Source organism: Helianthus annuus, chromosome 14 (assembly GCF_002127325.2).
Source record: "Helianthus annuus cultivar XRQ/B chromosome 14, HanXRQr2.0-SUNRISE, whole genome shotgun sequence".
Classification (NCBI taxonomy): domain Eukaryota; kingdom Viridiplantae; phylum Streptophyta; class Magnoliopsida; order Asterales; family Asteraceae; genus Helianthus; species Helianthus annuus.
The window spans coordinates 104,006,600-104,078,688 of NC_035446.2; the positions used below are offsets into that span (position 1 = coordinate 104,006,600).

General features: G+C 36.6%; 4 protein-coding genes and 1 long non-coding RNA gene across 5 annotated transcripts in view; 2 read left to right on the forward strand and 3 right to left on the reverse strand.

Annotated features, from left to right (window-relative positions):
- The window catches only part of LOC110908885, a 12,684-nt gene extending 7,402 nt beyond the window's left edge, over nucleotides 1-5,282 (forward strand). Inside the window, exons 4-7 of the mRNA XM_022153884.2 lie at nucleotides 411-1,406; nucleotides 2,050-2,899; nucleotides 4,602-4,729; nucleotides 5,041-5,282. Of these exons, the coding sequence (XP_022009576.1) occupies nucleotides 411-1,406; nucleotides 2,050-2,899; nucleotides 4,602-4,729; nucleotides 5,041-5,064 (1,998 nt within the window). The 3' untranslated portion in view covers nucleotides 5,065-5,282. The remainder of the gene's footprint in view (nucleotides 1-410; nucleotides 1,407-2,049; nucleotides 2,900-4,601; nucleotides 4,730-5,040) is intronic.
- Nucleotides 5,283-14,233: 8,951 nt separating this feature from the next.
- LOC110908884 (mitochondrial import inner membrane translocase subunit TIM22-4) lies at nucleotides 14,234-17,402 on the forward strand. The gene is made up of 4 exons (XM_022153882.2): nucleotides 14,234-14,545; nucleotides 14,973-15,163; nucleotides 15,454-15,526; nucleotides 17,110-17,402. Exons 1-4 carry the CDS (start codon nucleotides 14,374-14,376, stop codon nucleotides 17,196-17,198), a joined length of 525 nt encoding a protein of 174 aa, XP_022009574.1. The 5' UTR covers nucleotides 14,234-14,373; the 3' UTR covers nucleotides 17,199-17,402.
- A 696-nt stretch (nucleotides 17,403-18,098) lies between these two features.
- On the reverse strand, nucleotides 18,099-22,379 carry LOC110908883 (membrane-bound transcription factor site-2 protease homolog). The gene is made up of 10 exons (XM_022153880.2): nucleotides 22,181-22,379; nucleotides 22,047-22,112; nucleotides 21,011-21,077; nucleotides 20,832-20,930; nucleotides 20,608-20,711; nucleotides 20,288-20,435; nucleotides 20,137-20,217; nucleotides 19,179-19,616; nucleotides 18,429-18,749; nucleotides 18,099-18,342 (listed from the first exon to the last, which is right to left on the reverse strand). The coding sequence occupies exons 1-10, from the start codon at nucleotides 22,306-22,308 to the stop codon at nucleotides 18,181-18,183; spliced, it is 1,614 nt and encodes a 537-aa protein (XP_022009572.1). The 5' UTR covers nucleotides 22,309-22,379; the 3' UTR covers nucleotides 18,099-18,180.
- Nucleotides 22,380-26,726: 4,347 nt separating this feature from the next.
- On the reverse strand, nucleotides 26,727-28,865 carry LOC110908882 (ubiquitin-NEDD8-like protein RUB2). Its single transcript, XM_022153879.2, has 3 exons — nucleotides 28,650-28,865; nucleotides 27,170-27,429; nucleotides 26,727-27,076 (listed from the first exon to the last, which is right to left on the reverse strand). The coding sequence occupies exons 1-3, from the start codon at nucleotides 28,740-28,742 to the stop codon at nucleotides 26,968-26,970; spliced, it is 462 nt and encodes a 153-aa protein (XP_022009571.1). The 5' UTR covers nucleotides 28,743-28,865; the 3' UTR covers nucleotides 26,727-26,967.
- A 1,950-nt stretch (nucleotides 28,866-30,815) lies between these two features.
- LOC110905690 lies at nucleotides 30,816-32,322 on the reverse strand. Its single transcript, XR_002573342.2, has 3 exons — nucleotides 32,161-32,322; nucleotides 31,631-31,684; nucleotides 30,816-31,104 (listed from the first exon to the last, which is right to left on the reverse strand). It is a non-coding gene; the product is annotated as an uncharacterized LOC110905690 (long non-coding RNA).
- Nucleotides 32,323-72,089: the final 39,767 nt, after the last annotated feature.

Genomic DNA, 72,089 nt, shown 5'->3' on the forward strand with positions numbered 1-72,089 from the left:
TTTTAACCGTAATACAGGCAGCATGTCTAACTAAATTTTTTTTTTCTCGAATATGAAATTTTTAATGTTGAACCAAGTAAGTTGATTCTTTAACAAAAAAAATGCATGGAAAAGGATAAATAGAAAAGTCCCATTCCCAACTATACGCAAATGGTTTAGTTTTGAAAAATGGTGCTCCTTTTATACTTTTGGAATAAACTTTAGTTTCAATTACATTATTTAAAAGTCCACGAAGTCATTATGTCATGTTTCTTATTAATTTTAATAAACTTACTTCATTTTGATTCTAAAGGGATTAATATATTACAAAGGACACATTTTTCTTTATAATTTCATTACCATTCTTGATTCTATGTTAGCATGTACAAGCACCATATGCTCCCATCTCACTTAAGTATACTTTTATATAGATGGATTTGTGGGAGATCCCACTAAGTAAAATAAGGCAAGCCACAAAAAATTTCGATAAGGCATATTTTGTTGGGGGAGGTGCGTATGGTGTTGTGTACAAAGCAGAACTTGACGTTATAGATGTCCAAGGTTTGGCATCAACGGAATGGAAGTATAGAGATGAACTGCCCAAGATAAGAAAAACTGTAGCTATAAAAAGCTATTTCCATAGAGCAGATGAGCAAGGGAGACAAGCTTTCTTAACAGAAATTGAATTGCTTACTTGTTGTAAGCATCCAAATATAGTCACTTTTGTAGGCTTTTCCAGAGAAGCTTATGAAATGATACTTGTTTATGAGTATGCTCATAATGGAAGCCTCAGTGATTTCTTCAGAAGTGGTAATATAATTACTCTTACTTGGGCGCAAAGAATACAAATTTGCCTTGATATTGCGCATGGAATTAGTTACCTTCACACTGACATGGAAGGAAAACCAAGGATTATACATCGAGATATAAAGAGTGACAATATTGTATTAGATGAAAATTTGATCGCAAAAGTTTCTGACTTTAGCCTCTCTGAATTCACTGCCATGGAGCAACAAGCTAGCAGTATCCATACACAAAACATTGCAGGCACAAAAGTTTATATAGATCCTGAATATATGAAGACATCCAAGTATACAAGGGAATCAGATATCTACTCCTTTGGAGTGGTTTTATTTGAGGTCCTATCCGGGAGTTTGGCCTATGATCCAATTTACATTCGCGAAAATGACATGGGGCTTGCTCCCATTGCAAGGCGGCGCTTCAATGAGGGAACGTTGAAGGAGCTCATAGATCCAAACTTAACAGAAGAAGAAAATGATCATTGTTTTACTGTAAATGGGGGACCTAATCAAGCTTCTTTTGACACATTTTCACAAATAGCATATGAATGTTTATCAGAAACTCAAGCCAAGCGTCCAAGAATAGAAGGTGTCATCAAGGAACTTCAAACTGCATTAAAATTGCAAGTAAGTCAATATTTTAAAAAAAATTACAAAATCAAATATGTTTAATGTTTAATAATTAACATGAAATAAAGTGTATATAAATGGAAGATATTGAAGGTTTTTCGATTTTTTTTTTTAGTCCACTTTAGTTGATTTATAAAAGTAGTGATCAAGTGTGTATTTGTAGAAAGTGAATATGTTGTATCACACGCCTGAGCTTAAATGCACAACCTCTTAAAACTACGCCGTGTTGACTAATTTACATAAAAATTTATTTCATTTTTTTTTCAATAGATATAAACTACTTTTCCTTATTTTACTCTCCACATAATCATTTTTTCTTCCAAGATGTCATTTTGTTTCAATAGGCAATCACTTTTTCCAAAAATAGATTAAAAGATTTTGTTTAAAATTTTCCGTAAGACACCCATATACGTGCAATTTATTTTAGTTTGAGTAAAATTATGTTTGGTTGTCAAGCATGAGAAGATGCTATTGAAATGGTTTCATTAAACAATCTTTTAAATTAAAGTCAATCTTTTAAATTAAACTCTCACAGATAATCAATCAGAAATGAGTAGGAGCAGAGGATAAAGAACACTTCCCTTTTAATTTCATTACCGACATGTACTATTATCTCATTTGTTAACAAATAATGTTGCAGGGGGAAACGGTGGTACTCTCCAGGTTTCGACTCAGTGATATAGTGTTGGCTACAGAGAACTTTGCTGAAACATACTGCATTGGTTTAGACACAAATGGGACTGTTTACAAAGCTGAACTCGATCAGTTTAGCACCAATAGTTCGTTGGCAACAGAAGAGAAGAAGAATGGTGAACCATCTAAGAAACACACTACAGTAGTTATAAAGCGCATCACTAATAGAAAAGGCGGGCAAGGAAAACAAGAATTTCTTGAAGAGATTGATATGTGTACTAGTTATAAGCATCCCAACATTGTCACTCTTTGTGGTTTTTGTGATGAAGATGATGAAATGATCCTTGTCTACGATCATGACTCTAATAGAAGCCTGGATGACTATTTGAAAAGCGTTGATAAGATGGACAATTTTACATGGGCTCACCGTCTACACATGTGCCTTGAGATTGCGCGTGGACTTAGTCACCTTCACACCAAGCTGGCCAACCCACAAAGGGTAATACACAATGACATAAAGAGTGTCAACATTTTGTTAGACGAGAAGTGGGGGGCGAAAATTGCTTACTCTGGGATCTCCAAGTTACACAAAGCAAAACAAGAGGTAGACATGAAAGTGTATGAGGATCCAGAATACGAAATTACCCATAATCTAGAAACGAAATCTGATATATACTCTTTTGGAGTTGTTCTTTTTGAAATCTTTTGTGGGAGGGTGGCATATGATCCGCTTTACATCGTAGAAAATCAGAACGGGCTTGCACCCATTGCATGCCAATGTTCCGATGATGGAACCATAGAAAGAATAATGGATCCGAAGCTGAAGGAAGAAACTGATGACAACATTTCCACTGCAAATATGTTGGTTACAGGCCCCACTCCACACACACTCACAACTCACTTAAACTCTCACTATATGTGAATGTGAAATTGATATGCTGAACGTGAAAGGAAAGCTTGCAGTGATAAAACAAAAAGGGTTACTGTTGAAGAAGGGGTACACAGTAAGTCCTACTTACTGCCATATTTATAACGAAAATAAACAAATAAATAACATGCATAATGAACCACTAACTCCAGTTTTCAAGGAACAAACTCAACTCCCAACGTTCATTTCTTCTCAACCCCTCCAACAAACTCGGTCAACATTTTGCCCATTTCTTCATTTGAACCGTTAGCTAATGGATAACCCATTTAACTACCGAACCCGGTTCAGCTCCGACCCGCTGACACGTACCCGACCCATCAAGATTTTCCAACATTCACCCCCATAATCTTGATGTCGGTTCTTGCTACACGAACCACACAGGCCCGTCTTCCCCTTTCTCTTTCTAGCATGAACCCTTTTCAATCTTCGGCTCACGACTCGGTCTAATGTGAACACTTTCGGTCTTTGTTCACAATCGGTCTTGCTTTCAATAAAAGCATTCTTCGGTCTATCATGGTGCGAACCTCCGGTCACTGTCGCACCCACGGTCTTAGTCTTATGTGAACCTCTTCGGTCTCGGTCTCTGGTTCACAATGTAAGTCTACGGTCTTTCTGCGGCAACCACCGGTCTAGGTTACCTCGGTCTTGGTCACGCCATTTTGTCTTACACGCGGCTTCGGTCTCAACAGTCTTTGTCTTTCTTGTCTCCGGCGAGTTCTTCGGTCTTTCTTTCAAGCCGTTCGGTCTGCTACGACTTTGGGCTCTTCTCGCCGGTATATCTTTCTTACACCGGTACTTGTATTTCTGGCGACTGTCTTCTTACATGATCAACGATCATTTGCTTTCTCTCATACCGGCACAACACCGGTTCTTTCTTTGCTGATTCCAATCAGCACTTCTTCATTCTTGCTTACGGTTGTCGGCTTTCTTTCTACATCGACACCGGTTCTTTCTTTCTTTCTTGTGACGGCTCTTTCTTTCTTCTTTCTTGCACCGCCATTACTTTCTCATTCTTTCTTGCTTACTTTCTTTTTCTTTCGTTCTTGCTTTGCTGATTTCAATCAGCTCTCCTTTCTTCTTTCTTATTCGACCGGTTACCTTTCTTCTTTCTCTTCCCGGCCACCTTCCTTCTTCTTCTTCAGCCCTGCAGCCAAAAGGCTGCTACTCTTCCTGCCGCCACCGACTCTCAAAACGGCCCTCCAATCTCACCTTGCGCTCTGATACCAAATGTTGGTTACAGGCCCCACTCCACACACACTCACAACTCACTTAAACTCTCACTATATGTGAATGTGAAATTGATATGCTGAACGTGAAAGGAAAGCTTGCAGTGATAAAACAAAAAGGGTTACTGTTGAAGAAGGGGTACACAGTAAGTCCTACTTACTGCCATATTTATAACGAAAATAAACAAATAAATAACATGCATAATGAACCACTAACTCCAGTTTTCAAGGAACAAACTCAACTCCCAACGTTCATTTCTTCTCAACCCCTCCAACAAACTCGGTCAACATTTTGCCCATTTCTTCATTTGAACCGTTAGCTAATGGATAACCCATTTAACTACCGAACCCGGTTCAGCTCCGACCCGCTGACACGTACCCGACCCATCAAGATTTTCCAACAAAATACAGGTCCCAATCAAGATTCTCTAGACACATTTTTAAAAATTGCATTTCAATGTCTGGGAGAGGCTGCCGAGCGTCCTACAATGGAAGTGGTGATCGAGGAACTTGAGAGAGCACTAAGCTTTCTTGTAAGTCAACACTTTCCAAGCACACCATTCTTTCTTCGATCTCTTCTTATATATACTTGATCTCTAGTATTATGCTCAGCCATGGCCCATGAGATCTTACCGACCAGCATTTTCATCGTCAAACACAATCGTAGAAATTTGTTTTACAATTTTTTTTTACATAATTCAAGCATGTTTTTTTGTATCATGTTTGAAAATTTTATGCATTATGCATTCTACTTTAGTTCGTCCTTTTTTATGTTTTATACTTTTCATTCTTTTATGATTTCTAATTCTTTATTATACTGTGTTTGATGTTTATGGCTTTTTAGGACCCAAGCGTGGAATTTAGATGATTTTAATTGGCTTCCTCTTGAGAGGGAAGATGGATGGATGGATAATTCAAATCAGAATGTGTTCTTCAAAATTATATGTTATAATTCTATCGATTTGTATTTTGTAACGTATGAAAGAACAGGGGTTGCGGCCTCGAGTTCCTCCATGTAAATTCATATAATGATATAATTACGGTCGTATTGTATTTTATATAGACAAAATAATGTAATGCTCGATATACATCTAAGTTTGTCATCATCGTGGCCACTCTCTCTCTCTCTCTCTCTCTCTCTCTCTCTCTCTCTCTCTCTCTCTCTAACAAGTCGAACTGTGAAGTTCTAAGGGATCAATTGGGTATGTGACCCTAAGACGTGTTAATGACTGATCACGTCAAAACTTACTTATGAACCTAACTAGGAGAAAGGGACAACACACTTTTTTTTTATTTTATATACAACTTATTATATTAGCAAAAGTCGATTGAGTTGATGTTATGGGCCCAACAGATCAGCCCAGTACGGGTCCAGATCCAGCCCACCCAAGGAGAAGTGAAAGGACTCGTAAGAAGCCAGAAAAATACAAGGATTTCACCATGAATGCCACATCAGCTTAGGCCTAACAGAATTGGTTATTCATGTTATTTAAAGTAATTATTTTGTGATCATGAGGTAGGAAAAAGTTGTTAGATCTCATTGGTCACTCTATCTCTCATCTCCATTTCCGTATTCTCTTCTCACCTTGAATTCTATCTTTACATATCAATGAACACAATCCTTCAGCTACTTTTGATTCAATAATTCTTATTACTAGCTAGTTCATTACAATTGGTGCTTTCAATATACCTCTGATCAAATGGCAGAGGGAACTCGCTTTAAAACACTGGAAGAATCTGTTCGAATTGTGCAAGCTGACCAGCAAGCCATGCGCCAGGAATTAGATACAGTGGTTATAGCAATCGGTTCATTACAACAATAAATTAATGAATTGATTAAGCGTTCCGATACCGGCCCCAGCCACGGGAAGAAGCCTATGTCTTCTCACACAACAAACGATCTGGAGGGTGAAGGGTTTAGTATCCTCGGTAAACACAAACCAGCGCCTGTGTATTTAGCAAGATTTTCCGGCGAAAACCCTGAACGGCGGCTCGCTCAAGCCGGCCGTTATTTCGAGTTTTACGGGATTCCGGTGCTCGAGCGATTGACTATTGCTTCATTTTACCTCGACGATGTGGTGGCGGATTGGTATGATTGGCTACAACGTCATCATCTGACTACGGATTAGGAGGGATTCAAGACGGCTCTTCTAAAACGTTTCCGATCGGTTGAGTTGGAGGAACCCGAATGTTTGCTTGCTAAACTGTACCAAACTTCCTCTGTTGCTGAGTACCGATCCCAATTTGAGGCGATTTCAAATCGTACTATGCCTCTACCGGAGGAATTCCTGGTTAGTTGTTGGATATCGGGGCTTCGGATGGATATTAAACAGTTAGTTATTTGTCATGGGCCGGTTACCCTAGAAGATGCAATGGCCAAGGCCCAATTGCACGAGAGACGAATCCAGTTTGAAAAGGGTTCAGGTCGGGTTTCTCTGGGTTCTTCTAAACCCTTATTACCCACCCCAAAAACACCGCCGCTTGTTTCTCAAAACCCTTCTTCATCACCGGCTAAACCAACCACTCTATCTACCACCAAGGTCGCATTCCGGCATTTGTCATCGGTAGAGAAGGCTCAAAAACATGCACAAGGCTTATGTTATCTGTGTGACGAGAAATACACTTGGGATCACAAGTGCAAATCCACTCCGCAACTTCTATTCTTTGATGACGAACAACCGGATTCAGGCGATTCTCATAATTCTTCTTCGTCGGAAGGTACAGCTGCATTATTGGCTGAAAATTACAACTAGATGAGATCCAAACCCAATCGGCTATTTCATTAACGCGTTGTCGGGTGGTTGTTCCTCCTCAACTTTACGTTTTACTGGGTTGGTTCAGGGGAAGGAGGTTCAGGTTTTGTTTGATGGGGTAAGCACTCACTGTTTTGTGCAAACCCGTATTGCTACCTTCCTTAATCTCACCATTAAAGCAACCAAACCCTTCTCTGTGTTGGTGGGGAGTGGTGAAAAACTTCCATGTTCTGGTTTGGCTAAGGCTATGGAATTAATTATTCAGAATCAGTCAATTGTGGCCGATTTTTATGTATTACCGCTGCAAGGTTGGGATATTGTGTTCGGGGTTTCATGGTTGGCTACACTCAGTCCTGTTCTCACCGATTATTCGAACTGGATCCTTTTGTTGATTTTTTATCATCTTGATTCACCATACAAGCTCTCTTTGATGATTCTTCGATCGCCTTCTTAACATGTGCAGTTTGTGGTTCTTGTTGATGCGATTGTTGAGCAACTTGATGATAAATTGCTTTTCTATAGTAATCATTGTTGTTGAACGGATTTTGAGATCCACTTGCTTCGCGATTCGTGCACTCTCTCTTGAAGTGTCCTTTTTCCCTGCCACGAAAACAAGTAACTTTAGATTTATCAAATCCTAAAGTAGAAATATTTGCATCACGGAAGTCATCTCTTCCTGTGATTTGTTTAAACTTCTCAGCTCTTCTCAAAACACTCGCTAAACACCACTTTACATCCATCAACTCCATCTCCTCAGCATCAATCTGATCGTAATCCTCTTTTGTCAGCATTGGATTCCCGATCCTTCCTGCAACTAGACTCCCATATGACTCCAACACAATTCCCAACAAAGACATGTGACTCTTTGCAACTTCTTCTGAATAATCCTGATCATTCTCAAGATTTAGTACAATATTGTAGAACTTTCCCCTTCTTTGTTGTTGACAAATTTGGATCAAATGACGGGTATGAAGAAAAACTCGTTTTGCTGTTTGATCCTTTAGATGAGCCTCCAGATGAACTCTTAGCATTGAATGCAGTCTCAACCTTTGGTGACATGTTGGTCTTATCACTAATACCTCCTTTGTAATAAAGACCGATATCTTGTTCACGATCAAAATCTTTCATTCTTGATATCTTCCTTTGTTCCATCTCTTGAGCTTCAAGCTTTTCAATGAACTTACTCAGTGTTAGATTGCCAAAATCTTTCTTGTTTCTCAACATCATGAGGTATGTGCCCCAAGTTTCATGTGGCAACGCATCAGCTAACTTCTCAATCAATTCTTCATTATCCTTTGTGATGCTCACTCTCTTCATGTTGACTAACAAATTGCAGTATCTTTCAATGATCTGCTTGGTGCTCTCAGTTCTCAAACCACGAAATAGATCAAATTCTTTTTTTCAAAAGTGATTTTTTGTTCTTGATCATTTCTTTGCTTCCAACAAACTTTGATTTTAAAGCTTTCCAAATTGAATAAGCTGTTCCATTGTGTTGCAATAAAACCAAGATATCTTCCTTAACAGCTTGATGCAATAAACTTGTCATCATCTTTTCATCTTTGTATTTATTTTTCTCTTCAGCACTAAGATCTTTAATTGCAATAATCTCCTCATCATCATTCATCGGTCTAACATATTTTGTTTCAACACATTCCCAAGCGTCCAAGTAATTTGCTTGAACCCAATTCCCAAATCGTTCTTCCCATCCTTTATACTCCTTAATATTCATGAGCTTTGGCGGTTTTTGCATGGTGCCCGTTTCATTTTCCAACATTGTGTGCTGAGCAATGGTAATCCGAGTAGCAAACGCGTTGTAAAATTCCTCTTCCATGTTACGGATTTAAAATTTCACAAAAAAAATAATCTTTCAAACGAAATAAGCCTTGGTGCGAAATACCCTTCAAACGAAATAGCCTTGTATAAACAAAATACCAATCAGATGCGAAATAACTGGTTTCGTGCGAAATCACAAACTTTCAAACGAAATGGCTGATTTCGTATGAAACACTCAAACGAAATACTCAATTGGTGTGAAAACACTGATTTCGTACGAAATACCCTTTTAATTTCGTGCGAAATAAACAAAACCTTACTGATTTCATGCGAAAACACCCAGAATATGCTATTTCGTGCGAAATGAAACTCCTATTTCGTACGAAATACTGCTGATGTCATCATCTCGAACTGTTTTTGACAAAATTAATCAGGTTATTGTCCGATTTTAAGTCTGAAACTTTCAAGGGTTTGTTAAAACACTACTGCGCATATAATGTGTGAAATAAGTCATTTTATCCGTGAAAACTTGTTAATTTTGAAAAGAAGGTGTAGAAAACAGATTTTTCAGCTGAATTGGTAAGAACTCTTCCTCCTGAGCTCTGATACCACTTGTAGGATCGTTTTCTTACCCGAACGAGTCGTTCAGAAGAGTTTTTGCTCAATACGAGAGGCGAAAACAAACGTATCAAGTCAATTCAGCTAGATATTCACTTTAAACTGTCTTTTGATTGATTTGACAAAGTTTTACAGCGAGTAGACACTTCGGCAGCAGTTCGGTACTGAAACCGGAAAGTTAGAACTCCTTCAAACGAAATCACAAGGCACCTATTTATAGGCTGGCCTATTTCGCATGAACAGGTTCACACGAAATCACTTTCATGCGAAATACCAAGATTTGATTTCGTACGAAATAGCTGTTTGCTATTTCGTGCGAAATACCATCACACCCATATTTTTTGTTTTGCGTGCCCTGATCTATCTATTCTAATACAAGACTCGATACAAGACGAAGTCGACAGACGGATGCACCAACAGTAATGACTTGAAAGCTACCGTAACTTACGGTAGCTACCGTAAGTTACGGTAGGCTCTGACGCAAAATGTGTAACTGCCCTCTTTATTACCGTTTTCAAGTGTCTTTTCACATATCTCATCATTGGAGACGTTTCTCAGAGTTCCAGGGGCGATTTTTGGCTGGGGGAAAGTGTTTGTGAACAATTTCTAACATTTCGGTTTATATTTCTATTCGTATGAACTTTAATCTTGATGTTATGATAATCCACCAAACAATGTCCGGCTAAACTTTCGTTGATCATCTTAGGTGGAAGGTTTCTTTATGACTTTTGTGTGTTTATCTTTATTTCTAGAATAATGAACTTGGTATGTTTGCTATGTTTGTTATGGTACATGAATGTTTGATTGTAAATTGTTAATTGATGTTTTGATCTTACTCTAAACCGTACGTTCTTGGTGTAGTTGACAATCGAGATATCACGGGAGGGGTTAGGGTTGGATATTGGTTAATTGGTCATCGAGTAACAACCTCGCGTTTATCTAATCCGAGTACTTCGTTCCCTTTTATCACAACAAACGTTTATGCATGAGTCATGTCTATGTGACTCTTTCTAGTTGGATTTAGGCACAATTGTTAACGGAAACCGGAAACCTAAGATGGTCATTCTCTCCTAATCTGGTTTAACAACCAATTTTGATTTACAATTAGTTAGTAATTTAGTTCTTAAAATCAAACAATCAAACTCTTGAATTTTAATTTCTGCAATCTAGTTAAGTTTTAGTTAATTCACAAAGCTATAGAGTCAACATACTTTCCACAAACTCCCTGTGTTCGATACCCACTTGCTGCTATCTATTACTTGTAATTGGATTAAATTTGCGTGTGACTACGAAAACACGTCAACGTTATAATGTACTCACTCTTTTGAGAACAAACTTGTCAAAGGCTCAAGCTCGAATGAAAATGGCTGCGGATAAACATCGTCAGGACGTTCGGTTCAATATTGATGATTGGGTGTTTGTGTAACTTCAACCATACAGGCAAGGTTCGGCCCACTTACAACACCATCACAAATTGGGTCACCGCTACTTCGGACCGTATCGGGTACTCGCTAAGATCGGCTCCGTTGCCTACAAGTTGGATTTACCGGCCACTGATAAGATCCACTTGGTCTTCCATGTCTCCCTCCTTCGCAAATGTATCGGTAAGCCATCGCAGCAGATTACACCGTTACATCTCGTTGATTCAACCGCCACTCTCATTATTACACCTCGGGCCATTCTCCAAAAACGTAAAATTTATAAGGGTACTCAGACTATTTCCCAGAGTCTCGTTCAATGGGACGGTCTACCTTCCGAAGATGCTACATGGGAGGATGATACTCACTTACAGTATCCTGATTTTTCCCTGCAGGACAAGGTGGGTTTCAAAGGGGGCGGTATTGTTATGGGCCCAACAGATCAGCCCAGTACGGGTCCAGATCCAGCCCACCCAAGGAGAAGTGAAAGGACTCGTAAGAAGCCAGAAAAATACAAGGATTTCACCATGAATGCCACATCAGCTTAGGCCTAACAGAATTGGTTATTCATGTTATTTAAAGTAATTATTTTGTGATCATCAGGTAGGAAAAAGTTGTTAGATCTCATTGGTCACTCTATCTCTCATCTCCATTTCTGTATTCTCTTCTCACCTTGAATTCTATCTTTACATATCAATGAACACAATCCTTCAGCTACTTTTGATTCAATAATTCTTATTACTAGTTAGTTCATTACAGTTGCGGACCTCTATAAGAAGTTAGTGAAAAACAAACTCAAATTCCATCCGAGATGATAAGAAGTTACTGAAAAACAAACTCAAATTCCATCCGAGATGATTTGCACCAGTGTTAACCATTTATAAACTATAACTTTGGCATATAAAAACTTCAAACTTTTGTATCAAGCCTTGGCGAAATTGAGAATTCATTTAAAAGCCGTTTGGGTTGGCTTGCAAATAAAATAATCATCGGATTAACACAAAAATAATAAATAGATTTAACACAACAAAACTTTATATATTATAAAGGTACCACAAAACTTGATTAACAAATTGAATTAACTCATTAAAATTTGATTCAATAAATATAAATCAGTTTAAATTTACTATACCAAAATCTATTTAAATGAACGAATGAACTTACCTTAGCCCGGGCTCGGTTAGGCTTGTTTACAAACAAATCAAGCCGATTTTATTTAACGAGTTTTGAGCCACAGTTTTTTTGACCAATTATATCTTTTGAAGCTTCGATTTTGAGCAAACAAAATTTTCACTTTTTTTCTTTATTTTATTTTAACTGTCTTAGGCCGTGGGTATGGGGCGGGACTTTTGGCGTGGGTTGGGGTAAAACGCCCAAGTCACCACCCCGGGTGGGTTTGAGTTTGTGGCGTGGCCCTTGGGGCTTGGGTTTCAAGCCGGGCGTGGGGCGGTTTGGCCAAGCGAGCTGGCGGACTCTGATTTGCTCACCCCGCCACGTCAATCGGGTGTTTGTTTTAAATTTTGAAATTTAAAATTCAAATTGGTCCCCCCATCCCCCCATATTCTATAACCGCCACCCGGGTCACCCAAAGGCCCTATATATTGCGGCCTACCGACAAAACGTCGGTAACGACCGCCACAACCTCAACGCGTACCAACATAAATGGCGCGAGCTACGGCCCAAGCTCGAGCGTTTCAAAGCTTACTACGATGCGGTTCCCGGTGGCGAGTTAAGCCACGAGGACCGGGTGGAGGTGGCGAACATAGAGTTTCGAGGTAAGGAAAACAAGGCGTTCGACAAGATCGACCTTTTTGAAATTTTTTTAACGCTTTAGGTTTTTTTATTTTGTAATTTTTAGAAATTATGTAATTTTTAGGATTATGTAATTTTTAAAATTTTAATACAGTTGTAGGTTTTTTATAAATGTTATGTGATTTTTTATAAATTTTTTGTATTTTTTTTAAAAAAACCATTTATGCCACATGGTTCACCCAACCCAAGCCCAACCCACGCCCCGCCATACCCCGCGGACACGTAACCCGACAGTGGGCTGGCTCCGCGGACACGTGTCACCAAATGCCCAACCAAGTCCCAACCCCCGCCCCACCATACCCCACGGCCTTAGAGCATTCATATTGGATCTCTATATAATCCCCAACTATGTAATTTATGGAAAAAAAAAATAGGTTTTTATCGATTTTTACATTCCATCTGATTCTCTAAAATAGGTAAAAATAGCATGAATTGAATAGTGATTCTCTTTACGTATTAGATTACTATTCATTCCATATGGATTCAATTTTTTATTTTTTTTTTTGAGTGGAAAAAAGAGAATATAATAAAAAGAATGATTAAGTAGTACTTAACCGAATAGAGATAGATTTGAGAAATTGAATATATGCGGTTTCAAAGGTGAACAAATTTTATAGATAAATGTAATTTTTGGTTAAATTATATAGGATGAAGATAAGAATTCTAATGTGAATACTCGTTTATCAGGATTTCCTAGGTGTAGTGGAAAGGAAAGAAAAACTTGGATGTGTTGTAGAGATTATTATCGGAGAGTAGTGAAAACAAAAGATGAGAAATGAAGGGATAATTGAGGTTAAATTTAATCCTTCCAAACACAAAAGAAGTGAAGGAAACCACCATTAGTGCTCTAGTGATAGCCATGAGTATTTAAGTTCCATCTATGGTGAACCTGGGTGAGTTTTCGTCTCCAGGTCTCAAGTTTGAGTCTGGGTGATAGGGGTTTCTTATTGAGAGGTTTAAATTGGGGATCTATTGTGTGAGAGGGCTCTCTAGCGCGGACCCGATTAAAACAACGTATGTTAGACCTTTCGATATTCGCGAATAATTCACACCTTTCGAAAAGAGAAAAGATAAGAGTAATGAGAGGAGAAGAAGGGAAAGAAAAATACACTATTTCTTTTCTAGTAAACCGGGAACATGTGTTTAATTTTGGCCTAGATAGAAACATAGACTCCAAAGTCCAACGGGCCCGATTTGGCCCCCTATTTTAGTGTCAACAACCGATTCAACCAGGACCGGATCCCAAGTTTTAAACCGGACAAGACCTTTCCAATCAAACCATTTGTGGATGGTAAATCAAACTTGACTTGCTTTTGTAAGTAGTTTAATTAATCGGTTTAAAACATTCTAAACCTGCCAATGATTTCTAGATCAAGTGGTGGAAGACTTGTATTTCTCTTGAGAGATGCAAGTTTAATTCCCATTTGGTGGACAATAATAGAAGACCCAGGGAAACCGGGTTCAATCATTGAGCCAAACCAATTTTACCGGTAGTTTTATCATCGTGTCTACAGGCGGGTGGGTTACCGGGTTTTTCCTCAAAATTGATGGTGAACTCGGATTACTCTCAGAGTACTCTGTTTAATACAGTGGGTGCCCAAGTACTCGGGATTGATTCTCTTTGGGGTTTAAAAAAAAACATCCTAAACCTAATCACTTGTAGCCGAATGTTTATGTTGTATTTCTGTTTCTTCACTGAAAAGAAAAAAAGACAGCAAAAAAAGGAAACCCTCCTCCCTCCTTCCAAAACCCCTCACCCATTATTCTCCTCTGCGCACCACCATCACTTGTGATTTCCAAACCATGACCGAAGATTCGTCCAATACTTCTGCTGCTACTGCTCCTGCAAACAACACTAATGAAGCAGAGAAGACTAGTGCAATAGAACCCATTCGGTTGCCTACAATCGAAGAGGTGCGAGGCCAAGACATTTGGAACAACTGTGCTGTTCGCAGCGTTGCCAGCGGAATCATGGGTTTGTCTTCTTTTTTTCTATCCTTATTCTACAAAGAAGAACCCAATTTGTGTTGTTTCAAGTTTAATCATTGTTGCATAATATCTTAATCTCTACTTTTGAGATGATACTATTATATCAAAGTCAGCAATAACGAGAGTTAATTACATAACAATTTCATTTATTTATTCAAAAGAAATGATGGTTTGACATCAAACATTCAGAAGGTATTGGTTTTTGGTATGGGTAGAATATCTTGATCCCATATGACAATTAGGGCTTGTTTTTATGGAATTCATATATATTAGGCATTTGGGAGCATTTGTTTCGCGGTTTAGAATTAAATTTTAAGCTTATTTAGTTCACATTTTGAAGTAGATCTAGTTGTTGTGATTAAAAAGGAACACATGTATTGGTTAGTAAATTTGGATTGTGGTAAATGGTGCAGGGGGTGGGCTTGGTCTAGCCATGGGGTTGTTTCTTGGTGCGTTGGATAATCCAATACAACAGGATACGATGACTGGTCGCCAGCTGTTTGTTTATACCGCAAAGCAGATGGGTGGTCGGAGTTGGAATTCCTGCAAGGCGTTTGCTGTTATGGGATTAGTTTTCTCAGCTGCTGAATGTGTTGTTGAAAAGGCAAGTTGCTAATTTGTTACATCTATTTTCCCTTTTTTTTTTTCTTTTTTTTTTTCACATCTATTGGTTAGATTTTGATTATGTTGTTTGCAACTCATGTATATGTCATATTTACATCGTTGTGTAAATTTATATAGCTATTAACAAATCAAGCTCTAAATTAGTGTGGCTAATCATTAACTGATGAATCTACGAAGGCTGATGTTTGTTGTTTTTTTATTTATTTGCTTAAGTATTTTTTGTTTCTCTTGACTTATTGGTACTGATATATGGTTTTTATTTCTTCAAAGGCTCGAGCAAAACATGACATTACAAACACAGCGATAGCAGGGTGTGTGACCGGGGGTGCAATTTCTGCAAAAAGTATGTCTTTTTGCTCTTAATTTTTATTACTCTCTACCATTCATGATCACTGGTCGAAAGAAATTATCTACAAAATTTAAATGTTACTACTGTTGTCTACCTTTCTGATCATAAAACATTTAACAAATAACATTCAGATGCCAAATAGTTTAAAGCCTCAAAAATAATATTAGATACATAAATACTGGTAATGTATTTAAAAGATTCTGCTTACCATGAAATCAATACGCCTATGATTTTCCATGTAAATATTCTACATTGATTGGCCTAATATCACTATATGAGATAGTTATTTGGTCATCAAAAGATAGTTATTAGGGTAGCTGTTACTTATGATGCCTGCATTTTGAAGTAGCATTTGATACATCCTTAAGTTAAGTGGTCCTCTCGAATTGTTAATGATGAAAAGAACATGGTTTCGGCAAAAGAAACGAGAGTGGAAATTATGAAGCCGCATTTGAGGTTATTGGTGATTGATAAGGAGTGTCTACTTGAATCTGCTAATGTTCTACACTTCTACTCATATGCTAATATTAAATATGAGCGGAGGTGAGGTCAGGATTGTTTAAATAGATTAAGAGGATGATGCCTAATAGTTTTAGGAGCAAAACAAAGTTGAAGAGCTTGATTTCTTATCTGCAGACGACAAAGAGACACAAAGCCACCATGTAAATTTCGACAACTTAATCTGAATATGTTAAGATTTTACAAGTGAGGGGTCGGCTTTCTTTGGGAATCAAGCTACCTACGTAAAACAATTTGCTATCAAATTCCTCGGCCTTATATTATATGCAGTGCAGCCGGCTATGAACGTATGTGGAGCATATTTAGTGGATAGTAGAGCTGAAGATCATAGTTGTTAATAGCGGCTATAGCGACCGCTATAGCGCGCTATGTAGCCATGCAACCAAGTGTCGCTATATGGGTCTTAGCGATCAATAGCGAACTTAGCGACAGTTAGGTTTTTTTTTTTCTTTTTGATGTTAATATCAATTAGATATAGCTATCAAATAGCTGGATTTATAGGTTTTTGTTAAATATACATGTAAAATAGCATATATACTAGGGTATTTTGATGTAATATACATATAGAAATTTTCAAAATTCTTTTTCTAGTGTAATCGCTATTTAGAAAATAGCCGTCGCTATTCGCTATGTAGCCTATAGGTGCCTTGTCACTATTCGCTATCGACAACTATGCTGAAGATACTGGTAGTATAAATCCAATAAGGAGGAGGAATAACATACAATATTGTTTAGGGTTAAAAGGTTGAGATTGATTATTGATGTTGGATAAAAGGTGTCTTCTGTCCCGATTCCAAATTTATGCAGTTTATTTGAGAAGAACAATCAAGGAACTAGTTTTTCAGGCTTTCACACCAGAGAACTAATAATTTGTATTACCATCATTGATAATTCTTAAATAGACATTTCTGGAAATAAATGTAAGCAGTGCCTGATGGGCTTTCAAAGTCAAAAGTTGACTAGTTATACTTTGAAGCAATACATATTCAGTTTCATGAAAATGCTGTAGTGTGTTATCTGTTTTTAACCTAAGACAGTTTTTTCTTTTGTTATTTAAGCTGGCGGTCCAAAGGGAGCATGCTTTGGTTGTGCGGGATTTGCTGCTTTTTCTGTGGTGATCGAGAAGTTTTTGGATAGACACGAATGAGAAGACATGAATTTTTGCAGATAAAAATAATTTAGTTATCCTGATAATGTGAAACATGAATGCGAAAACAGGATTACTTTATTTAAATTTGTTTTCTTCTATAGCCATAGGCTCAAGTTCATTGACTTGTTGGTTTTGTATCATCAGCAAACCCTCTTCATTTTTCTGCCTTTAATGATTAATATTATAGAACAGATATAATCATACTACTGCTTTCTGATTCATTGTTTTTATTTCTATCATTTTGTCATTTATTGATGTGCCTGTAGAATGATACATCCCAATATCCTATTAGGCTGATATAGCAGGAGTTCATGACTTAATTGTTGGTTGAATGAAACTCATTTAAATTAACTCAAGCTAACTTGTTCATATAATATTTTATTCGAGCTGAATTCTTGTTCAATATTTTTGCTCGGTAGAAAAAACTCGCTCAAAATTGGCTTTGTCTTGATTTTAAAAAGCGCCCATGAGGCGTGCTTAAGCGCGAGCTTCAACAAGGCTCACACCTTGAGGCTTTTTCGCGCAGCGCCTAGGGTAATTACAAGAAACCCTAAAAAAGGTGCGCTTTTTTGGGATATTTCTGGGCTTTTTTGGCCTGAGGCGTGCGCCTCTTGTACCCGAGGCGTTTTTATGCATCTAACTGTTGTACCTTGAGTTTTTTTGGGCTTGTACATGCAGCTAAAATCATACAAAAACCTTACTTATAGCTATACTTTGGGTAGAAAGCTAAAAACCTATGGAATATATAGAAAATATATATAATTAGCTTGCGCCTTAGGTATGAAAAGCCTACCACTTTTGCGCTTTGCGCTTTTAGCTCTCGTCGTTTTTGTGCGCTTCTCGCTTTTTAAAACCAAGGGCTTTGTGCAGCCTTTTTTTTGGTAGATACATAGATCATCTAAGAAAAGCTCATTCATGCAATATAAAGAACAAGTGCCGGTTGCTCACATAAAACGACAACTTACTTCTAACAAGAGGTTTATGAAATAACAGACAATAAAATCCTTAAAAACAAAAGACAACAAATAACGGTTCCTGCTAATAATGACAACCGAAGAATTGCGTCTCTTATTGTTGGGGTGAGTGAACCATAGCAGCAAAGAGCCACCTCTAAGATTGATTCCCCATCAAGATAATACACCTTCAAAACCGACAAAAACAAGATTATTACATTTAAACCTCATAAAAATATATTAATTCATGTATCACTATGATAAGAACACATACAGGCAAGCTATTGAGTAGAGCCAGCATCAATGAGACATGAAAACAGTTTACCAACAGCTTTTCCACTAAATCTGGGAAGTACGCTAAACCATACGACCAACGCGGTTGATATTCTGTTAACCAAATAGAACGCGACATTGAGATCATGTCACCGATAAAAACAAAACTCCCACCACACTTGCTTTCCTCAGACCAAGACTTATTATAACTCGAGCCCATCTCATTTCTGGCTTGCGTACAGTCACTAGAGTAAGGTCTTGAAAATGTAATTTCAACCCATGAGACACCTGGCATATGGACTGGTGTCGAGCATGACTCATCCTGTCAAAAACAAAAGAAAATGCTTAATTAATTTAGAGTAAAGTACATGGATGGTCCTTGTGGTTTACCTAAATTTTGGATTTGGTCCCTCGCTTTCCAAAAGTACACGGATGGTCCCTGTGGTTTGCACTTTGTAACGCATTTAGTCCCTAGCCAACAAATCTACAGGTTTTAGCATGTCCAAGTTAGGGACGAAATGCGTTACAAAGTGCAAACCAGAGGGACCATCCATGTACTTTTGGAAATAGATAGGGACTAAATGTGTTACAAAGTGCAAACCACAGGGATTATGTGTGTACTTTTGGAAAGCTGGGGACCAAATCCAAAATTTTGGTAAACCACAGGACCATCTGTGTACTTTACTCGTTTATTTATAAGAAGTAATATTATCCGCAATTAGGAATATATGAAACAAGAGAGGATATTTACCTCTGTACATAAACATCTGGTATCGTTTTTTACAGCGGTATTCCATCCATTACCACATTTTTTCTCGCCTAACACGCCTTTTGCAGGAAAACAATACACATTCTCCATCATCAGTTGAACAGTTTCATTGCTGCTAATATAATTTACCATACTTGAATCAACACACGAAATCGTAGTGAATAAAGTAAGATCGTTCAGACATTTGAACCAGTTGTCTACAATTTCGGCATTCTTGCTCTCTGCAATCGCTAAATTGGGCACACAGTACCCCTTATTGCTGATATAATGATTTGCGTTTCGAAATATTTGTTTGTCTAACAAATAAACCATTTCCATCCACTCTTTACTAGTATGAATGCGATTGCCATCTAACTTGGTAATTAAGTAACCCGGAGATAAGTAACCGTACAACGGTGACTCAGCAGAAACACCCAAAACCTGTTCTCGACAGATATATATTAAAATATTCAGTAAGTGAAAAGGTGAGAACCATAGATTCGGAAAAGCTAGAAAATAATATTTTGAGTAAAATGCCATTTTCATCCCTGCGGTTTGGTCAGTTTTGCGACTTTCGTCCAAAGGTTTGTTTTTCCGCATCTAGATCCAGAAGGTTTTAAATCTTGTCATTTTCATCCAGCTCATTAACTCCATCCATTTTTCTCCGTCGGGGGTATTTTCATCTTTTTTATTTAGTACAGGTATTATGAATACTTGTAGATTATGCTAAACACTTGTACATAAAGTGAAAAAAGACCAAATTGCCCTTTAAGTTAACAAAAAAGACGAAAATACCCCTAACTTAACGAAGAAAAATGGATGGATTTTACGAGCTAGGCGAAAATGGCAAGAATTCAAACCTTTTGAATCTAGATACGGAAAAACAAACCCTTGGACGAAAGTCGCAAAACTGGCCAAATCTCAGGGACGAAGATGGCTTTTTACTCTAATAGTTTAGTACCATGAGGCTTTCACCATGGAAGTAAAGCGGATATAAGATGAACGGTAGCAGGAACACAGTCAACGCACAAATTACACAAAACTGCAAATATAATGTGACCGTTTAATAAAATGAAAGAAAATGAGAATATATATTTATTTGGTTAACTCACGGCTGCATTATGCCAGATTCCGGCACAGTATATTCTAAGTGTAGATGTGCGCGGTATAATTTGCAGCGAATCGTGATTAAAAGCAACCAGAGCACCTGGAAATAGAACGGCCAAAAACAGGGCAGTGTACTCAATTGGTATGCCTTCACTGCTACCCACAAAATGGATGCCTACAGGATCAGTCATAAATCCATTTTCCAAACGGTTTATAAATTTATTCAACGTATGAAACTGTATATACATTATATACAAGTATACTATGGTTATTACAAAAGTTATTTATGTAACAAAATTGTGAGGATTGGGATGGAAGTGATAACCTTGTGGCAGCAAGTGCGTGTCCAAGTTCATGTACGGATACAGATATGATAGAAGATACACACATATATCCAATATCAGCTACTGATATGCTATATTTGAAAACCTAAATCATATACGTAAGAATCAGAAAGGAAGGATGTAACTTTAATTTATATCAGATTATCATCTCATTATGTCAGCATTTTGAGATCAGTTCAAAGAACGGAAAGTTTGAGATGCCTACCGAAGAGTAGAATCCCAAGATAGATCCATCTAGAATATTGTTTAGCCATGGGATCCCATTGTATAGATTCAAAGCTTTAGCTGATTCCAATAACATAATCTGATGAAACATTAAATCAACGAAAAAGCATCATATTTCTGGTTCAGAAAGTAAATCTAGTGAGAATGTGAGTTTCGTACCACTGTAACTCCAATCAAAGTGGTCAGGCTGAAACCCATCCCAATTGAAAACCATACTCTCAACCACCTACAAATAAGCAACTAAGTTCAGACTTCGATTTCCAATATTAACCGCTTACTCTGACGATAGTTATTGCATAGTAAAAACTATACATTTACTGATAATGATATTACTTTATTTCTTTTAAGAGAAAACAGCAACAAGTACAATTCTCGACTTGAAAAAAGAAACTTCAAAAAATACAATAATTTCATATGCAATTCTATACCTAACAAATAAGTAAATAATCGTACCACGTGTCACATTTATGTGAGCCCAAGATTCTTTTTCATGCTTTTCTTAATTCACCCCAAGATTCAATTATATCTTATCTCAATATATCGTTTTATAATTCCCAAACTATGCAGTTAATGCGGTCCAAAATCAATATAGGTTATCACGGTGGGATATTATATATATATATATATATATATATATATATACACGTACATAAAACGTATAACATATATAATATTAGTAGTAATATCAAAAGTCAAAACTCAAAACTCAAAAGTGCCAACATTTGAAACATGATCTAATCATATGTCATAAAATCTTCCTCCGAGTCCACATCAACCAAGGCATCCAAAATAACGGTCAATATCACCGACAATATGGAACCGGTATTATGGACCAATATTTGACGCCGATATTTTGTAGAGGACCGATATCCCACCAATATTAACTGCATAGTTCCTAAATCTTCGTTACTAACTATTTAGTTTAATATTTCCTATCTAATACACATGTTTCTAACCTACTTTGATTATAACTAATAATTTTATTAAATTAGATACAAACACCCAAAAAAAAACTAATAAAATGTAAATTATAAACTCTCAATTTTTTCAATAAAATGTGCTTTAAATATTTACAAACCATAGTTCAGATTTTCATACAATGACACTGGTAAACTTGATGAAGCTAGATTCAAAATTGAGTTTGCAACACTGTTTGGATACAAAATAAACAAATAAAAATTAAAAAAAAAAAGACCTGAAATGTTTGCGACCGAAATGGAAGAGGGGATCGTTGAAGACTGAGGTCTTGAAGTCACAGTACCTGAACAAACACACCAATCAATAGCAGAACAACAAACAAACGAATAAACACATGATGATGATGAGTACCAGCAGGAAATGGAGTTGGAGAGGTGTGGGGAGCGGCGGAGAGGAAGAAGGGTGCGTGAGGGTGTGGCTCCGCTTGGTCTTCTTATTGGTCTTCTTCCAGGTTGGAGTTGAAGATTGGCTTCCGCCATTGATGAACTTGGAGCTCAGATTTACTGAATATGGTTGAAGACGGTTGGTTACATGTCAATGCCGATGATGTAGATTTCCGTGTTGTTTTTAGGGTTAGTTGCAAATTTCATCTCGGGCGGATTTCGTCCTTAGGAAATATAGATTGCTAAAACCAGTCCCTCACCAGGAGTAAATATACACAATAACAAAGAACCAAACATATAGTGTTTAAAACTTAACCAAATTACATATTCAGTTACAGTAAAAACCGAATTGAGTTAACTGTCGTTTTCGTCCCTGTGGTTTTGTGGAAAATGCTACTTCAGTCTAAAAAAGTTGCGTCAGTTCCGTCCTCAACATTTTTGAAACGTGCCAGTTCAGTCCAAAAAGATAACGCGCCGTTAAAACGTTGAGGATGGAACTGGTGCAAGGCGTTATCTTTTTGGACTGATGTAACACGTTTCAAAAATGTTGAGGACGGAACTGACGCAATTTTCTTTTTTTTTTTAACTGAAGTGACATTTTCCACCAAACCAAAGAACGAAAATGACAGTTAACTTGACTAGCTTCTTAGCTTCACAACTAAGAAAACCTTTTACAAATATTGAAATTGAGAAAGGTTTGTGTTTATTGATTTTTTAACTATTGTTATTTATTGAAATTGAAACTCATTTACAAATATGCAATTTCTTTACTTTTCATCATCATGAGAATCGTTTGTGCTTATTGATTTTTTACTTTAGTTATTTTGTATTGTAAGTGAATTATATATTCAGTCTCGTATATTTTACTTTTAGCCCCTTTAAGTTTTGTCTTTTTATTTTGGGAGCTTAAGTTAAAGCTTTTTCTGTATAAATCCAAGTTTGTCTACGATTTACACTAACCCGTTGTATAAGTTCAAATTTGGCATTGTCTACGAGTTACGTCACGTGCCGATATAAATTCATGTTTCAGTTTTACATGTTTTCCCGAATTTGACCGTCATTTAGTTACTACTAAGCATGACTTTGCGACCCCCGCACCCGCAACGCGGGGGTTCAACACTAGTTTTTAATAAATTTTGATTTCGGTTGTAAGGGAATAAACTCAATATCAGATAATTGTTATTTAGTTATGCCTAATACAATTACAATGTCAACTCAATCTTATTTAGCTTAATCCAATCCAATAACAAAAACCTTAAAAAGGATTATTTGGTTTATTTGGTCAAAAACCGAATTATATTAATTCGGTTTTCATCTTCAACTTAATAACTGAACTAGTACACCCCTATTTTTTGAGCCTATGTGGTGTCCTTGGCGTTTTTGGGTGCCCCGTCTGTGTATAAGGATGGGTTGGACGGATTATGTGAGAGAGGGATGAGGGCGTTTTGGCTCTCTCCGATGTGCAACCTGGGTATATTTGTGTTGAGTTAACATACATTTGTAATATCTTTGCATAGTAGCACTTGTGATTTTGATTTGGATCCACTCTCTTAATTCCATGATAACCGAAAACTTTCTGCTTATACTTGATAATTGATAATTGATATTACCCTTCTTGGATTTGGCTTCTTTGTTCTTATTTTAACTGCCAAAATGCTTTCATTCAATCTTCTTATCATTTACACCATTCGAATATTTTCTTTCACAACGGGCTAATACGTCGCCTTCCATCACGACTTCTTGTATTTGTTGTGATATTGCTTTTGATGTAAGTTTTCCTTTTTGCACCATTAGTGACTTGTTGCCTTAAGAAGTACTCGTTCTGGTTGCTTCTTTTATTCTTGATTTTGTTGATGGCAATGACATTGACCCGTGTTTATAGATTGCACAATGTTTGTGGTCTTGTTGGGGTTGCTAGTTTTTGTTAACTTGGTGTGCACATATAGGTTAATCGGAATTTAAGAGTGTAAGTTTGTGATCCATGGTCCATGTGAATATGTGATGAAGCAAATTTGTGTTTCAACATAATAGAATGAAGATTTATTCTTTTCTTTTTTTTTTAACACCTTCAAAATTTTGTGCATCCTTTCTATCACCTCGGATAGAAGAAATGTATGTTCTTATATGCTGTGAGCCTGTGAGTGGGATCTTACTCGGTTTATTCGTTTGTTTATTTCTTCAAAACTTTATGTTACTTGTAGAATCATGAACAACAAATGTATCTTCAAACTCTGCTACATTATGATTAAAAAAAAAACAAGTTTGTTTTCCTCTTATTTTTCTTAAATGAGTAAAATGCCAAAATGGTCTCTGAGTTTAGGCCACTTTTGCTACTTCTGTCTAAAAATGAAACGTTTTGCATCTGGGTCCCTGAGGTTTCATTTTTGTTGCCATTTTCATCGAATTGGCAAACTGGGTTAGAATTTTCAGTTAGCTACTCCCCTTTTTTCGGTATCCTAATTTAAATGAAGGGTATAATCATCATTTTATGCCATAATATATTTTGATTAAATGAGGAAAACGACAAAAAAGGGAGAAGTTAACAGAAAATTCTAACCCAGTTTGTCAATTGGATGAAAATGGCAACAAAAATGAAACCTCAGGGACCCGGATGCAAAACGTTTCATTTTAAGTGACAAAAGTGGCCTAAACTCAAGGACCATTTTAGCATTTTAGTCTTGTTAAATTGATAATAATCAATTTTAGATAACTAATTAGAGGTGAAAAAATAAGCAGTTGAGTAACGAAACGAAATGGGTTGGAATTAGGGCTGTAAATGAACCGAACGTTCAGCGAACAGTTCGTGAACCGTTCGGCGGGAAGTTCGTTTATGTTCGTTCGATTAGCTTAACGAACGAACTCGAACAAAAAATTTCGTTCAGTTAGCTTAGCGAACGAACACGAACATAGGTCTCGTTCGTTCGACTGCATTCGTGAACGTTCGGTAACATGTTCGGTTATGTTTGTTCGTGTTTGTTTGATTATATTAAAAAATAAGAAAAATAATAAAACTGTTATCTAAACATATTGAAAACTTGAAACCCTATTTTTCTAAGTTAGCTAAAATTTGGACATGCTTAGACATTTTTTGGGGATAATTATGTCTAAGTTAGTTAAAGTTAATTCATCATTTGGTGGTGTATTAGTCTTCTTGTGTTTTGATTTATCATTTGATGTTGTATTTAACTACTTATATCCAATGTTTAAGGCTAACAATATTTTTATTTTTTTTTTATTTTCAAGTTAAATGTTCGTTTGCGTTCTTTTTTATTCGTCTGCGTTCGTTTGTGTTCGAGACCAGTGTTCACGAACTGTTCGTGAACAACTGAATTTCCTTAACGAACGAACATGAACATAAACTTATGTTCGGTATGCGTTCGTGAACAGTTCGCGAACATGTTAATTTCCTTAACGAATGAACACGAACATGGCCTTGTTCGTGTTCGTTCGGTTCGTTTACAGCCATGTTGGAATCAAAATATCATTTGGTTCAAAAGCAGTTGGATGAATCAAGCTGATCTACCAATGTTGTTAGAAATTATATAAATAATTTATTTAGTAAATAACAATCCTCACTTCTAAATGTATGGTCTCAAACACATGTATGGATTTGATAATGATAATTGTTTAAAGATGCTTAGAAATATTATTATACACTAATCATATGACATTCGGCCTATAAACTGAGTGAACTATATGTAAAAGACTAAAAGTTGATCGTATATTAGTTATTTTGACATGATTTATTAAGGAAGCTTTGAGGATATTCACACCATCAAAAAAATCCCAAGCTTTGAAATAACATTTTGTGTCGCACAGGCACTTACCTTATGGTCAATTCTCTAAGTGTGAGACACTGATCATTTGGGTCAACAAGATAAAACTTTATGTTTGTTACACCAACCATGTGTTGGTCAGTAGAAAGTAAGACCTTCTACGCTAACTACCACAATGATCAAACACATTATGTCAGACCAAAGATATTAAAGCCTAGCATTTGAGCCTTGAAACGGTCAGGTTCAGTTAACAAGTTAACGTAGAAGGTGTGTTTGAGATTCAATATATGTCTCACAAACATTCAAAAGATTTGAAGTTAAACTGAAAAGATCTTGTGAATCCAAAATCAAAGAAGGATAAAATCAAATTTTACATACAACTCAACGGTTCAAAACCTTCGAACGAACTCTTACGATCTATGGTAAAAAAAGACAAATCAAAACGAATACATTAAGTGTGCATAAAGTTTGTAACTATGCACATAAAAAGTGTGCATAAAGCTTGTAAATAGCAAATGTAAACGTATTCTAATTTGTTCATTGTTGATCCTGATCTGTCCCTTTTGTTCGATCATTAATTTCTTCTGCCAGACGTTCAATAGATAATTAAACATTAAAAACCACATACATTCATTTACAATGGCATGCACAATTTTTGTATCAATTAGGAGGCTTAACCAAACTTTTACGGGGAGAGATCGGGAATTTTGCGTTTTTTTGGAGTCCACCCACACTCTATAAAACCAACTACAGAAAGTACATCTAAAACCAAGAATGCATTACAGTGAACAGAAGTTATTCCAATGCAGATGCAAAAAAGCAGCAATTGAAGTACAAATGGAAATAAAAGAGAAACAACATTGTCAATAAGAGAATCAGATAATACCACATGGAATATCATCATAGAGTGTGAGAGCTCAATTATGTAAAAGTTTCATATGCCATAGCTTTCATAGAAGGAGGCATCATCTTTTTTCATTTAACAGCCACCTCTTAATGCAAGAACAAGATGAAGAACAGAACCCCCTTCAATGTTGTAGTCCTTTGCTGTTTTGTCATCTGCAAGCTGTTTCCCAGCATATATCAGCCTGCACCACCATTCACAACGCTTATAACAATGACCATACATACATACCAATTCAAAAACAGGTAGTAACTTGAATAAAATTTTGAAGTCAAACCTTTGCTGGACAGGGGGGATTCCTTCCTTCTCTTCAACTCTTTCCTTGATCCTATCAATTGTGTCGGTTGGCTCGATGTCAATTTCAATTTCTTTCCCGGTAAGAGTCTTAACCTTGATCATCGTTCCGCCTCTCAATCTCAGAACAAGATGAAGTGTTGACTCTTTCTGGATGTTGTAATCAGCAAGTGTTCTTCCATCCTCTAACTGCTTTCCAGCGAAAATCAACCTCTGTTGGTCTGGTGGGATACCTTCTTTGTCCTGCAATATGCAAACAACCCGCAGCTCATCAACCAAACTTACACAAAAATCACAATTAATCAACATAATCCAAATACCACATGAAAAAATCCACATCGCATCATCAAAATCCAATTTCCTTGCACCTCTATAGTCTAGAGAATATTCATCTGTGTGGAACCTTTTAAAAATAAAATAAAAAAAAAACTACTCTAAAATACTAGTTTAGTACCTTGACCAAGCAACACAGAATCAATCCGAGAACATATATACACATGTAACTATAAAGTTGATAATTAATAAGCCTACAGGCTACAGATTCCACAAAAGCAAGTAAATTAGGTATATAATGATCTAACCAAACTTACACGGGAATCCCGACCAATCAACATAATCCTAACACAAGATAAAAATAATCCACATAATACCCTCAAAAACCAATTTCTACACATCTATAGCAATATTCATCTGTTTGTAACCTTATTTATAAGAAAAAGGATCAAAATCTACTCTAGACAAAGCAACACAGACTCAATCCTAACACATGTGAACTGATAATCAAGATTCAAGAAGCCTACAGATTTTACAAAATCAAGTAAAATAGGTATATAATGATCAAAACAAACTTACACGAGAATCGCAATTCATCAACATAATCCTAACACACCATAAAAAATCCACATCATATCCTCAAAAACCAATTCATATACACATCTATAGCAATATTCATCTATTTGTAACCTAATTTATAAAAAACAATCAAAATCTACTCTGAAATTCAATATTCACAGTACTACTACCTTCACAAAGCAACACAGAATCAGTCCGAAAACATATAACACATGCAACTATAAAATTGACAATCAATATGCTACAGAATAATCAATGATCGCGATTAATCAATATAAACCTAACACAACATAAAGAAAATCCACATAGTATCATCAAAATCCAATACCTGTGCACCTCTATATTAATATTCATCTGTTTGTAACCTAATTTATAAAACTGATATTCAATAAACCTACACGCTACAGATTCCACATAATCAAGTAATTATGTACATAATCAAGTAAAATATGTACATGACCACATAACCGAACTGAATACAAACATAAATCCACCTAAAAACGTTCCTAATTCCGTAATTTTCAGTACGGAAGTCGATTTATCGATAGCAAAATCAGTTAACGAAATCAAAAGGAAGTGCAGAGCAAGTAGGGACAGAGGAGAAGTGAGACCTGGATCTTGGCTTTGACATTGTCGATGGTGTCGCTACTCTCGACTTCGAGAGTGATGGTTTTTCCGGTTAGGGTTTTGACGAAAATCTGCATCCTTGTGTTATGTTTGGTGATGGATTTGACGGATATGAGCGGTTTATAAAGCTGCCTCAGAACCCGGAAGCTGCGTTTAAACTACGCGGGCCGTAGACTCGTTTATTCTTTCTTGTACTACCATTATCACCGAATAGATTAATTACTTTGATAGGTTGATGTGGGAAAATGACTAAAGGGGTATCGGTACACCTTTCAATTGTTACGGGCCGTATGGATGGGTATACGAGCCGTATGGATGAGTGAAATTCGTTAATATGGGTCGTATGAATGGGTGTAATAAGTTGATACACGCAGTTTGAGTTATATCATTGTCACATTAGTCATTTTAGTCAGGCTTATGATGTGAGCGAAACACTTTCTCATCCGGGTCATATAGCAATTTTAGGCCTCTCATATGCGTCACCTAAAATCATCTTCTATTATGGCATGTATGGGAATTGGTGTCTGTATATCAGTATATCACATTAATGGTGTATCCATATCATCTGCCTCACTAAGTAGTAGTTTTTTTTTCGGATTTGCTATCCCATGTGGCATGGCCGGCCCTGGGGGTGGGCAGGGAGTACCACCGGCCAGGGCTCGATATTTCGAGAAGCACGTTGTTCTTTATGAAAAAAAACCTGATATGTATATCTAAAATATTTTTTTAATATGGTACACCCATACAAACACCAACATAGGCCCCCTTACAAAACTATTCTTATGGTTTAGATTAGTTATTAACCCTTTTGGCACTAGGTTTATAGACCTTTAGTAAGCCCAATACCCAAATTCGTTAAGGCCTAAGGGCACATTTTTTCGAGCTCGAACAGGGTACACGAATTCTCAGGGCGGCCCTGTCATGTAGTCACGTGAATAAGTAATCACTAGTAATCATAGTTGTAAAACAAGGTTTCCAAGGTCGAGTACTCCCCGAGTAGTCACTACAAGGTTGGCTACCGAGGCGACTTTCTTTGACTCCGCCTAATTACTCGGAGTCGGTCAAATGCGGTCAACCTCGGCCAGAATTGGTCTAGTAGGTCAACTCGGGCCTAGTTTGACTTAAATAATAATAAAACATAATTGTTATGCCTATCATATTAAAGAATGAATATCATTTTCATGTATTTTGTTATAAATATTAGTAAATTTATGTTATTTGACATATATTTAATCTCTAAAAAGTAATTTCTTTATGATTTAACATGTCCGAGTACTCCCCGCCTAGACCGAGTACTCTCAACTCCCCGGTCGACCGACTAGGGAGCGCCTAGCGACTTTTGCAACCATGCTAGTAATAAAACCCGCGTGCTTTGCGGCGCGTGTACTTCGCAAATGTCGAACGGATTATCCAAGCGGTATGTGATGTGTTAACCATATGAAAACGAATGTTTTAACGTATCCGATTGAACTCAATGTATCCTATAGTTCATTGCGATTGGATCAAAATGTAACGTAAATCGAATTTATATCATACAATCATAACGTAATATACGCGACCAGACTAACTCGAATTTATATTGTCAAGCCAAAAACTCTCGAGGGGGACAAAGTGGCATTTACAAAGTTCATAAAAAAGTTAAGTGGTTAAAAATTGCATTTTCTAAACTTAAGGTCTAAGAAAGGTAAAGATGAAATTTGATACAGTTTTGGGGTAAGAAGGAAACCATAACAAAGTTGGGACTCAAAAGAAAACTACCACAAAGTTGAGGTGTCAAAAACAAAGTATTTGTAAAATGGAGTAGTAGTTAGGGACTAAATTTACCATTTTATGAAACTTTATAGGTACCAAAGTTAAGGAGCTAAATTTGCAATATTGTGAAAGTATGGGGAAAGGGGAGGCAAAGCCGGTGGGGTTTCCACCGTCTTTGTTTTTTAAGAGTACTAGTAGGAATGCTCGCGCGTTGTGGCTAGATAAATGGTATAATATTTGCGTAAACACATAAGAAATAAAACTTGTTTTTTTTAATTTACCATTATATTGTAAGGCCCGTCTTTGCGTCTAATAAAAATGACGACCAAAACCACTAGAAACCTAAACTTTTTAAAAGCGTCCAACTTTTCGCAATTTAAGGCAACATTACTAATATCATTTATGCACAGTTTTTAACAAAATTTGGGCATGACCTGTCCGTAAAACGAGTATACCCCTGTTTTAACCATAATCAAAACAAATACAATTCTACAATCCATTCGACAAGATACTACTAAAAACCAAAACATCAAGTGTTAAAGTGCTAAAAAGTGTGACTACTAACAAGTTGTACAAAATAAATATTTTGACCCAAAACATTAATACGGACTAGCGGAAGCGCTTGATGGTCATAGAGTGTGCGTATGCTCGCTCCAATTTGCCAAATCGCCTACATTGAGGATTTACCTACATTTGACATAACAAATAAGTTAGTATTTCGCCACTAACAAATTTAGGTAATAAACCCATTTGTTTCTTTCTCGGATTAACATCATTCAATTCCTTTGCTAACCGTTAAACGGTTCCTTACATACTCGCCTCAAATAGAGGCTAAGCATACTTTACTTAACATACCCGTTAGGAACGGATACTAGCATCATTACATCACCTTCATTCGATTTGTTCATAATGAACAATCATAGTCATTACATTCTTACGTCATACTCCGATCCGAGAAAGACGGATCGAGTAGACTTTCGTCCATTACATACATAACTTCCCATACCCGGTTCAACTAAAAGTACCGGATATGATGTGTTAACTTTCGTATTTTAATCATTCCTCACAATCCGTTTATGGCGGATTTTACCTTTACTTTCAACGACCATTGAATTCGATTCTAACAACTTTGACATATCAACACAATACAATTAGAATTTATTATACATATGACAACATCATAAATATAGAAATGCGGTGTACACTAACGTACCTCGATCTTGTGAACTTTCCGATTTCCTAGTGTTGGAACCTTCTTCTTTCGCGCCTATAACAACACATTCATTCGTTTATTTAGTACAACTAAATCTCATTTATTCACCTTCCAAATTATACATATTATTCTTTTAAGCATTTCATCAAACACTTGGTGGGCATCGTATTTACTAGCATTATATACAAGTATACAAAGCATGAATTCCTACTAGTTCATCTTATAATTCATCAACAATCAACCCATGTTCATAACCTTCTTTTATCCTACATAAATCTTCTAAGATTCAAGCATTACTACATCATCATATTTCAAGATTCCACATGATTATAGCTACTTTGATCATCCTATTCATACCACAATTTCACAAAGTGGGTTTTTACCAAAGTCTTTCAAATAAGCTAAAAATCAACATGATTCTTGTCCTAGAAGGTAACTCTAACTCAGATTTCTCACATTTAGACATAAAAATTCGAGATTGGGTTGAACCCCTCATTCAACAAATCATGATTTCAGAAAATTAAATTTACCACTATAGAAATTGAGGTTAGCTACTCGCATTTAGGGGTTCATGCATTAGATTTCTCCTTTGATTCAAGCTCAATTCTTGATTTCTTGAAGTTAGGGTTTCACCCCTTTCCCTGCTCTCTTGTTCGATCGACCAGAACCCAGTTATGGGTGTTTTCTTTTAAATTTTTATTTAATAGTTAAATCCTTTTAATTTATTACTTACACATTGAACCCTCCACTTTGAAAGAGTGTTTAAGTTAGGTTTTTCCCCATAAAATAACTATCATTTTGCCAAATTTCATTAACTAAGTTGAATTCTTTGTTTATTTGCACTTAGTATAATACTAAACATTTTTGGGGTGTTACATATATTTATATAAAAAATAAATCATTTAGTAATAATAACTTTAAAGAATAACAAAATTGTTAACTAAATTTCATAACTATTATACTTACAACTCTCATGACAAGTCCAATTATATTCTATTCAATTCAAAACTAAATTTAAATTTAGTTAATATTCAGATATATAAAAATTCTTTACCAGAAAGAAAAACAACACTGAATTATATCTATACTATATATAATATACATATCCAAATGACTTCTTAAGGTCATTGAAATTTCCTTAAAACACCCCTAAAGCATGATGTACAAGTCTTTTAAGCACCAGAAAACTTCACTTTCCACTTATACCCTTTCCCCTAAACTAAACACGCGGACACACAAACTAGGGTTTCTCTCATCTCTCATTTGGTCCGCCGCTCATCCTCTGCTCTCTCTCTCTATGGCGATTGCTATATGGCGACTTCATCAGGCCTCTCTCTCGGATCTCGCCAGATCTCTCACCAGATCTGTGAGGATTTCACCAGATCAATGAAGGTAACCTCCTTTTCTCTCTCTCTCTCTCTCTCTCTCTTTATCAAATTCATCAACAACGCTGAACTACGGGGTTAGATCTAGAGCATATGCCATCATCTTCTCTTTGCTACGTTGTGCAGGTGGTCTCATTTAGGGCTTTTGATTTTTGTTTCTATCTATTGATTTATTTAATCACATACATGGTGGAAGGATTGTTCATTGAGCGGAATTTAACCGTAATCAAACGTCTAGAAGTTTTCTTAGTTGCAACCGGAGAACTTTCTTGGAGAAGAATGGTTGAAGAAGCTGGCGATGATGACGACGGTACACAAGGGCACCGTGAATCTGTGAGTTAATACACCTCTCGAAATCTTCAGTTTGAGTGGATTCGCTCAGATGTCATTCCAGGTAATGTGTTCCAACTTAGTTTAACACAACTAATACGAATCCATTGTTGTACAGCTTCATCTATCTACTTTTTGGGAATTAGGGTTTCTATGTGGAGAAGAAACGCATGATTGGTGGCTGGATCTCATAAAAGGAATGAGTTGTTGGCAATAAGACATGAATCTGATGGAAATGTATGTGTTTCTGTTTTTCACTAATACCTTTTTTTATTTAGAACTTGGGTTTTTTTTACCTATACTTGTTGATTTTGTTCAGATCTAGGTGTTTTTGATTTTCGGCTCCATTCTTGACTATCAAATGAAGAAATGAGTAAGATATTGATATTGTATTATTGAAATGCGGTGTGTGTGTGTGTTTTAAATTATCGATAACATGTTAAAGTTTGGTGGTTAGTTTGTCACATTTTCATTTTCAGCTCTAACAAGGTTAATTTGGCACATTTTCGGCTCTAACAAGAGATGATTTCGAGGCTGTGAACAAAGTTCTGTTTGAAGCTATAGGCTTCAGAAGGTCACCTGTTGTAGGATTCAAACATTTTCTACTTGCATTCTGTTTAATCTTTCAAATATTGCCATGGTATACCTTCTCTTAACTTTTCTTTACAATATATATTGCTTTGATTTTATCTTGAATGATTCAAGTTGAATCGAGTTATTGTACACAAAGATTGCAAGTGTTATTGTGTTGAGAACTTATGATCCACTTATGCTTACAGTTACGTGTTTTGATGTTACTGCTTTATTAAGTAATAAAATAAATAAATAAAAATAATTTCTTTTTCTAGGTGTAGTGTTAACCCTTTTGTGTTTGGGTTCATGTGGAATACAGAAGTCAAACACCGCCACTTTCATCTGCAATCTTGGTTTCTTCCTGACCCGCCTCAAATCAACGGGTAGGAGAAAATACAGTTTTTAATGACCATTGAAGAGAAAGAAACCCACTGGATTAGATAATCCTGATTGCGTCTTTGAGCTTTTCAGCCATCCAATCAATGCTTGTGTAGCGAAGACGGTGACAAAGTACTCCTGGAAGGAGGCGGAGGTTGAAATAAATTGAAAGGCGGAGGGGAAAAATGATGAAAGGTTGGTTTAAAGCAAGTCGATGTAAAAAATAAACAGGAAATTTTCCTTGAAAATTAGTGTTTTTTAGTTGGTTTGAGTTTTTTTAGCTTTTTTTCATTAAAAAACAATGAGATTAACAATTTCAAAAGAGCTTAGCTGAGCTGATTTTGGTCTTATAATCAACATAATTCAAGCAATTTCAAATACGGTAAAAACCAAAAGGGTAATATGGTAATTTACTTGATAACCTGCATTGAAAACACCATTTTTAATGCATTTGAAAAAAAACACAATGACATACCTATAATAATCCATCAGGTTCGGTTATATGGAAGTCGATGTCACACCTTGACTTTTGCGGAAGCGTGGTTATTGGTGTGACTTTCTTAATACCATAGCATTCAATCATAACAACGCTATATGATAAAACCATAAGATGTTCATCCATTAATTAAGTTTGAAAACAACATAACATACTTGTCTGAAACGTAGACACCAAATTTTAAGTTACAACCACAGCATGTTTGAATGAGTTCATGAAGACTCAACAAAAGACCTTAAATAAAACCGAGTTTAGAAACATGTATCCCGTCCAGGAATAGGATACACCTCCTAAACCCTACGACCTCGGATGACATCTTTTATTTGTGACGCAACTTGAAAACATGCAACACCTGCCAGATCCACTTAGTTCCCTAAAATACATGTACTTTGAAAACATCAACAAAAGTTGAGCGAGTTCATGTGTTTGTATAAGTATGTATAAACATTTGTAAACAGTGTATGTATGTATGTTTGTAAATCCCGGTATGAAAGCAAACAAGGAAAATATCACCAATGGTTTGCAAGGCCACTGATATGTGTGACGTTGTAGGAAGACTCAAATCTAGCAAATTTGTACCGGGCTTCCGGCTGGAAGACATAGTCACCCTATGGGCCACCCTGGTCCTCATGGGCGTGGGCTCGTTACAACCAAATAGATCTATCACTCATGCCCCTCGGTTCGTATACGAGGATTAATGGTCTCAAGTATCTGCCTACCTATTCACATGATCTATGGTTCTTTCCTAGGCTAACCATACCAATTGTATTTGTATGTAATCTCACCCCCGAAGTAAATAAACAAAACAGTTTAAAGAAAAGGGGGACATGAACTCACTGTCTTGCGTCTTCGGTACTCGCAACTCGAATCTTCTCAGCAAACACGACTCCCTACAATGTACTAGGGTCTATTAGACGAACGGGTCGTACCTTGCCTTAGTATTTATGTGTTTGAGTTACGTTTCTTTTATTATTATTCTAGGTTATAATTTCTTGTCAAAATAATAATTATTTTAACTTTATATTATACTTAATTTTGGAATAATTTGTTAAACAATATTTTTGTATTAATATTTCTCAAGTATTTATTTCGTATTTCCTTCCCAAGGATGGTGGTATCTCATACATGTATATTTGCATTCTTGTATTTGTAGTTCCAAAATAATATATTTTTAAGTCTAACTTATAAAATATATTTGAACTTATTTTGTCCAAAAATAATGTATTTCAAGAAAATATATATTTTTCTCAAAAATCATATATCTTCTAAATATACCAAGAAAATATATTTTTACTTCCAAAAATAATATATTTTCTCCTTTTCGAAAATATGATATAATTTGTAATAATAATAAAAATCATATTTTCATTTCTTTCGTATCCAAAATAGTATTTACCAAAAATATATTTATAATGGTATTTTCCGGAATATTTTGTAAGTAACGTTTTTGCGTTCGATTTCACAATATTAAGTGCGTAACTTATATATTTATTCCTTGTGATATTTTGGTATTATTTCGAATTGTAATTTCTTGGTATATTGTTAAGTTATATTACTTTAAATCCTAAAATAATATAACTAATACACAAAATATACAAATAATCACACACAATGTGTCTTCTAAATATATATCTTTCAAATATATATTTAGTTATTTTTATTTACAAAAACCAACCTCCAATACTTGTATTTTTGTAACAAAATCTATGGCAAAGTTTGTATTGAAAACCATAGTTAAAACTCACTTGTAAATATTTGTTTAGAAAATATTTTTCTAAGTGTTTGTATTTTTAGAAAATTTTGCCATAGTTTCCCCTAAAAAGGGAGGTGTCCATGCTACTAAAGCATATCATTTTCTTTTCAAAATCATCACAAACAATCAACAATCAATCTTAAACAACTTATACTTACCAAGTGCCAAAACTATGCTATTTACATAATAATCATGAACTTGAACTTTCATAAAAACTTGTAGTAACTTGGTGGTGTGTCTAGTAGGTTTAGTTACCCTTTAAAGTGTGTTTACTTCTTTAAAAATCTCATTCTTGAAAGATTTAGGTGTTTACAACTTACTAGATGATTTTTTCCAAAAATCATTCTTTTGAATTTTTCTTGTAAACAATGTATTCTTATACTTGTTTCACCACTAGCAACATGGTTAGTTTCTTTAAAAACAATGTTTATGTAAATCTTGTTATTTAACTTGGTTACTTTGGAAAACTATTTTTGTAATCATCCACATTTATGTCTAGTAAACATGTTACATACTACATCATTCACAAAAATCATTTTCATTTTTCAAGTTCATGAAAACAATAAGCATGATGATCTTGGTCTTTCACAAGATCACAACCTTAACTTACTAGATCATGTGTTTAATCACAATCTAGTAGGTTTCTTATGATGTCTAACATCACTAACATAAATCATCAATCATCAAGGAGCAAATCCTCACTAATCAACAAGTATTCATATGTTAAATAGCTTATGTTAAAGTTTCATGATCAAGTTCTTTAGTGTTCATCAAGATTAACAATGTACAACATCTTTTAACCATCAAAATATGAAGTAAGATCAAGTGATATGAAGCTTACTACTAGCACAAAGGCTAGGGAAGACCCAAGAAGTTGATGATGGCAAATGTGATGGATAAAAGCTATTGGATAAGGTCCTTCAATCTCCAAGACCACCAAACCTTCTTATATGGTTCCTTACACCTTGTGTACACTTGATATTAGATAAACTTGGATGAATGATGGTGGTGGTGTTTGGGTGGGTTTCGGCCGAGAGGAGAGTAAGAGAGGAAGGAGATGAAGTGTGTGTTTGAGTGTGTGAGAGATATGAGCATTAGACTCTTCATGTCTTACTTATAACATGTTTAAGCTTTATCCAATGGTTAATATGTCCTCATTAGTACATACAAATCTCTAACAAAATCATAGGAGATTTAGTGTGATCAAGGGTGGGCCACACCCTTGATGCCGTGAATCATGAGGGGGGGGGGTATTGGTTGGGGTTGAAAGGATAGTTAAGCATAATGGTTGAAATCTAAGTGATTTAGTTAGGTGTTATGCATAATGTGTGTTACATAGTGTGTTAGGGTGTCCGGGGATCATAACTAGCTCGGAAACATTAAAACAATGCTTCTAGTATAATTTTGGTGTTTCGGGTAGTGTCCGGTTGTTCGGTTAGATACCGGTTCGTTAAAGTGTCAAACTATTCCGTTTAGTGATCTTTATGTACCCTTTTGTGACACTTTTATTTCCCGACACTTAGGAAAGCATTCAGGACCATTTAGTCATATTTTTGCATGTTACAAACTTGTTAAAATGCTGATTTTTGCTGAAAAATGTTGAATTCAGCACTTTGAGTGGGTTTTAGGCACTTTCCAGCACTTAAACTATCACCTAATGAAGCAGTTTTATGGTCCTTACTTCCCTACACACCATACTAGTGTAGTACCTTGTCTCTGGCCCATACGGGGTCTCAAAATAGTGTTTGTCTATGTACTGAACATCGTCATCATTTTTCTGAGTTATCCACTAACTGTGCTAGTTGTGCTTTGTGCATCGTTTATGTCACTAAAGTTTGTAAGTAAGAATGATGTGACAGTATGAAATGTGATGCACATGTATGTATGATGCAGTAATCAGAAAGCAATTGTTTGTAATTCAGCACAGTCATTAAGCACTAATCATGGTTGATTAAATTGTACGGATACCTGGATTTTTTACGGTTGTCACATTCTCCCCCTGTTAAGAAAATTTCGTCCCGAAATTTTAGGCTCTGCTACTAGCTGCAGGGGAGTTGGGGAACAGGTGTGGATATTTTGCTTTCATGCGATCCTCACGCTCCCAAGTGAACTCTGGGCCGTGTCGCGTGTTCCAACGAACCTTGACGAGCTTGACACTACTCCTACGTGTCTTGTTAACCTTCCAATCAGTAACCTCAACAGGTTCTTTAGTAAAGTGGAGTGTGTCGTCAATGTGGACTTCTTTAGGATCGTTTGCACGACCAGACGAGTCGTTCAGAAGAGTTCTCGACAATACGAGAGGCGGAATTCAGTCGTATCAAAGTTATTTCAGCTGTTTTACACAAGAATCACTTTAAACTGTCTCTTATATTGAAAACACAACGTTTTACAGCTTGGAGACACTTCGGCAGCACTTCGGCACCGGAATCAGATTCGTTACAAATGACAAGGCATGACAAGTATTTATAGGCATAGTGATTTCGTACGAAACCAACTCACACGAAATGGTGATTTCGCAGGAAACAACACAAACGAAAAGGCCAGCTCATTTCGTACGAAATGACCAAGTCATTTCGTGCGAAATGGCTTCCACTTCATTTCGTGCGAAATGCCATAAACACATTTTTCTCAATTTACGTGCCCTGATCTAACTAGACAAATACAAGACTCGATACAAGACGAAGTCGATAGACATATGCACCAACAGACTCCCCCTTGGATGTTGACGAAGTCTTCGGTGTCGAGTCTCCGGTTGTCAAACCTTTAGTCTTTATCAGTCTTCATGCTTTATCCAAAGATTCTCCATTGTAAGCATCCTCAATCAATCTCTTTCTCTTCTTCTTTCCACAGGATCAGAATCGCAACCTGGCACTTGAGTTTTCTAATTCTCTTAATCAGATCTCTTGATCCTTTTTCCCAGAATCTTAACCCTGGCTCTTATCCTGTTTCAGCATCAGCATCTTGCATGGACACAGTTCCAGAATCAGACACTGGCTCTAATCACTCCTTCTTGACTGTCTACAGAGTCCCCCTTTCGATAAGCTGGGATCGCAGTCTGGAATTCTCAATCTATAGGCTTTGAATCGAACACCTGGCTCAAACTCACACAGGTTCTAAAATCGTAACCTGGCTGTTTGTAACCACAGGATCCTCAGGTATCGGAACCTGGTTCTTTTCAACCTTCATTCCTACACATTCTCCACCTCACAATAAATTTCTCAAATTTTAAAGTTTTACAACTTTAGAAATCACATTGCAAATATTGTTCAAAAATGATTTAATCTCTGATGATCACTTGTAGGAATATCTTTTTCAAACACACTCTCCCAAACCTGTTCATCATGTTCAGCAGTCGGAATTTTTGAAAATCAGCTCTTCAACACCAGTTGTCGAAAATTCTTTTTGTATTTTCAAAAATTTATGCTAAAACACACTAAAAGTCTTTTTGGATTTTTGATTTAAAAGAAAAACAGTAAAGAAATATTTACAAACAATATTTTTGTGAATTTGTGTAAGAGGATCATATCAGTTTTTGACAAATCACTAACACCGTTAAGCTTTAAACATTTTAAGTTCTAAACAATTCACTTAGATTGTCAGTATTCTGGTCCACTTAAATTTTTACACAAAGTTCAACTGTTCCGAGATATGAGATTAGTGTTTTAAGCACTTAAACTTATTCGCGTGTACTACCTAAGAATATACTCCCGTATCCAGACTTCTATATTCAATCTTACAGGTGAATGTACACTAATGATATCTGTAAAAGGGTAATGCGAGACCATGAGAGCTCAGGTTAGAACTTCCGTTCAGACAAAGAGATGATGGCTCGACTTTAGGTGTGTCCCGTTTGGGGATCTTTTCTTCAACAACACATGATTATCATTTTTCAATGTTTCATCATTTTTGTACTGAGGGCATGCTTTAAGATTAAAGCTAAATGCAAAGTATTATACGAGGACTAGGCTATTGCTCCCGCAAAATCAGAAGTCCTGGTATAATACCCCAGATATCATCACGCACAAAGACCTAATATGTCAGAAATAGAAAGTCTTTCAAACAAGATTTCGGGGGTTACCCATATATCCAAGAGATGTTCCCCACGAGATAAGTAAGTATTTATATTTAGGTTTATATCTCGAAAACACTCTACTGAATGTGTAAAAACCTACTGACACATCATCAGTGAGACCGTTTATCACATTTGACTTTCCAATTCATTAACGTGCTGTGATAGTCCACTGATGTACTATCATTTCCTCTTTTTCACTACAAAATTCAATTTTGAATTTTTCAATGTTTTTGTACTTTTTGGGTTTTATCATGTTTTTGGATTTTTCAAATTTTCGAAATTTCTAAATTTTTACTCCCCCTAAAATCAAAATATGTTTCAATTTTGATTTTCTGAGAAAATTTGAAAACAAACTGTACAATAAAATGACAATTGTTGTGAATTTCTTCAATTCGCCATCCTCTTGGCATAAACAATCAGAACTCCCCCTTACAACAAACTATTTTCCCATTATGATTTCAAAACACTTAAGTTTGTTTTAATCAAAATGGTTTTTCTGGAAAATAAGTTTTGTTGACTTCACAAACCATTTGTAGGTTAGGGGATAAACTCATCACTTTGTTTTTCAAACACTATTTATGATAGTTAAATCAAGTTCAACTTAATGACCTTGATTAACCACTTGTAGGTGAAAACCCACTTTTCTACCATTTGTAGGTTTATTCAAACAAACAAATTCAAGAATGATGCCGATTCCTGCTTCACGATTACCAACTTGGGAGCTCCGGCAAGTCAGGTTTTTTTCAGTTAAAAAGATTCTCCCAAGCCTGACAGACCTTGGGAGATTCCGAGTTGTCAACACTCGGTTTCTTTCCTTTCATCTTTTTGTTATAAAATTCCTTCAGCCCTTTGACTTTCCCATTAATCATTTTTCAAAAAATATGTTGCACATTGGGGTTAAAGGCTTTTTCAACATCAAATTCTTTCTTTTCAGAAAAGAATTGATTTGAAATCTCAACTTTTCTGATTTTTTATTTCAAACTTTCAGCCCGCAATGGTGGAAAATTTTCATCATCCAATGGCGGAACTGATTTCTCTTCTTTCATCACAACTTGTGGCTCCTCTGACTTTGTGGAATCAGATTCATCGCCAGAAGATAGCTCCTCTGATTTTGATGAATCAGAATCATTACGAGAACTATCATCAGATTTCTTAACAACCCATTTTTTATTGTTAAGATTTGCGTTTCTTTTATAACCACTTTTTGAACATTCACCAACCTCAAATTTTGAAAACAATAAATTGTTTGGTTGGTGGTTCATTTTCAACCATCTTCTCTTTCAGTTTTTCAGAGACTCCCTGTTTTGTTTTAATTGTCTTTGAACAGTTCCTGGCAATATGACCAATTGTTTTGCATTCAAATCAGATTCTCGTCTCCTTCTTCTTCTGAGCAACTTTCAACTTCATTTCTTCTTGCTTTCTAGCAAGGAATTCTTTGTTTGTCTCTTTCCTGAACAAGTGCTCCTTTTCTTCTTCAGTTGATGTTCCTGAAATAAAAACAGTTTTTGGTTTATAAGTTTTCTCATTTTTAAAATTTTTAGGTGGAGTAAAACAAAGTCATTTCTTTTTGAAATTACCGTTATGGTTTGGTTTCTTTCGATACCCAGAACCAGAACTGTTGTTGGACCGGTTTTGACTCCGAAACGATTGCGAAACAAACGTATGACGTGCGAAAACCGTACACGAACGTGACCTAACACACACGATGTAATATAAACATGATTCTATTAAAAATCTAACAAGAACAAGCACCTTGAATCACTTTCTCTCTCTAGATTCTCTCTCTAGATCTAGAGCTCTCTAACACACAAATGAGCCAAAAGTCTAAATTCTAATACTAAAGCCCCTATTTATAGGCCAAGGGGAATTAAGGAGATTTCTCATTAATTACAGAACTGCCACTGATGTGTGCTAAACAGACTATAAAAATTAACTAAATTAGACTCTCTAAGCTAGACACTAAAAAGCTTTAATTCTAGACTCGACCTAAAACCACACAATCTGCAAGTGTACCGATCAATGTAGTATAACCTAGGAAGTCCGGATATCGAACCACAGGACTCTATGTATCACGCAAATTAGACTCTAACAGATACTGACAGACACGACTTAACTTGTTTTAATTGTTTAGGGGGGGGGGGGTTACGGAAAATCTAGGAAATCTATATTAAACTACTAAATTAAACTAGAACTAGCCTAATACGAAATAAGACTGAGGACTTTTCTTTATATGAGAACAAGACCACCTAGACAAGAATCCTGGATCGTTTTTAAGAGATTACCGATTAAGTTAAATGCATGAGTTATGGAACCGGGATCTTAAAGTACTAAACCTATTAAGAACCATCGAGGCCCCTCGACCCTTCTCAAGGAGAAACCTGTGGAACTACCTAGGCCGTTAATTTTACCGGTTATTAGACGCCTTTCTAGTTGTCTAATTATTGTGTAAGTACCCTAATGTTGACCTATTCTTTTCCAATCCTAGGTCTAGGGTAGTTTGAAGTAATTAATTTGACTTGATAGACTAATAAGACCGACAGGTAAACCAAGACATGACCTTTTCCAAGGACTATCTAAAGCAATTCGCCGGGTAAGACCTACCAATAGCCCCTCACTTTCCAGGTATAGGACTAGTAGAACACTAAGAATTAGCAAATTATTACTAGTTACTTCTAGGGGTTATCGACCGATTCTCCCTAAAGAGCTAAGGTTTTCTTATGTGATATAGACACTCACCGAAATCCTAAACCCTAATATGACTCTATGTTGTGATATAGACCGTCACTAAGAATCATATGAAGCAAATAATAACAATAAACAAATTCAAAGTACGCATACACATCAAACCATTAAATCAAACCGCTTACGAAACACGATTAATCCATAATAATCATGCAAATAACATAAACGGTAAAAACTTTATTTTAATCCATTCATCAAGTCTAGGCGGTTTATAATTTTAGCCAAGCATCATAAAACGTGAAAACAATTCAAAGATGTCAAAACATGAATTCATTTCGTAGAAAAGTCAAGAATAAAGAACTAGAAAACCCGATTAGATCTTCAAGTCTTCTTCCCCGAACTCGTACCGATGATTCCTAGGCTTCAAAATCTCCAAAAACGCTCCAAGAATGCTCAATAAGTCGCCCAAGATGTCCCACTTTCGAATTAGGGTTTTTTTTCACGTTTTAGATCCTTATATATGACTTTCCATATTATCCCTTTATTAAATTCGCATAAATTGGCAGCTACAGGCTTCTGGCTGGGCGCCACAAGATCAGGGACTGGGTGGTGGGGTGCCACCTTGTTTTTCAGCTCATGTACTACCTTCAGACTCTCGCCAGGTGCCAGAAACTTCTCACAGGGTGCCAGAGAGTGATTTTTCAGCTCTTTAACTCTATTTCAACTCCTCGACCTTTCCAACATGCTCCAAGACTTGGTGCATCAATCTTTTAACTCATTTTACTCGGTTTCCCGCAAATTTAAGCATCAAGACCTGCGAAACACGATTTTATCAATAGTATGCATATTCTAACGAAAAACAAAATTAAATATAACGAAAACTATACAAACTTTACACGAATAAAAGATGTATTTTGCAATACATCAAACATCCCCACACTTACTCTTTTTCGTCCTCGAAAAAGAATTTTGCAACGGAATCATAGACAAATATTCACTCGGGTCAAAAGCATAGGCATATTTAATTAAAACCAAAGCTTCGCGTTAGCCACGATTGCGAATATACTTGTCCCCTTAAACCCGAATCCAATACTAAGCCCTTATCATGTGAATTTAATTTATGTGCGGTCAGGTCTACCTAGGCTCTCACGCTAGAATCTACGGTCCATCTACTCCCACCTCAAGCTTATAGGACTAAAAGAACGATCATTTGACCAATTCCCAACCGTCTTATATCAAAACCAGGAGAGTTTACAATCATATTTTTTTCATCTTTTTTTCTTTTCTTTCGTGAGTCTAGACGATGCTTTCCCTAACCAAGAGGCAACCCGGCTGTAGAGTCACTATCCCCAACCACAGATTACTTAGGTTTCGGTACTTATTTTCTTTTTCTTTGCACAGTCGATTTCACACACCCTAGCGGTAATCCGGCTGTAGAGTCGCTATTGTAACGCCCTGCTTTTTCATACTTTCCATAATTAGAAAGCTCGCCTTGTAATGCTATTTTTGGAAATCTTGTATTATTGTAGTCTTCTTTTCGTTGTAAAATCCGAGACTTGGATCATAAATAAAATTCGTATTTCTTTAAATTCACCATCTACATATTCATACATGTTCATACGTTCGAATTTATTGTACATCGAATCCTTATTTGTAATTCATACTTATACGATACTTATTCACGATGCATGTCCATACTTGTCCTTAAATTGTTGATACCTAAAAACCCCTAATAATATGCTTATTTATACAATGATTAATCATCTAATATGTGACATATACTTGTCACTTACAAACATGTTACATACTTGTACATTACACTTTTCACCTAGTTAAATCATGTTTTATTTCATATTTCACCTTGTTACAAGTTAGGGGAAACATTGTTGCATATTATTACACAACTTAATTAACAAAATTACTCATTATAATGTTTTAAAAAAATAAAAAAATAAAGAAATATGGCAGCCCCAATTCAGCAAATTCAGCCCCATATAGTTGGGTTTTGTGGGCTAGTTTCAAGGTGTAACCCCTTCTAAACACTTACAAAGCCCAACCCATTGAAACCCTAATCCTTCCCCCTATAAATACCACTTATAACCAGCCTCCCTACCACTTAGGCTCTGCTACTAGCTGCAGGGGAGTTGGGGAACAGGTGTGGATATTTTGCTTTCATGCGATCCTCACGCTCCCAAGTGAACTCTGGGCCGTGTCGCGTGTTCCAACGAACCTTGACAAGCTTGACACTACTCCTACGTGTCTTGTTAACCTTCCAATCAGTAACCTCAACAGGTTCTTTAGTAAAGTGGAGTGTGTCGTCAATGTGGACTTCTTTAGGATCGTTTGCACGACCAGACGAGTCGTTCAGAAGAGTTCTCGACAATACGAGAGGCGGAATTCAGTCGTATCAAAGTTATTTCAGCTGTTTTACACAAGAATCACTTTAAACTGTCTCTTATATTGAAAACACAACGTTTTACAGCTTGGAGACACTTCGGCAGCACTTCGGCACCGGAATCAGATTCGTTACAAATGACAAGGCATGACAAGTATTTATAGGCATAGTGATTTCGTACGAAACCAACTCACACGAAATGGTGATTTCGCAGGAAACAACACAAACGAAAAGGCCAGCTCATTTCGTACGAAATGACCAAGTCATTTCGTGCGAAATGGCTTCCACTTCATTTCGTGCGAAATGCCATAAACACATTTTTCTCGATTTACGTGCCCTGATCTAACTAGACAAATACAAGACTCGATACAAGACGAAGTCGATAGACATATGCACCAACAGACTCCCCCTTGGATGTTGACGAAGTCTTCGGTGTCGAGTCTCCGGTTGTCAAACCTTTAGTCTTTATCAGTCTTCATGCTTTATCCAAAGATTCTCCATTGTAAGCATCCTCAATCAATCTCTTTCTCTTCTTCTTTCCACAGGATCAGAATCGCAACCTGGCACTTGAGTTTTCTAATTCTCTTAATCAGATCTCTTGATCCTTTTTCCCAGAATCTTAACCCTGGCTCTTATCATGTTTCAGCATCAGCATCTTGCATGGACACAGTTCCAGAATCAGACACTGGCTCTAATCACTCCTTCTTGACTGTCTTCAGAGTCCCCCTTTCGATAAGCTGGGATCGCAGTCTGGAATTCTCAATCTATAGGCTTTGAATCGAACACCTGGCTCAAACTCACACAGGTTCTAAAATCGTAACCTGGCTGTTTGTAACCACAGGATCCTCAGGTATCGGAACCTGGTTCTTTTCAACCTTCATTCCTACACATTCTCCACCTCACAATAAATTTCTCAAATTTTAAAGTTTTACAACTTTAGAAATCACATTGCAAATATTGTTCAAAAATGATTTAATCTCTGATGATCACTTGTAGGAATATCTTTTTCAAACACACTCTCCCAAACCTGTTCATCATGTTCAGCAGTCGGAATTTTTGAAAATCAGCTCTTCAACACCAGTTGTCGAAAATTCTTTTTGTATTTTCAAAAATTTATGCTAAAACACACTAAAAGTCTTTTTGGATTTTTGATTTAAAAGAAAAACAGTAAAGAAATATTTACAAACAATATTTTTGTGAATTTGTGTAAGAGGATCATATCAGTTTTTGACAAATCACTAACACCGTTAAGCTTTAAACATTTTAAGTTCTAAACAATTCACTTAGATTGTCAGTATTCTGGTCCACTTAAATTTTTACACAAAGTTCAACTGTTCCGAGATATGAGATTAGTGTTTTAAGCACTTAAACTTATTCGCGTGTACTACCTAAGAATATACTCCCGTATCCAGACTTCTATATTCAATCTTACAGGTGAATGTACACTAATGATATCTGTAAAAGGGTAATGCGAGACCATGAGAGCTCAGGTTAGAACTTCCGTTCAGACAAAGAGATGATGGCTCGACTTTAGGTGTGTCCCGTTTGGGGATCTTTTCTTCAACAACACATGATTATCATTTTTCAATGTTTCATCATTTTTGTACTGAGGGCATGCTTTAAGATTAAAGCTAAAGCAAAGTATTATACGAGGACTAGGCTATTGCTCCCGCAAAATCAGAAGTCCTGGTATAATACCCCAGATATCATCACGCACAAAGACCTAATATGTCAGAAATAGAAAGTCTTTCAAACAAGATTTCGGGGGTTACCCATATATCCAAGAGATGTTCCCCACGAGATAAGTAAGTATTTATATTTAGGTTTATATCTCGAAAACACTCTACTGAATGTGTAAAAACCTACTGACACATCATCAGTGAGACCGTTTATCACATTTGACTTTCCAATTCATTAACGTGCTGTGATAGTCCACTGATGTACTATCATTTCCTCTTTTTCACTACAAAATTCAATTTTGAATTTTTCAATGTTTTTGTACTTTTTGGGTTTTATCATGTTTTTGGATTTTTCAAATTTTCGAAATTTCTAAATTTTTACTCCCCCTAAAATCAAAATATGTTTCAATTTTGATTTTCTGTGAAAATTTGAAAACAAACTGTACAATAAAATGACAATTGTTGTGAATTTCTTCAATTCGCCATCCTCTTGGCATAAACAATCAGAACTCCCCCTTACAACAAACTATTTTCCCATTATGATTTCAAAACACTTAAGTTTGTTTTAATCAAAATGGTTTTTCCGGAAAATAAGTTTTGTTGACTTCACAAACCATTTGTAGGTTAGGGGATAAACTCATCACTTTGTTTTTCAAACACTATTTATGATAGTTAAATCAAGTTCAACTTAATGACCTTGATTAACCACTTGTAGGTGAAAACCCACTTTTCTACCATTTGTAGGTTTATTCAAACAAACAAATTCAAGAATGATGCCGATTCCTGCTTCACGATTACCAACTTGGGAGCTCCGGCAAGTCAGGTTTTTTTTCAGTTAAAAAGATTCTCCCAAGCCTGACAGACCTTGGGAGATTCCGAGTTGTCAACACTCGGTTTCTTTCCTTTCATCTTTTTGTCATAAAATTCCTTCAGCCCTTTGACTTTCCCATTAATCATTTTTCAAAAAATATGTTGCACATTGGGGTTAAAGGCTTTTTCAACATCAAATTCTTTCTTTTCAGAAAAGAATTGATTTGAAATCTCAACTTTTCTGATTTTTTATTTCAAACTTTCAGCCCGCAATGGTGGAAAATTTTCATCATCCAATGGCGGAACTGATTTCTCTTCTTTCATCACAACTTGTGGCTCCTCTGACTTTGTGGAATCAGATTCATCGCCAGAAGATAGCTCCTCTGATTTTGATGAATCAGAATCATTACGAGAACTATCATCAGATTTCTTAACAACCCATTTTTTATTGTTAAGATTTGCGTTTCTTTTATAACCACTTTTTGAACATTCACCAACCTCAAATTTTGAAAACAATAAATTGTTTGGTTGGTGGTTCATTTTCAACCATCTTCTCTTTCAGTTTTTCAGAGACTCCCTGTTTTGTTTTAATTGTCTTTGAACAGTTCCTGGCAATATGACCAATTGTTTTGCATTCAAATCAGATTCTCGTCTCCTTCTTCTTCTGAGCAACTTTCAACTTCATTTCTTCTTGCTTTCTAGCAAGGAATTCTTTGTTTGTCTCTTTCCTGAACAAGTGCTCCTTTTCTTCTTCAGTTGATGTTCCTGAAATAAAAACAGTTTTTGGTTTATAAGTTTTCTCATTTTTAAAATTTTTAGGTGGAGTAAAACAAAGTCATTTCTTTTTGAAATTACCGTTATGGTTTGGTTTCTTTCGATACCCAGAACCAGAACTGTTGTTGGACCGGTTTTGACTCCGAAACGATTGCGAAACAAACGTATGACGTGCGAAAACCGTACACGAACGTGACCTAACACACACGATGTAATATAAACATGATTCTATTAAAAATCTAACAAGAACAAGCACCTTGAATCACTTTCTCTCTCTAGATTCTCTCTCTAGATCTAGAGCTCTCTAACACACAAATGAGCCAAAAGTCTAAATTCTAATACTAAAGCCCCTATTTATAGGCCAAGGGGAATTAAGGAGATTTCTCATTAATTACAGAACTGCCACTGATGTGTGCTAAACAGACTATAAAAATTAACTAAATTAGACTCTCTAAGCTAGACACTAAAAAGCTTTAATTCTAGACTCGACCTAAAACCACACAATCGGCAAGTGTACCGATCAATGTAGTATAACCTAGGAAGTCCGGATATCGAACCACAGGACTCTATGTATCACGCAAATTAGACTCTAACAGACACTGACAGACACGACTTAACTTGTTTTAATTGTTTGGGGGGGGGGTTACGGAAAATCTAGGAAATCTATATTAAACTACTAAATTAAACTAGAACTAGCCTAATACGAAATAAGACTGAGGACTTTTCTTTATATGAGAACAAGACCACCTAGACAAGAATCCTGGATCGTTTTTAAGAGATTACCGATTAAGTTAAATGCATGAGTTATGGAACCGGGATCTTAAAGTACTAAACCTATTAAGAACCATCGAGGCCCCTCGACCCTTCTCAAGGAGAAACCTGTGGAACTACCTAGGCCGTTAATTTTACCGGTTATTAGACGCCTTTCTAGTTGTCTAATTATTGTGTAAGTACCCTAATGTTGACCTATTCTTTTCCAATCCTAGGTCTAGGGTAGTTTGAAGTAATTAATTTGACTTGATAGACTAATAAGACCGACAGGTAAACCAAGACATGACCTTTTCCAAGGACTATCTAAAGCAATTCGCCGGGTAAGACCTACCAATAGCCCCTCACTTTCCAGGTATAGGACTAGTAGAACACTAAGAATTAGCAAATTATTACTAGTTACTTCTAGGGGTTATCGACCGATTCTCCCTAAAGAGCTAAGGTTTTCTTATGTGATATAGACACTCACCGAAATCCTAAACCCTAATATGACTCTATGTTGTGATATAGACCGTCACTAAGAATCATATGAAGCAAATAATAACAATAAACAAATTCAAAGTACGCATACACATCAAACCATTAAATCAAACCGCTTACGAAACACGATTAATCCATAATAATCATGCAAATAACATAAACGGTAAAAACTTTATTTTAATCCATTCATCAAGTCTAGGCGGTTTATAATTTTAGCCAAGCATCATAAAACGTGAAAACAATTCAAAGATGTCAAAACATGAATTCATCATAACAAGTTTCGTAGAAAAGTCAAGAATAAAGAACTAGAAAACCCGATTAGATCTTCAAGTCTTCTTCCCCGAACTCGTACCGATGATTCCTAGGCTTCAAAATCTCCAAAAACGCTCCAAGAATGCTCAATAAGTCGCCCAAGATGTCCCACTTTCGAATTAGGGTTTTTTTTTCAGGTTTTAGATCCTTATATATGACTTTCCATATTATCCCTTTATTAAATTCGCATAAATTGGCAGCTACAGGCTTCTGGCTGGGCGCCACAAGATCAGGGACTGGGTGGTGGGGTGCCACCTTGTTTTTCAGCTCATGTACTACCTTCAGACTCTCGCCAGGTGCCAGAAACTTCTCACAGGGTGCCAGAGAGTGATTTTTCAGCTCTTTAACTCTATTTCAACTCCTCGACCTTTCCAACATGCTCCAAGACTTGGTGCATCAATCTTTTAACTCATTTTACTCGGTTTCCCGCAAATTTAAGCATCAAGACCTGCGAAACACGATTTTATCAATAGTATGCATATTCTAACGAAAAACAAAATTAAATATAACGAAAACTATACAAACTTTACACGAATAAAAGATGTATTTTGCAATACATCAAACATCCCCACACTTACTCTTTTTCGTCCTCGAAAAAGAATTTTGCAACGGAATCATAGACAAATATTCACTCGGGTCAAAAGCATAGGCATATTTAATTAAAACCAAAGCTTCGCGTTAGCCACGATTGCGAATATACTTGTCCCCTTAAACCCGAATCCAATACTAAGCCCTTATCATGTGAATTTAATTTATGTGCGGTCAGGTCTACCTAGGCTCTCACGCTAGAATCTACGGTCCATCTACTCCCACCTCAAGCTTATAGGACTAAAAGAACGATCATTTGACCAATTCCCAACCGTCTTATATCAAAACCAGGAGAGTTTACAATCATATTTTTTTCATCTTTTTTTTTTCTTTCGTGAGTCTAGACGATGCTTTCCCTAACCAAGAGGCAACCCGGCTGTAGAGTCACTATCCCCAACCACAGATTACTTAGGTTTCGGTACTTATTTTCTTTTTCTTTGCACAGTCGATTTCACACACCCTAGCGGTAATCCGGCTGTAGAGTCGCTATTGTAACGCCCTGCTTTTTCATACTTTCCATAATTAGAAAGCTCGCCTTGTAATGCTATTTTTGGAAATATTATATTATTGTAGTCTTCTTTTCGTTGTAAAATCCGAGACTTGGATCATAAATAAAATTCGTATTTCTTTAAATTCACCATCTACATATTCATACATGTTCATACGTTCGAATTTATTGTACATCGAATCCTTATTTGTAATTCATACTTATACGATACTTATTCACGATGCATGTCCATACTTGTCCTTAAATTGTTGATACCTAAAAACCCCTAATAATATGCTTATTTATACAATGATTAATCATCTAATATGTGACATATACTTGTCACTTACAAACATGTTACATACTTGTACATTACACTTTTTACCTACTTAAATCATGTTTTATTTCATATTTCACCTTGTTAAAAGTTAGGGGAAACATTGTTGCATATTATTACACAACTTAATTAACAAAATTACTCATTATAATGTTTTTAAAAAAATAAAAAATAAAGAAATATGGCAGCCCCAATTCAGCAAATTCAGCCCCATATAGTTGGGTTTTGTGGGCTAGTTTCAAGGTGTAACCCCTTCTAAACACTTACAAAGCCCAACCCATTGAAACCCTAATCCTTCCCCCTATAAATACCACTTATAACCAGCCTCCCTACCACTTTTGCAACACTAAAAACTCTCAAAAGTTCCTCCAAGCCGTAGCTGAAAGCAAGGGTTCGAGCAGATTGACACCCCTTCACGAAAATGAGCATAACTCACTCAATTCTTATCCGATTCACTCGATTCTTTTTCCTACTACTTTGTATTGACCTTATCTACGTTTCCATGGGTTTTTCACAGTAAACAAGTCCCTGGAACTCCAGCAAAAAGGCTCCAAAGTCCACTGATTGTTTTTGTTTTCATGAAATCCTTGTTATTTCTTACCAAACTTGAGTCTATCTCATCTCAAACCTATGTCCTAATGCTTACAACACTTTAGTGGTTGGTTAGGCTTAAAAACAAGGTTGAGAAACTTAAAAATCAGAGGATTAAACCTCATAAACTTGGTGTTTTGTTTAGGGTTTTTAACCCACAAGTCATGTCAAACTTTGTCTTTGATACATGAGTGATTATGGAACAACTTGGGTTGTCCAAACATACAATCCTCACATGATTTGATGATTTCTCTTAGTTAGTGTGTATATTTCTTATTCTTTATTGTATGTTCATGACCCTCCTTGGTTGTTTTTTTTTCCATCAAGTGTAGTGGTGAACACATAGAGGTGCCTACATGGAAGAGTTGATCTTCCTACCTCCTACATGATTTCTATGACATTGAGAGGTACCAAAATGAAGATTTTAATCTTCTACCTCATGCTTGAACTATTGGACATATATTATATAACCTAAATATATTATTCGAATAATCGAATCTTTGATGATGAACTAGTGTTCATATGTCGGGGTACTAGATTACATCATCCTAGACTATGATAACTTGTCACGATTCTAATGGAACCTTGTTCCATGAAAACATCTAAACTCCTTCGAGTTTCCTAGTGTCAAGAACAAGCATCATATGTACTAAATGATTATTTTCCATGTTATTCTCATATCTTATTTTGTGTTGTTTTAAACACCGAATCTCGACTCTAAACATACTTGAACTTTAACCCTTATACATTCGGACTCTAAATCTCCACTCGTCAACAATTGGATAATCGGAAAGCATATGCAAGCCTTGTGAGTATACTCGTATTTCCCCTTTTTACTTTTATCACTTTTGGGGTGTAACATGTTTATCTATCAACAAACTTACACATGAACATTTTGCTTAAACACATGAACATTCCTATAACATGCTTGTATACGTGATGGCTTGATGCTTTAAACTTGGATTTATCTTATGTGTTGAATTTATCATTAACTTAGTACGAGCCAAACCGTGACATATGTAGCGCTATAGGATTAACGACCCGCCTCTTTATCTTCGGTTATGTCATGAGCCTATTGCGTTTCCTTGGTTTGATATGTTAGACACATACCATATTTAAATGTTCATCTTGAATCACATGCTTGCTATGAGGAATTGTTCAAACTTATCTTTTTGCTATGTACGTATCAAACTTGTATACTCGCCTTTGCTTTTGCATTGAACTTTATTTTAACATGTTACAGGTGGATGTTGACGATGCATGGAATCTAGTAGGATGCTTAGATACACACTTAGAAAGAATTGTATTTGTATTGTATCAATTTATTATTCATGTTGTTGCACTTTGTTTCAAAACCTTGTACTTGATTCTTTAGAAATGAAATGAAACGATTATTTAAATACTTGTCACAATTATTAGCGTTATGATGTCTCGAGCAATCTTCACACTTCGTCTCATCCCGATGTTTCCGCCATTGGTTGGGGTGTGACAGATTGGTATCAGAGCCATAACTATAGGGAATTAGGAAAAGCAGGAATGCTTTAACCTAGTCTATAGTTCTAGAGTTTTATTCGTATGTTTTACTTGAAATTACTAGCATGCTATCTTATTTGCTTTTATTTATTCTCTTTTGATCTTGTAAGCATATGTGTCACTTATGTGTTAACACTTAACATGCTATACTTGTTTTTATTATGTGTTAATACTTGTTTCATCATTTTATCCTTTATGTGCGTTCTTGACATACTTTTTATGCGTTAATATTCGTTTCATCATTTCACTTTTATTGTGATATTCTTGACATGTTATACTTGTTTGTTTAATCTTTAATATACACTTTTCCTCACGCGTTTTACTCGATTATTCTAAATCCGACAACACACATATTACACAAACGAGACGAGTTCACCAAAATAGGCGTGAAACCCATAATTTGGTGAACAACTCTCAATCCATCCACTTTCCTTTTCTTTTTACACGAAATTCACCATCAAGTTAGGAGTGAAATCCTCACCTTGATGGAGAAGTTCAAATTTCAAATTCTAGTGGACCCTCGTCAAAGCGTCAAAATTAACTTTTGACTCGACGAGTACCAACCACACTTAGGATACTAAATCGCCAAGTTAGGGGTGAAACCCGCACCTTGTCGACTAGTTCCACTCCTTGATTTTCATTAATCCCGCCAAGTCTCGAAACTTCAATTGATTTGGGACATGTAGTAACCGGAAGGGTAAATACCGTTAACCGACTTGTCGGCGAGAGTATTTTACCTATTAGGCCAAAGCATGCTCCTCAAATTCGAAAGACTTTTCGACCACTTGGTTAGTCAAAGTTCCATTTTGGAACCATCCAAATTTTGATCAACATGTGTTTCTAATATTTATTTTATACGATGCAATCTTTCAAACTCGAGTATACTTCCGATATTCTCTTTTCATGCACACAACATATTGAACCTTTTCCATACATTTATATATATGCATGATTTCATATAATATAATTTCATATTCCTTGTAACGACGAGTGGAGACATATCATTAAGATTGGAGTGATTTCCTTACCTTGACGACTAACTCCACTCCCCTTTTTCTTAAAAAAAAAAAACGACATCACCAACGAGTTAGGGGTGATTCCCTTACCTAGGTGATCGTTACCAAAACGTCTCTTCAAAATATCTTATTATGCAAACTCGATCATATCTTATACCCAAATTGTTTATCATTATTCAAAATACCCACTCATACCGATTTCAAAATGCATTGTTTTATCAAACGTACTTCTTATTCTACAATCTATTTTCACTCAACTCATATCCGCGAGATTCATAATCATGTCTTAAAACGTTTTATTGCTCGAACTTCAAAACCTTACGAAATGCTACCTATCAATTTAATCGGCTCAATGAAACTCTTGCCCCTGAACTTCATATTCGACTTAATCACTAAAACTTGCTCACCTTCTACTTTTAATCAAAATCCAACCAACCTTTCTCAAATACTTATAAGATCTTATAGAAGTTATATGATTGTTTTACCAAATACCCTTTTCAACATCAACAAATCATTTGTTAATTTTTTTAATCACTAAGTCCTTTTGCTAAATTTCTCTTCTAAGGATCCTAGTTTTCACAAGAACCTCCTAAATTCATAATTTCTTCTTTGATGAAACGAACTTACTTTTTAACGAAAACCCTTTTCCTACACCAATTTACAAAACACGTGGGCAAGAAGACTTCATAGGGACCGACCATTTTTCGGATTATGTAAACCCTTTTAAACAAAATTAGCATTTCTATTTGTTACAAAATACGTTATGCATAACCAACGAGTACTTTATGTTCCTTTACATATACAAACTATATTCTACCTTTCAAACCAGGATCAATCTAATTTTGATTCGATAAACTCAACGTTTTGTTGGAACAACTATACATGCACATCGTCATACACGTTTTAGTCGATATCTCGCGATAACACCATTTATATCGTTCGTATCTACATACTTAGCCTTTCTAATCCGCAATGCCTCAACGTACACCATATACGCAATATTTATTTTTCATACCTACACCTATGTTCATACGTTTTATGCTTGTACTCATACACATACTACTTATACGTTTTACGCTTCTGTTTGTACACATACTACTTAGACGTTTTATGTTTATGCTCATACATACATGCGTATTCATACTTAAACTTATGCTCATACTTTCATCCTTACTCATGATTCATACATTCGTACCTATACGCGAGCGTAACCTGAGGGACTCGCTTGCGTGGGTCCCACACATACTTAAGCATGGACTTGCTTATATACTATATTCTTGTACGTACACATTCTAAACTTTTTATGTATACCCCGATTCATACACAACTAGTACAAGCTATGCGGATCATGCGACAATCAAAATAATCACGGGTGCACTCGGGATTATAGTGATAGGCGTATGAGAACCATATAGTGTGCTACTGCGTATGGTAATACACAGAACGTAACATGACACCGAAGACGAAACGGACGTAACATGGTCAAAACATGGTGGATACGCCGCTGGTACTTCCTATATATAAGTGTTTTCACCATGTTACCAAAATTTCGTAAAACGTGCCATGGGAAATTCAGTGTTTTACAGACCTCTTGGACCTAATACAAGCTTTAAGCAACTCACAAACACATTATGCCCGATTATCCATGACGAGACTTCATCCTTAACATGCTACTTTCATCTATCTAATGCCCATATCATTCGTATACTTGCGTTCATTTAGTGTCGATTGTTCGCCCCATGCTCCTATTTCCTTCCTTTCATACGAACCTCGTTCACAATCAAGCTCGTTTAAGCATTCAAATCCTAACTTATCTTATTACCCTTAGAACTTTCTAATTTTTAGCCATTTCAAATCGTTTTACCTATACCTGTTCACCCCTGCTTATGCCTCAAACCCATTTCGGCTCGACAAATCATTTTACAAACTTATCTTTATCTTCCCAAAATCTCGTACTTTTCAAAACGTTTCAAAATCTCAAGTCTCGAACTGTTACCAAAACTCTTTAAATCTACCTCTTAAATAAATTTCGGGACAAAATTTCCTAAAGGAGGGGAGACTGTAACACCCTGCTTTTTCATACTTTCCATAATTAGAAAGCTCGCCTTGTAATGCTATTTTTGGAAATCTTGTATTATTGTAGTCTTCTTTTCGTTGTAAAATCCGAGACTTGGATCATAAATAAAATTCATATTTCTTTAAATTCACCATCTACATATTCATACATGTTCATACGTTCGAATTCATTGTACATCGAATCCTTATTTGTAATTCATACTTATACGATACTTATTCACGATGCATGTCCATACTTGTCCTTAAATTGTTGATACCTAAAAACCCCTAATAATATGCTTATTTATACAATGATTAATCATCTAATATGTGACATATACTTGTCACTTACAAACATGTTACATACTTGTACATTACACTTTTTACCTAGTTAAATCATGTTTTATTTCATATTTCACCTTGTTACAAGTTAGGGGAAACATTGTTGCATATTATTACACAACTTAATTAACAAAATTACTCATTATAATGTTTTTAAAAAAATAAAAAATAAAGAAATATGGCAACCCCAATTCAGCAAATTCAGCCCCATATAGTTGGGTTTTGTGGGCTAGTTTCAAGGTGTAACCCCTTCTAAACACTTACAAAGCCCAACCCATTGAAACCCTAATCCTCCCCCCTATAAATACCACTTATAACCAGCCTCCCTACCACTTTTGCAACACTAAAAACTCTCAAAAGTTCCTCCAAACCATAGCTGAAAGCAAGGGTTCGAGCAGATTGACACCCCTTCACGAAAATGAGCATAACTCACTCAATTCTTATCCGATTCACTCGATTCTTTTTCCTACTACTTTGTATTGACCTTATCTACGTTTCCATGGGTTTTTCACAGTAAACAAGTCCCTGGAACTCCAGCAAAAAGGCTCCAAAGTCCACTGATTGTTTTTGTTTTCATGAAATCCTTGTTATTTCTTACCAAACTTGAGTCTATCTCATCTCAAACCTATGTCCTAATGCTTACAACACTTTAGTGGTTGGTTAGGCTTAAAAACAAGGTTGAGAAACTTAAAAATCAGAGGATTAAACCTCATAAACTTGGTGTTTTGTTTAGGGTTTTTAACCCACAAGTCATGTCAAACTTTGTCTTTGATACATGAGTGATTATGGAACAACTTGGGTTGTCCAAACATACAATCCTCACATGATTTGATGATTTCTCTTAGTTAGTGTGTATATTTCTTATTCTTTATTGTATGTTCATGACCCTCCTTGGTTGTTTTTTTTTTACATCAAGTGTAGTGGTGAACACATATAGGTGCCTACATGGAAGAGTTGATCTTCCTACCTCCTACATGATTTCTATGACATTTAGAGGTACCAAAATGAAGATTTTAATCTTCTACCTCATGCTTGAACTATTGGACATATATTATATAACCTAAATATATTATTCGAATAATCGAATCTTTGATGATGAACTAGTGTTCATATGTCGGGGTACTAGATTACATCATCCTAGACTATGATAACTTGTCACGATTCTAATGGAACCTTGTTCCATGAAAACATCTAAACTCCTTCGAGTTTCCTAGTGTCAAGAACAAGCATCATATGTACTAAATGATTATTTTCCATGTTATTCTCATATCTTATTTTGTGTTGTTTTAAACACCGAATCTCGACTCTAAACATACTTGAACTTTAACACTTATACATTCGGACTCTAAATCTCTACTCGTCAACAATTGGATAATCGGAAAGCATATGCAAGCCTTGTGAGTATACTCGTATTTCCCCTTTTTACTTTTATCACTTTTGGGGTGTAACATGTTTATCTATCAACAAACTTACACATGAACATTTTGCTTAAACACATGAACATTCCTATAACATGCTTGTATACGTGATGGCTTGATGCTTTAAACTTGGATTTATCTTATGTGTTGAATTTATCATTAACTTAGTACGAGCCAAACCGTGACATATGTAGCGCTATAGGATTAACGACCCGCCTCTTTATCTTCGGTTATGTCATGAGCATATTGCGTTTCCTTGGTTTGATATGTTAGACACATACCATATTTAAATGTTCATCTTGAATCACATGCTTGCTATGAGGAATTGTTCAAACTTATCTTTTTGCTATGTACGTATCAAACTTGTATACTCGCCTTTGCTTTTGCATTGAACTTTATTTTAACATGTTACAGGTGGATGTTGACGATGCATGGAATCTAGTAGGATGCTTAGATACACACTTAGAAAGAATTGTATTTGTATTGTATCAATTTATTATTCATGTTGTTGCACTTTGTTTCAAAACCTTGTACTTGATTCTTTAGAAATGAAATGAAACGATTATTTAAATACTTGTCACAATTATTAGCGTTATGATGTCTCGAGCAATCTTCACACTTCGTCTCATCCCGATGTTTCCGCCATTGGTTGGGGTGTGACAGCTATCCCCAGCCCAGACTACATAGAAATGCATTACTTTCATTTAGTTTCTAGCTCACTTTTTATTTCTTTTTTTTTTAACATAAACGGTTTTAACTTATAACGGTGCCCCTTATACTATTATTGGCGGTTTTAATTTCCCATATCTCCCAGGCGAAAACCCACTAGTAAACCGAAAAATAAGGTATATTAACTCAAAGGGACTTAAAACCAAACCCGGGCCTATCCACATATCCCTAACTAGACGCAAGCTCGATTTATTTAAATCTCATATTATTATTATTTCAACCCGAGCAAAAATTCATTTTTTCTATCATTTTCCGTTTTAATTGCAAACTTCTTTTATTTCAAAGGACATTTTCTGGTTTTTCAATTTTTTTGACTTTTTCAATTTTTTAATTTTTTTGTATTTTTAATAATTAAGACTCGATTTTTTACATGTATCCCATCCCCACACTAAGAGATTGCATTGTCCCTAATGCAAGAACGAAAATACGACTCAACAACTACCTAAAAATCAAAACTATAGACGAAATAAATAAAAATGTAAAACAACAAAAAGGGAAACGACTTAGCTGAGTATGTGAGACTGTCAAAGTGCCAGTCATTTCCACATAAGCCCTCCAATTCGATACGCGCTCAGCAAACAACTTCTAACCTCAGACACACGAACGAAAGCGGCTACAAATACCAACCTAATCACGCAAACACCAAACACTAGCAAAAGATAATATATAATATCACGTTCAACAACCATCCACAATTGTATCAACCAACCCCAAAACCCATCCAACTTGTTTAAAATATTAGTACAGACCGAGATATGATGATAACAGCATAAAATAAAAATATAACAAAACGGTATGCTGGATCACTGCTGCATCATCCTCAAACCACACCATCTACTCCTCATCTCAAACCATGCTCCACGATAACTGACCACTCTCAGTGGTAAATCAACCGGCTGCTCCTAAACTGCCCCCTGAGATCTCGTGGAAGCACCTCACCTGCGTTTGGTGCCTGACGAGGAACCTTCACCTGACATCCTGTAAAAATAGTTCAAAAACGCGCAAAAAACAGGTGAACAGTCAGTAAACACAAACTATTTTTGTTATTTTTGAGTTATTTTTTTTCATTTTTTAAATTTTTTTTTTCAATATAATACTGTACATTCAAACAATGGCCATATAGCATTTCGTTCACGGCCATTGTTCGAAAACAAGTGACTTTATGCAACACAATTACAAACCGACTCCGCCCGAATGGAGATTGAGTACGAGCGAAGCGGTTTGAATATCAAGTGAGCATATCGACACTACACGGCACTAGCAAGACTCAAAACACACTTAACACAACACAAAGGACCCTAAAGACGCAAAACTCAACTCGACCTAAACTAGACGCAAAATACAAGACTTACAACCCTACCTCCTCCCGGCACTTTACACGCCCTCGAGTAATCCCAAGTGCCTACAAACCAAAATCTAACGCCTAAGTATGGAAGCAACGGAAACGGGCCGCAAAGTTAGATAAAAATCACTTTTTGATAGCAAAAATTAGCCGGCCCGGTATCCCCACACTTATTTCCAACCATGCCTAAAACAAATTAACCGTTAAATCCAATAAACAAACCCGAACAGCTCCTCTAGAACCTGTAAACAGCCTAGACAAACTCACACATGGTATCCGAACTCACAATAAAGGACGTTAGGTGTCAATAACTTGAGTTTCAGATTGTGAATACAACCCACATATTGAAACCATGTTAACAATTCAACTGCTGTATAAAATTATCCACTTCATCTTAACCCAAAACCAACCGACTCCTATACCATTCCTGTCGAAAATCACCTAACAGGACAAAACCCCCCCAAAAAAAAGTCTCAAAGATATGACATTTAATCGCTAATCCATCTTCCCGCAACCTGTAGCAAACAACAACTAAACCGAGCCTCCCGCACCCAAAACTCATCCTTACTTGACAAAAGTTGACAAAACTGGACCAACACTTGACCTAAACTAACACAAAGACCTGACCCAACACTATACCACAAGACTCGACCACTAAAACTATTAGAATCGGACTCAATGTACAAAGAAGGAGCAAGAAACATACCTAAGATTCGCTTGAAATAAGAAAAACGAGAAGAAAATTCGGTTGAACCTTGAAGCCCCAAGTGAAATCCCGATTTAACAGTAAAGTATGGCGACCATGCGATGAGGATCAGATGTGTGAGGGCTTATGTGAAATGGTGAGATGTTTTGAGGTGAGAAGAGAAGAAATCGGTGGGATTATGGTGGAGGAATTTGGATTTCGGTGATAAGTGGTGAGGGAGTAGGGTTATCGGTGGTAAGGGTTATGTGATAATGGAAATATTTTAGTGGTAAATGGAAGTTATCGATGGGTGAATGGTGGATATCAGGGTTATCGGCACAACAGTGGAGAAGACATAGGTCAACAGTGAAAGGAATTTGGGGAATTAGGTGTTAATGGAGGTGTAATTGGTGAGTGCATGGTGGTGGTAAGGATGTACGGTGAGGGAATGGTGATAAGGTTTGATATGTGAGATGGCGGTGTGTATTAGGTGAGGAAGGGGGTGTTTGGCCTAGCTTTTTTAACAAAGCTTATAGCTTTTTTTAGCTTTTTTAACAAAATAAGCTTACTTTGGTGTTTGGTTTAGCTTTTTAAGCTTATGCTTATTGGCTTATATAAGCTAATTTAAAGAAGCTTATTTGATGATGGTTTTTTAGCTTATTTGAAGAAGCTTCTTTGTGTAAGGGCAAATGATATAAAATAAGCTATAAGCTAATCCAAACACTTAAAAAGAGCTTATCAAATGATATAAAATAAGCTATAAGCTACTTTAAAATATAAGAATAAGCCAAAAAATAAAAGCTAGGCCAAACACCCCCGAAGAAGGGTTAGGTGGAGGTCCGAAATTTGGTGTTTTAAAATTAATTAACTGCAGATGCCGCTTCTGGCGGCCCGCTAACAATGTCTGAGGTGGGTGGCGGCCCGCCACCACGTTACCTTTTTCCGAAAATTGCCATACGTGCTGGCGGGAGCGAGAGGGTTCTTTATAAGTGGGTGGCGGGGTGCCAGAGGCCGTTTTTAACAGAAAGCATCTAATTTTTTTTCATTTAATGCCTTAGAAATTTTTTTTTATGTTTTTCCCCAAACCCATCAAAGTTCAACCTTGATTTTTTCTAAGTATAAAACTTACCTCAAACCTTATTTCTCTCGTGAATTCCTGCAAATCCTCGGTGATGCCCTCCTGTAAATGACTCAAGACACAAACTAGGACCCGAAAAACTAACAAAAACGACTGTTAGCGACCGAAAATTACAAAGATACAAACGGTACAAACTCTACAAACGAGTAACAACTTCTCACATACTTATGGGGGATCATAGAGATGCAACTCACCTCCAAACATACACTCACGGGTTGTAGCACCATTATACTTGTTGCCCGAATCAACCCAAACACCCTTATGATAACCTCTCAACTCCTCATCTAGCGGTTTGAATCTAGACTCGTCATATCGAAATATCTCCCCAAACTGAGCTTTGCTTAGTATCTCTAGCTTAGATTCTAAACGCACCATTCTCGCTTCTAATTCCTCTACTCTCCTATCAGGTGGGTCCCCACACTTGAGTCCTATTACTTTTTCTAGACTCGGACCACTCACCACCTTCTCCTCATCTCTCTCATCTCTCTCATCCTTCTCACACTCCCCTACTAACGATACCGCCTCCACTTTATCACTTGACCCTCTCTAATTCATAACCTTAAAAACTACCGATTCCTCGCCCGCTCTAAGTGTGATGGTGCCTAAAAAGACATCTATGAGAGCTTTAGCGGTGTTCAAGAACGGGCGTCCTAAAATTAACGGTACGTTCTCATCGGCTTCCATGTCGAGAATGACGAAATCGGCCGGAAAAACAAACTTGTCAACCTTAACAAGCAAATTCTCGACTATGCCCCTAGGGTGTTTCACGGATCTATCAGCTAAGGATAATGTCATGCGGGTGGGTGAAAGCTCGCCTAAGTCTAGCTTTTCGTAGAGAGAAAAGGGCATCAAATTGATGCTAGCACCTAGGTCAGCTAAAGCTTTAGTATTGGTGTTACTACCGAATAGACAAGGAATAGTGAAAACACCGGGATCGGTAAGCTTTTCGGGAAGCTGATTTGAGACAACGGCCGAACATCCTCCATGCAATGGGACATTCGACAACTTCCCTAACTTCTCCTTATTCCTAAGAAGGTCCTTTAAAAATTTCGCGTATTTAGGCATGGACTGGAGTGCCTCGATAAAAGGAAGATTAATCTTCAATTGCTTGAAGATGTCTAAGAATTGCCCGTATTCCCTCGAGTATTTTTGATTCTTAAGACGGGAAGGGAACGGGACATACGCATGGTTCACTAAAGGCGAAAGCCTAACATCCACGGGAGGTTTCTCTACTCTCTTCTCACCTTGAGACTCACCGGGCTGTGCGATACTTGCTGGGCGCAGCCTCGATTGCACTTTGCCGGGAGCCTCCATCTCTATCTCTTCATCTACAATATCTCCATCCTCATCGACTACTCTCTCCTCTACGCTCGGGTTCCCTACGGTTTTGCCACTACGGGTGGTTATGGCCTTTACATGAGCATTCGGGTTCGGTTGGGTGTTACCCGCAAACTGACCGGGTAATCTCTCCTCTAACTTCCTAGACATATCACCTACAACACTTTGAAGGTCTTGGAAAGCAGCTTGGTGATTCTTAAGCATAAGGTCATGTTCGCTAAGTTTCTTTTGGGTGGTTTGATCCCTAACAATTAATTGACTCATCATGGACTCCATCCTTTCTAGACTACCCCCAAGATCATAGCTTGACCCTTGACCTGTTTGAACCTGACTACTTGACCCCCCATCATTAACCTGCCCATTTGAACCCCCACCAAAGAGTGAACCTAAACCCCTATTTGGATTTTGAGCTATTTGAAAACCAGGGGGTCCGTTTGAGCGAAAATTGTTGTTAGAAGCAAAATTATTATTATTATTATTACGCCAACCCGAACCAAAGTTATTATTACCAAACCCACTAGGTTGACCTCTACCTTGACCCCCTCCTACAAAATCGACTTGCTCCTCACCTACTAGTAGTGGACACGCACTCGTGTCGTGACCCCCTCGACAATACTCACATTTGTCTACCTTAGCCTTAATTTCCTTAAGTTCCCTAGACATGTTTTCCAATACAGCGGCTAAACTAGGATCCATGGTGACATGGTTCATCCCTCGGGCGGGCGCACTAGTAGTGGTATTCGAATTACCACTTTGATACCGTTGATCGGATCGTGATTGGGATTGAGACTGAGCAAATGCCTCAAAATGCTCTAAACACTCAGCAACTGTAAGAATACCCTTCATATGCCCCCCGCATTAGTATCGAAACGATCACGAGTCTCTTGGGTGAGATCGTTATAGAATTTCTCACATAACGCCCAATCAGAAAGACCATGCTGGGAGCAACGAGCACACAGGTTTTGGAACCGCTCCCAAGCAAGGTAGTAAGGCTCGTCGGGCTCCATGCGAAAAGAGTGGATTTGGTCTCTAAGACGTGAGGCTTTAGCGGGCGGGAAATATTTATTCAAAAAGGCTTGACGAAGCCCCACCCATGTGGTGAAGGTACCGGTTGGTTGAGAGTCCAACCAAGTAGCCACACGGCCATCTAGTGAAAACGGGAAAAGCTGTAAGTAGGTGGCATCATTGGGTGCACCGTGAAGGCTAAAGGTGGCTAGGATACGGGAGAACCGGTTTATGTGGGCTGGTGCGTCCTCGTCCTCGCGGCCATGGAATTGGATGCTATTAGTAATGGCCTGCATGGCATAAGATGGAACCTGCCATGAGTTCTCGCTAAATATGGGTGGAACGGTGATGGGTGAAGCGAGGCCGGTGAAATTCTGGGTGGCTTGTTGGTGAACGGTTTGCCTAGGGTTGGCCATCTCTTCTACATTTTCTGGGATGGTAAAAGCGCTAAAAGTGGGGCTATCGGGTGGGGAAACCTTAGGTGATGTTTTGGGTGAATGAGGTGGGGGGGGGGGTAATGGAGTGGAATCGAAATTGGGAAACTGAGACGTGAATGAAATACTAACCTGTGGGCCTTGGCCCAAACGAGACGATGATGATGACTCGGTGACTGGTGGCTTCGGTGGCGGTCCGTGTGAACGCAAATGTGGCGTCCACTATCAGCAAAAACCTGAATGTAAGAAAAGCAACACTAGTCACTATGACTCAAACGAAAATAAAAACACAAATAAAAGACTCAAACAAACTAAACACGTAGCACGTATATGTCAATAAAGTCTATCAAAGCTAATGAACGCAATTGCCAAGAGTCCCCGGCAACGGCGCCAAAAACTTGATGTGTGCTAAACAGACTATAAAAATTAACTAAATTAGACTCTCTAAGCTAGACACTAAAAAACTTTAATTCTAGACTCGACCTAAAACCACACAATCGGCAAGTGTACCGATCAATGTAGTATAACCTAGGAAGTCCGGATATCGAACCACAGGACTCTATGTATCACGTAAATTAGACTCTAACAGACACTGACAGACACGACTTAACTTGTTTTAATTGTTTAGGGGCGGGGGGGGGGGGGTTACGGAAAATCTAGGAAATCTATATTAAACTACTAAATTAAACTAGAACTAGACTAATACGAAATAAGACTGAGGACTTTTCTTTATATGAGAACAAGACCACCTAGACAAGAATCCTGGATCGTTTTTAAGAGATTACCGATTAAGTTAAATGCATGAGTTATGGAACCGGGATCTTAAACTACTAAACCTATTAAGAACCATCGAGGCCCCTCGACCCTTCTCAAGGAGAAACCTGTGGAACTACCTAGGCCGTTAATTTTACCGGTTATTAGACGCCTTTCCAGTTGTCTAATTATTATGTAAGTACCCTAATGTTGACCTATTCTTTTTCAATCCTAGGTCTAGGGTAGTTTGAAGTAATTAATTTGACTTGATAGACTAATAAGACCGACAGGTAAACCAAGACATGACCTTTTCCAAGGACTTTCTAAAGCAATTCGCCGGGTAAGACCTACAAATAGCCCCTCACTTTCCAGGTATTAGGACTAGTAGAACACTAAGAATTAGCAAATTATTACTAGTTACTTCTAGGGGTTATCGGCCGATTCTCCCTAAAGAGCTAAGGTTTTCTTATGTGATATAGACACTCACCGAAATCCTAAACCCTAATATGACTCTATGTTGTGATATAGACCGTCACTAAGAATCATAAGAAGCAAATAATAACAATAAACCAATTCAAAGTACGCATACACATCAAACCATAAATCAAACCGCTTACGAAACACAATTAATCCATAATAATCATGCAAATAACATAAACGGTAAAAACTTTATTTTAATCCATTCATCAAGTCTAGGCGGTTTATAATTTTAGCCAAGCATCATAAAACGTGAAAACAATTCAAAGATGTCAAAACATGAATTCATCATAATAAGTTTCTTAGAAAAGTCAAGAATAAAGAACTAGAAAACCCGATTAGATCTTCAAGTCTTCTTCCCCGAACTTGTACCGATGATTCCTAGGCTTCAAAATCTCCAAAAACGCTCCAAGAATGCTCAATAAGTCGCCCAAGATGTCCCACTTTCGAATTAGGGTTTTTTTTCACGTTTTAGATCCTTATATATGACTTTCCATATTATCCCTTTATTAAATTCGCATAAATTGGCAGCTACAGGCTTCTGGCTGGGCGCCACAAGATCAGGGACTGGGTGGTGGGGTGCCACCTTGTTTTTCAGCTCATGTACTACCTTCAGACTCTCGCCAGGTGCCAGAAACTTCTCACGGGGTGCCAGAGAGTGATTTTTCAGCTCTTTAACTCTATTTCAACTCCTCGACCTTTCCAACATGCTCCAAGACTTGGTGCATCAATCTTTTAACTCATTTTACTCGGTTTCCCGCAAATTTAAGCATCAAGACCTGCGAAACACGATTTTATCAATAATATGCATATTCTAACGAAAAAAAAAACTAAATATAACGAAAACTATACAAACTTTACACGAATAAAAGATGTATTTTGCAATACATCAGCCACCTAGCCTTTTGACTAGCTATCTCTAATATTACAATATAAAGCTCGTTTTGAACTGTTTCTCGCTACGGCTCGGATTGACGAAGGCGATAGACATAAATGCACTAACAACTGTAACTCTTTTTCTTGTTTTCTCTTTGTTGTACTCTTGAGGTGTACTTTTTAGGTTTTTCAGAAAGATTAATATCTTTTATTTCAGAAATATTAATTTCTGCAAATTTGAAAACCCTTTTTATCATTTCTGTTTTGACACCTCTTATTGGAAATTCCTCACCAGAATATAATTTGTCTGAATCATTCAAAGTATATGCCACTTTGATTGATTCATCATTCAAATTAGATTTTGATAACAAGAATTCTTTATTGTAAACCCGTTTGCCCTGTTTGACTGTTGGACTTGACGTTTTCAGACTTTGACTCTGAACTTGACTCCAACTTTGACTCCTCGGTTTCATCGTTATCCAACACCTGATCGACCACTTTCTTTATTAATTCGGACTCATGATCAGTGTCAGATGATGTGAAAGTGACATCAATGTTGTCTGGCAAATTTTCTGAAGACTCAGACTCCCACTATAAATTTGTTGCCTTTTTGACTCTTTCTGAATTTGGATTTCGTGGAGAATATCCATTTTCTAGCGGGGGTGGACACTTGTTGTAACTGACACTCTGTTTCTTACCAGAATTTTTCACTTCAGTATCCTCTTTTGTTTTGGAATTCTTCACTTCAGATGTTTCTTCTTCAAATGCCTTCATGCCTTCAACGGTTGGATAAATCCTGTCAATAACATGAGAAGTACATGAGTAACTTTTTGACAACCTGTTTACCCTTTCTGTTTCAATCCTTTGGGTTTCCAGTTTCTGTTCCAGCACAGCACACTTCTCAATGTAATTATTGACGAATTTCTGCTTTGTCATGAAAGCTCCTTGAAGTGTCTTCATAGTTGTTGCTTGTTCACTGCTTAATTGAGTGTACTGATTCATTGCTTTGTTTAGAACATCATAGGATTCTTTTAATCTATTCATGTTATGAATCAAAGTACTGTTTTGCTTCTTCACTGCTTCACAATTTTCACATTTCACAGGAATCTTTTGTGCATCAGCTTCTGCTTCAACTGTGAAAGCTGGAATTTCTTTTACCTTTTTCTTTATCACACGAACTTCTTCATCATCACTACTAACTTGTTTTTTAACTTCCTTCTTTTTCTTTCGAACGTTTACATCATCACTGTCACTCTCTTCTAGCATTCTTAAATGCTCTTTCATTCTGTTTGCATAATAATCAATCATTATCACTATCTTCAAGAACACGAGCAACAAAAGCTTTGGCTTTTAAAATCTCTTTATCCGGACAATAATTGTCCCAGCTAAAATTTTCCCAGCTAAAACCTTCTGGTAATTTTTCATCATCTTGATCTATTATACCATAAAGAGCTCTCTTTGATGATTCTTCGATTGCCTTCTTAGCATGTGCAGTTTGTGGTTCTTGTTGATATGGTTGTTGAGCAACTTGATGATAAATTGCTTTTCTATAGTAATCATTGTTGTTGAACGGATTTTGAGCTCCACTTGCTTCGCGGTTTATGCACTCTCTCTTGAAGTGTCCTTTTTCCCTGCAACGAAAACAAGTAACTTTAGATTTATCAAATCCTAAAGTAGAAACATTTGCATCACGGAAATCATCTCTCCCCGTAATTTGTTTAAACTTTTCAGCTCTTCTTAACACACTTGCCATACACCACTTTATATCCATCAACTCCATCTCCTCAGCATCAATCTGATCATAATCCTCTTTTGTCAACATTGGATTTTCGATCCTACCTGCAACTAAGCTTCCATATGACTCTAATACAATCACTAATAAAGACATATGGCTTGGTGCTTTCAGTTCTTAAACCACGAAATAGATCGAACTCTTTCTTCAGAAGCGATTTTTTATTCTTGATCATTTCTTTACTTCCAACAAACTTTGACTTTAATGCTTTCCAAATTGAATATGCACTACCATTGTGTTGCAGTAAAACCAAGATATCCTCTTTAACAGCTTGATGCAATAAACTAGTCATTATCTTTTCATCTTTGTATTTCTTTTTTTCTTCAGCACTTAGATTTTTAATAGCAATAACCTCTTCATCATCATTCACCGGTCTAACATATTTTGTTTCAACACATTCCCAAGCATCCAAGTAATTTGCTTGAACCCAATTTTCGAATCGCTCCTCCCATCCTTTATACTCCTCAATATTCATGAGCTTTGGCGGTTTTTGCATGGTGCCTGTTTCATTTTCTAACATTGTATTCTGTGCAATAGTGATCGGAGTAGCAAAACCGTTGTAAAACTCTTATTCCATGATTCGGTTTCAAAATATCACAACCTTTGACTTTCAAACGAAATAACCTTTACGCGGAATGAACTTTGGTACGAAAGGACCCCTTCAAACGAAAAGACCTGCAATACAACTTCAAACGAAATGAGTTCACACAAAATAAAGACTTTCACACGAAATGAATGATTTCGTGTGAAATGTTCAAGCGAAATGCCAACTTGATGCGAAATGACTGATTTCGTGCGAAATACCTGATTTTGTACGAAATACCAGAAATTTCAAGCGAAATAAGTATGCTGTTTCGTATGAAATGAAATTTAAGATGCAATTTCAAACGAAATAGCCTTTCGTGCGAAAAGAGAACTAATCAAGCTATTTCGTGCAAAATGAATATGATATTTCGTGCGAAATGAGTGAAACTGAGTGATTTCGTGCGAAATGAAATCCTCAATTCGTGCGAAATGCTGCTGATGTCATCATCTCGGCCATGTTTTTGTCAAATTAATCAAGTTTTAGTCCGATTTTAAGTCTGAAACTTTCAAGGCTTTGTTAAAACACAGTTTCGCATATAATAAGAGAATTCAAGTCATTTTAACCGTGAAATCAAGTTTAATTTTGAAAAGAAGGCGTAGAAATCAGATTTTGCAACTGAAATGGTAAGAACTCTTCCTCCTGAGCTCTGATACCACTTGTAGGATCGTTTGCATGACCAGATAAGTCGTTCAGAGGAGTTCTCAACAATACGAGAGGCGGAATTCAGCCGTATCGAAGTTATTTCAGCTGTTTTACACAAGAATCACTTTAAACTGTCTCTTATATTGAAAACACAACGTTTTACAGCTTGGAGACACTTCGGTCGCACTTCGGCACCGGAATCAGATTCGTTACAAATGACAAGGCATGACAAGTATTTATAGGCATAGTGATTTCGTACGAAATCAACTCACATGAAATGGTGATTTCGCACGAAACAACACAAACGAAAAGGCTAGCTCATTTCGTACGAAATGACCAAGTCATTTCATGCGAAATGGCTTCCACTTCATTTCGTGTGAAATGCCATAAACACATTTTTCTCGATTTTCGTGCCCTGATCTAACTAGACAAATACAAGACTCGATACAAGACGAAGTCGACAAACATATGCACCAACAATACGAGAGGCGGAATTCAGTCGTATCGAAGTTATTTCAGCTGTTTTACACAAGAATCACTTTAAACTGTCTCTTATATTGAAAACACAACGTTTTACAGCTTGGAGACACTTCGGTCGCACTTCGGCACCGGAATCAGATTCGTTACAAATGACAAGGCATGACAAGTATTTATAGGCATAGGGATTTCGTACGAAACCAACTCACATGAAATGGTGATTTCGCACGAAACAACACAAACGAAAAGGCTAGCTCATTTTGTACGAAATGACCAAGTCATTTCATGCGAAATGGCTTCCACTTCATTTCGTGCGAAATGCCATAAACACATTTTTCTCGATTTTCGTGCCCTGATCTAACTAGACAAATACAAGACTCGATACAAGACGAAGTCGACAAACATATGCACCAACAATACGAGAGGCGGAATTCAGTCGTATCGAAGTTATTTCAGCTGTTTTACACAAGAATCACTTTAAACTGTCTCTTATATTGAAAACACAACGTTTTACAGCTTGGAGACACTTCGGTAGCACTTCGGCACCAGAATCAGATTCGTTACAAATGACAAGGCATGACAAGTATTTATAGGCATAGTGATTTCGTACGAAACCAACTCACATGAAATGGTGATTTCGCACGAAACAACACAAACGAAAAGGCTAGCTCATTTCGTACGAAATGACCAAGTCATTTCATGTGAAATGGCTTCCACTTCATTTCGTGCGAAATGCCATAAACACATTTTTCTCGATTTTCGTGCCCTGATCTAACTAGACAAATACAAGACTCGATACAAGACGAAGTCGACAAACATATGCACCAACAATACGAGAGGCGGAATTCAGTCGTATCGAAGTTATTTCAGCTGTTTTACACAAGAATCACTTTAAACTGTCTCTTATATTGATAACACAACCTTTTACAGC

Coding starts and splice junctions, on each gene's coding strand:
- LOC110908884 (XM_022153882.2), top strand. CDS start 14,374: ATGACCGAAGATTCGTCCAATACTTCTGCTGCTACTGCTCCTGCAAAC. Junction 14,546..14,972: donor CGTTGCCAGCGGAATCATGG/GTTTGTCTTCTT, acceptor TAAATGGTGCAG/GGGGTGGGCTTGGTCTAGCC. Junction 15,164..15,453: donor CTGAATGTGTTGTTGAAAAG/GCAAGTTGCTAA, acceptor ATTTCTTCAAAG/GCTCGAGCAAAACATGACAT.
- LOC110908883 (XM_022153880.2), bottom strand. CDS start 22,308: ATGGCGGAAGCCAATCTTCAACTCCAACCTGGAAGAAGACCAATAAGA. Junction 22,113..22,180: donor TCCAACTCCATTTCCTGCTG/GTACTCATCATC, acceptor GTGTTTGTTCAG/GTACTGTGACTTCAAGACCT. Junction 20,931..21,010: donor CTTTGATTGGAGTTACAGTG/GTACGAAACTCA, acceptor ATGTTTCATCAG/ATTATGTTATTGGAATCAGC.
- LOC110908882 (XM_022153879.2), bottom strand. CDS start 28,742: ATGCAGATTTTCGTCAAAACCCTAACCGGAAAAACCATCACTCTCGAA. Junction 27,430..28,649: donor ATGTCAAAGCCAAGATCCAG/GTCTCACTTCTC, acceptor TGCATATTGCAG/GACAAAGAAGGTATCCCACC. Junction 27,077..27,169: donor ATCCCCCCTGTCCAGCAAAG/GTTTGACTTCAA, acceptor ATGGTGGTGCAG/GCTGATATATGCTGGGAAAC.